The sequence below is a fragment of the Prosopis cineraria genome, unplaced genomic scaffold (assembly GCF_029017545.1).
Source record: "Prosopis cineraria cultivar Desert tree isolate PC_DT_omini unplaced genomic scaffold, ASM2901754v1 PC1, whole genome shotgun sequence".
Lineage (NCBI taxonomy): Eukaryota > Viridiplantae > Streptophyta > Magnoliopsida > Fabales > Fabaceae > Prosopis > Prosopis cineraria.
Window position 1 is genome coordinate 30,980,974 of NW_026555332.1, and position 72,089 is coordinate 31,053,062.

A 72,089-nucleotide genomic window follows, 5' to 3' on the forward strand; every position below is an offset into this window, starting at 1 on the left:
TTCCATACAAACGTTGGCTCATACAGTGGATAGTCTATTCCATGAGAAATGCCACTGAATCGGACACCATTCCAAGGGCCACTCCTGGCATACTCTGTTGGGCCATGTCGAGCTACTACTTCAGGATAATTGTGTAGTGCAACCTCTAATGTGAAGTCTCCAAAAGAGGGGTCATCCCAATTCTTTCATGCTATATAACGTCGATTAAGGCCAGTTCTCAAGTCCCATCCCAACTTCATTCCTGGCAAAAGAGTATCAGAAGGATAGTCAAAGCTTTGCCACAAGTAGTTTTGGGGATTTTGATCTTTTCCATCTTTTAGAACCAAGTTTCCAGTGCCTAAGAGTCGTACAATTGGACTCGAGGCCGTTGTGGTGGAATTTGCTGACCAAACAACAGTCTCATCATGGTTGAGGAGCACAAGATGTGACTCGGTGTTTATGCTCAACATGCCAAAGTTGTTTTTGATGGGTTTGTCACGGTTTGCAACCCAAACAACAGTTCTATCTGGGATTTTGTGGCACCAGATTCCAACATAGCGGTCTGTGGAACTACCCGGGCTGAAGAAACCCAATTCAAAGATCCCATTTTCAGAAACCAAGGTCTTGCCATCAGGAAGAGACTCGAGCTGGGTAATGATATCACCTGCAAAAGAAAATCTGGAGAAGAACAAAAGTAGATTGGGAAAAACAAGCATGCAAGGAAGGATGGCCATTGATTTAGTGAATCGATCTACCCAAGAAAAATAAATACAGCATAATTTAGCTTGATGGTAGAGAACTTAATTTTGAAGGCAAGAATAAGTGCATTTTGAAATGGATGAATAAGATAGTTACAACATATTCGGAATTCAAAAATTCAAACTTCATGTCTTTTATATTATATAAAATTCAACATAATAGTCTAAGTTCTAGAAACATAGAAGGGTTCGTTTCGGAAATGCTATAAGTCAACATTTTCGAAATGCCTATGTTTTTAGGAAGTCAATTCCAACTACTTTTCCCAAGGCTAATGTTAATTAGTCCACAAACTTCCTATACACGTATAGATAGCATTTCCCCCCCCCCCCACCCCCAATGCACCTGATTAAGTTTTCACAACCACTAATTGAATAAAAAATCACAGGCTAATATCAACTTCAAAACATAGCTAGGCTGAACCAGAATGAGACTCAAATATCAAGTGGATACTTAAATGGCATATAAACTCGAGCAAATTAAGAAAGACTTTTGTACTGGATTTCGCTGCTTAAGTTCGTTGAAATTGCTGGTTGAAGAAGGAACCAGAGTTCCAAGCGTCCACCATCAGAATCCAAGAGGAAGTGAACGAGACTGGTTTATCCAAGAGGAAGAGGAATCAACTATCAGCTGAAGAGGAAAAGAGAGCACAGAAAGAAAGCCCCTTGGTAACGGGAAGTATAACAGGAAGAAGAATTGATATTCACGTATTTTTGTCAGAGGATTATTCCTAAGAATAAAAAAGTTAGAATTTTGATTTAAATCTTATTTTTCTATTTTTCTAAGAAAATAATAAAGTTAGAACCGGGATCTGAGCAGATGCGATTAGACTGTCCGCTAAGCTTTTTTTTTTTTTTAATTAGGCTTTAAAAATTAGATATTTTAGTATAAAAAAGCTTACTCCACGCTTTTAATCCTTCCAAAAAAAAAATTGCCTTGCACTACCTATTTAAACTCGTATTTATTTTAATTAAAAATTTATAATATTTTTATTTTTAAATTAAATTTAAATTTTAAAATATGTATTTATACTTTAAAATAAAGATTTTCACTATTTATTTTTTTAAATTTATAAAAATTTAATTTGTGTTTAAGAATATAAATATGTAATATTATAAAAAACTTAATTTTAAAAAATAAAAAATAAAAAATAAAAAAAGGCTTTTGGGTCTTGAAACAATATCAATTTTAGAATAAAAGCATTTCTAAGCCTAAGTTCGTATTGATCAAGCACGTCCATTTTTTCTCGGCTCTAGGTAATGTACATATGGAAGCATTGACGTGATTCTCTCCCACTTGTCAAATATAAAACTTATGCAATTAATTTCTTTTTATGTATTGTTATTTCTATTTACCTTATCAAAATCTAGGAAATGTAATTAAATTAAATTAATTAATATTGTCTGTAAAAAAAATCCAATTCACCCTTATTAATCTTTAAAAACAACACCTTCTTATATATACAACCTTTTATCTTGCTCATAGAAAATTGTAAAAACATAAAATGGAAGAAAGTATGTAAAATGACTTATAAAACTTAAATTTTATACATACATACATATATATGGCGTGAGTACAATTTTTCTTCACCACGCTAAGGACTTTTTAATGCATGAATGATAGCGACACTATTCAGAATTCAAAGCTCAAATTTCAGATTTGCTGTATTTGTCATCTACCAACAAATCTGAGGAGTCAAATTTTGTGAACTTTTTATTGCATTTTTTAATTCTTTGCTCTAGCAAGGCAAGCAAAAGACTCTGACACAATGTTCATGAATGGACTATATATGTGTCAAGCGTTCATTCACAGAGGGCTATTAAACCCCACCCACAAATAAAATTACAAGTCTAATCTGTTGAGTATTTTGTACGTCTAATGTTTTATTCTGCCAGCTAGCTTAGTGCTGTTACTTCAATGAAAAATCAGTGAACACACGATAAAGAAGTTGTTTTTATTAAAACTGGAAGCAATATGCCCAATTAAGAGAATAGTTTAGAATCAACGTCCACAACCAAAAAAAAAAATGTTGGTCAGATATGCACAATAATTCATCTCTAACTAGTAAAAAATTCTTTTTGAATATAGCAATGTCTCAAAAAAAGACATCACTAAATAATTAAAATTAAATTTTTTAAGCCATCATTGAGTTGAGACAGATTTTTTCTATCTCTAAATAAAAAAAATGCCATCTCTAATTTTTATAAAAAATTTATTGCTATAAAATACTTTAAAAATTATATAAAATAATAGAGACCGAATAAAATAGCCTCTAAATCCATCTATAAAAAAATAAAAACTAAATTCCTTGTTTCTAATGCTATGCCAGCGCCACATCACATGACACCTCACCAATCACATGTGCATTTGCACGTGCCAAGTTGTAACTTGTGGGTTTGTAGCATTATTAACCTATTATCAACTTCATATGAACCTATAAAGTGGCACACAAAAATAGCCTAACTTGAGCTATAATATCCAAGTTTATTAAATTTAAAATATGTTTAGATTCAATAAATGTAATATTTTCTCTAAGGTAAACAAATTATATATATATATGTATATGTATGTATCTATGTATATGTATTTAAATATTTATCTGATAAATATATATATATATATATATAATATAAAATTCAAGATATAATATTTTATATATATACATATATATATTTTTCAAAATATATATATTTGTGTGTGTTATATTATATTATATTGTGTTAGTTTTAAATTTAGTTTTATATGATAAAATAAATTTAATAACTAACATAATATGAAAGGATATCATATCAATTTTATAATTTAAATTTATAAGATAAGTTTAAATAAGATATTATATTATAGATTTAATTTAAGAGAGAAATTAAATTCTATTTTATTGGTTCAAGATTTTATTTTCAAAACAATTGTGATTTTTAAAAAAAATTCATAGGAAAGATAAAAATCCTAATCTATATAATATAGAAAAGGACAAGCTCCTTAAAAGAGAGAATCTCTTGACAACAAAACTTTTTTTTCTTAGAGCCACAAACATGCCCTAGGAAAAAAAAAGGAACATCTAATTGAGGCAACAAAATAAGATCTTCCAAGGCTTCTGCACAAATAGACTGACATTAGTTACAAGGAGCGCTAGCACGCTATTCTTGTTGAAAAGTCGTTTGTGTAGATACCGGTAGAAGGAGCCGATCTGCATTGTTAGTTCCTGAGGCCCAAACACTTGGGGAAAGTTTGAAAGTTTGACCTACAAAAGATACTTCTTTTATTCATCTTAACTTAAACAAATTTGATCAATTTGCAATAACAATTGGGGTTTTTATATTTTAATTTTTTACTACACCTCCCAATCTATAGAATGTACAATGCTTGTTTAAGCCTATTTTTTCATGGGTTAAGGCTTGAATAATCAAGAGATTTTTAATGTAATCAGGCTTCTAAGCCCAATCCTATTAGGCCTTGTAAAGATGGGCTCAGACAACCCTCCAAGGCCGTATTGATTTGACAAAAAACTACCTTTTTTTAACAATCCATTTTCTTGACCTATCAACAAAGAAAAAACATAAATGTTATGTAATTCATTTTCCAGATTAAGTTATGAATTAAAATAGGTTTATGGCCATGAATTCCATCTCCTTTTTGTTTCCTTGCAGTGAATCTGTTATTTAAAATGTTTTCATGAGTGTGATACTGGAAAATAATTATTAGTTTAGTTCTTCGACTTGCTAAGAAAGTTTAGGTGTGGAATATTTGATTCCTCTACTTTTGAATTTAAATTTAAATTGCCATGAGGATTTTGATTGTGCTAGTGGTTCTATAATAGATGACTATTATTATTTTTATGTATATAGCATGGAATTAAAAATTAGACCGAACCTTCCGGTCTGACCGACGACCCAACGACCCGACATCTAGTCCGATCCGATTCATCTAGGCAAGATGGTCACTTTTGACCCGAGTTAACCTGGGTAACCCTGCCCAACCCCCCGGGTCAGGAGGGTTGGGCGGTTTATTATTTTTTTTTAAATTTGACCCCCAAAACGACATCGTTTTGGGGGCCATCATATAAAAAAGCTAAGCTTTAACAGAACTCTATTTCAATCATCCATCCGTCTCGCCTCTGCTAGTCTACCTTGAATTGAAAATGACTAGCTCCAGAAGCCCTAAGCACTCTAGAATCCTCGAAGCCTTGCCTTGCCCTCATCTCGTCTGAAGCTCTGAATCTAAACCCGTGAACTGAGAAGGCAAGAACTCTAGCTGTGATTTGTCTAAAGCTCTGAATCTCATCTCTTCTCTGTGGCTGTCTCGTCTCAGCCTCTCTGATCTTCCTCCTTTCCTCTTCAAGCTTGGAGGGTCTCGTTTCATTTGCTGTCGTGTGTCGTGCTTGGGAGCTTTGGCAATCCATCTCAAGTAGCTACTCTCTCTCTCCCTCTACTTGATTTAGGTATGGCTTCTCTCTCTCCCCTCTTCGGCGGTCTATCCTTGCTCGCTGTTGCTGTTGCTTTATATCTTCAAGCTTCATTTGTGATCTGCATACTATATTCTGATTTACTCTATACCTGCTATTGCTTTGTATCTTTAAAATCTGCTGCTCTATACTCTTAGAGTAGTATGTGTTCAAGCTTCACTTCAACTGAAATTAATCTTAGAAGTGTGTGTTCAAGTTTCACTTCTTGAAATTAAATTAGCTAAAATTAAATTGCTTTGTATGTTCGAGCTTCACTTCTTGAATCTGTACTCTATTGGCATGTCTGCTTTAATCTATACACTTCTTGAATCTGCTTTGCTGGCATGTTCGAGCTTTTTTTTTTTGCATTAGATGTTTATTTATGTTGACATTATCATAACTTGTAAAGTAAAGCTATAATATGGATATTAAAAATAATTCTAGTAGTGAAGGAATTGAGAATCTTACTCCTAATTCCAACAATCCTACCCCCTAATTCCATTAACCCCCCCACAAGTCATAATGACTCCATATCTGGAACCCCATCAATTCGTGGGAAAAAAGATCCTGCATGGGCACATGTTGCCTTAAGGAAAGAGGGCAACAAAAATGTGTATACATGTCTTTATTGTGCATTAAGCTATAAAGGAGGTGGAATAAATAGATTGAAGCATTATCTTGCTGGTGTAAGTGGAAATGTAGTTTCTTGCAGCAAAGTTCCTTTTGATATTCATCATCAGATGCAAGAATCATTGAAAAGTGGGAAAAAGAAAAAGCTTTCTAATGTACAAGAAGACATGGAGGAACATGTGTCTAATGCTAATGAACCCAATGCACCTACTCTATCTAAGTCAATCCCTGAGAGTAGTGTCAGTAAAAAGAAACCTCCTACTATTCCAGTTGAAAATTATTTTACTCTTAGGACAACTTCAGGTTCCCAACCAGTCATTAAGAGTGCATTTGCAACTAAAGAAGCACAACACAATGCAAAAATGGCCATTGCTGAATAGGCTATCATCAATTGCATTCCATTTAATGCATTAGATTGCCCTTTCTTTCAAAAGGTTGTGGATGCTATTGCTTCAATTGGGCCAAGGTTTAAGGGTCATAATGCTTATGAATTTAGAATCAACTTGTTAAATGATTGGAAAAAAGAATGTCAGCTACTTATTAAGAGTCATCGATCTAAATGAAAAACTTTTGGATGCACACTCATGGCTAATGGTTGGACAAATGTGAGGCAACGAACTTTGATAAATTTTCTTATCTATTCTACATATGGCATAGTATTTGTAAAATCTGTTGATGCTTCTAATTTAGTGAAAGATCCCAAGACTTTATTCTCATTGTTTTCTGAAGTGACTAAGTAGGTTGGTTCCAAAAATATTGTGCATGTGGTGAATGATAATGCTGCTAATTATGTAGCATGTGGCAAGTTGATTAAAGATAAATATAAAAGTATATATTGGTCACCTTATGCTCATTGCTTGAATCTCACTTTGAAAGACATTGTAAGCATGTCTCATGTGTCACAACTTGCAATAAAGGCATCAAAGATCACTGTATTTGTTTATAATCATATGGTCTTCTTGTCATGGCTTAGGAAAAGAAAGGGTTGGAAAAAAATTATGTGTCCCAGTACGACAAGGTTTGCTACAACATTTATCACATTGCATAGCATATATATGCACAAGCATGATTTGCAAGCTTTAATAAATGATAAGTATTTTATGGATAACAAATTATCAAGGATTGAAGGTGAAATAATTGTTAGTGCCATCATATTAGATAATTGGTTTTGGAATGAATGTCTTGAAGTTGTGAAGATTGTGCCTCCTCTCATAAAGTTTTTGAGAATTGTTGATTTAGATGAGAACCCTTATTTGCCTTATGTTTATAAAGGCATGCAAAGGGCAAAAAAAGCAATTAAGGTAGTCTTCAACAATAAGAAGGATCAATATAAGCCTTACACAGATATTATTCAAGCCTAATGGGATAAGCACTTGAAGACCAATCTTCATGCAGCAGCATATTGTTAAACCCTGCCTTCTTGTATGATGACTTTGTTCATAAGAGAAGGTTAATGGATGCTATGCTTTCAGTGTTTGAGTCAACTGAAAATGAAGATGTTGATTATATTGTGATGATGAAGCAATTGAGCTTGTATTGTGACCGTAAAGAATCATTTGATAAAGTTTCATGTCATAAAGCAGCACAGAAACTAAGCCCTTGTAAGTGTTAATATTTAACATGGTCATGATAATTTTATTTATCATATAACATATAACTAGTTGTCCTTTATTTGTAGATGAATGGTGGTCGTTTTATGAAAATTCTGTTCCAGAGTTGCAAAATCTTGCAATGCGTATTCTTAGCCAAACTTCTTCTTCCTTTGGTTGTGAGAGAAATTGGAGCTTGTTTGAGCACATCCATACCAAAAGAAGAAATAGATTGGAACATCAGAGACTAAATGATTTAGTCTTTACAAACTACAATATACAATTGAAGCATAGGTAAAAATGAAAGTTATGAATGTTTTTAATAAATAAGAATTTTATTACTATTTCATGTTAGATATATACTTATATTTGATTGCTTTGATCTTATCAAAGGAGCCAATTAAAGAAAAAGACAAGTTTTAATCCAATTGATTATGAATCTATTAACAAATTAGACTTTTGGATTACTGAAGAGGAACAAGAGCCAGCTCTAGAGTTTGATGTTGATGATGTCACTAATATGGAAAGTGCTATGCATAATGAAAATGTTGTAGCTTCATCAGCTTTTGAGAAAAATAATGAAGGTTCATACTTACTAACATGTCTATATTGCATAATATATAATTATTTTTTACACAATGATTAATGTTAATTCTTGTCATAAATAGGTGAAGAAGAAAAGATATCAATATTCCAGAGCATTCACATTTGATTGATGATATTGGAAGTGGTTCTGGTTTCTCTCAATCATCTCCCAATGTTTCAATCCCTACTCCTGGAGATTTGAATGAAATTAATGAAGATTTTGGTGTTAATTATTATTAGCTTTAGACTTTTTGATGATTAAAGGATTGTAATGATGAATATTTTAAATGTTGTGTTTTTAATGATGTTTTGATGATTGTGTTAGACTTGTATGTGGTAGTATATAAGATATTAAGTCTTAGAGAATTTGTTTTTGTTTAAATCATATTATTTTATTATGTTCGATTTGAATCTGGGTTAACCCCCAGTTTAACCCCAGTTGAACCCCTGACCCCTGTCCTTGGCCGGTTCAATGGCCGGTTTGATTTTCAGTACCTTGGTATATAGTACTGTTTTGATGATTTAAAATTAGTTCTCTTCTCTCATCTTATTTATATACAATTTATACATACATATCTCTAGTGATTAGTATGTAAAAGCTTGATATATGATTGTGATATAATTTAAAGTTAGTAATTTGGGTCAAACCTGATGGGCCAGCAAATCTACACGAAAAATTTAAGACCAAATCTAAAAAAAATATTAATTTTTTAATGCTTGAGCCTATTTGAACAGCATGAATAGGCCTGATGAAATTCGGGCCAAGCCCTATTAAGTTCGAACTTGGCCCAAATTCTAGAATTGAAAAAAATTAAAAAGTATATAAAATATAATAAATATTAATTAATTTTTAAATTTTTATATCATTTATACCAAAATACTATATATTTGAGTGTATTATTATAATTATTTTAAAAAAAATTAAAAATAGTTATATTTTTATATTTTTATTATTTTTAATCAATAAAATATTTTAAAATAATATTTAAAATATATTTTAATATTAATTTTTATATTTTAAGACCTAATTTTTTTAAAAAAAAGTTTTGAGTCCTAAACATCATTTGCGTATAAAAAATTAATTTTATATATTCATAAAATAAAATAATTTATTCTAAATTAAAAATAATTTTAAAAATAAAATTTGAGTATGTATAAATTTCTGACTCTACTACTAAATAAACATAATAAATAAAATAATATTTTTAAATAATTATTTAGTTATTGTCCATGCTAAACTTGATTAAAAATTAAGAATAAACTAGAGTAAAAATTTATCATACGTAAAAGTTAAACAATATAAAAGGTTAAAGAAAATTGATTCAAAAAAATAATATTTTACTCAAAATTAAATAATTTACTTTATATAATATAATGATAGCTATTTTTATTATATTCATAAAAATAAAAAGTACAATTTACCTAAAAATTATTAAAAATTTTAAACTAATCAGGACAATAATTTTAAGTTAATAGTCTAATCGTGATTGAATTGAGATTAACTTAATTATAATTAAAATAATATAATTTAATTAAACTATATAAAATTTTTATATATGACTATAATAAAAGCAATATTTAAACAATTAATACATTAATTGACAAGTAAAGGAAATATTTATGAATAAATTATATATAATATAATATAATAGTAACAATGCTACTTAAATACAAAGTTAATACATTTTTTTATTTCATTCTTTTAAATTTAAAATAATATTTTATACTTAATAAAATTATTTAAAAATTAAAATTGATTTAAAAATTAAAGAAAAATATTTTTAAAAAAGTTCAAGTATTTGAGCCAACCCGAATAAACTTGAAGCCCGAAAGTGTTAGGACTAGGCTTAACTATATGAGTTTTTTAAAAGGGATAGGATACTTCAAGTCCGATTCAAATAAACCCAACCCAAATTAAACTCGACTTGAATAAGCCCAGACGCCCGAATTGCCAGCTCTTATATAATTGAGAATCTAAATTTCTTTTATTTATTTTGAATTTTAGAAGATTTAATTATTTTGTATGTTATAATGTTGAACTTTATTTAATAAAATAATTTTTAAAAAAGATTTTATGGGCCTGGTTTGAGCTCTTTGAATAAAAAATAAGCTTTAGAAAATGATTAGATTTAGGAAAATCAAGCTTATTGGTTTGAGTTTATAAGGGCCAAATCTTCCCGTTTCTCGGTCTATCCCCTAACCAATTTACAAGGCATAATAAATAGGACTCACAATCTTTATTTAATGAAGGTTTGGCCTCCATTATGAATGGGTGATTTTTGCACCTTTTTTTAGAATTCATGAGCAAAATTGCACACAATGAGTCAAAGATGTTTGCCAGTAGCTCCTCACATGATTCTTTATAGGTAGATTTATACCTTAAACTTTTATTTTTTTTAAATAATTGTTCCATTCATTTCAATATTTGGAATTTACATGTGATTTCTTTTCAGTATAGATACCGAGGACAAGAGCTAAAATGATTAAAAAAAGGGAAAATGACATTTAAGTAACAAAATATTGAATTAAACTTAAATAAGAATAGAAATATTTAGAAATATGAAATAAAAACCAAAGGTCTTTTTTAGTGAATTGGCATAAAAAATTTCTACTCTCATTTCATTTTTGCAATCCTCAAAATAAAAATTTGCAAGTGAGATTCATTAAAAATTTCATTTTCCACAAAAAAAAAATTGTCAACTATATTACTTATTTCACAAATTAATGGATCTTACTTGTAAAATTGTATTTTGAAGGTTTTAAATAAGAGTATGAAGGTACAAATCATGGAAAGTTGTGATCAGTTTGGAAAATTTTTTCTTTATAAATTAGTGAATTTCACTTGTAAATTCTTATTCTTAATGTCGCAAATCATGAGAGGAGAGTAACAAACTTTTGAATCAATTTGCTAAAAGATTAAAGACCTATGATCCTCATTTCTTATTTCCAAATCTTTTGGTCTTCATTTGAGTTTAATTCAGCCTTTAGTTCTTTAGTTTCATTCTCCAATAAAAAAAATTCATTGTTCCCTGAAATTTTGAAATGAATATCATATTGTTCCTAGAACCAAAACTCTAATAATCATTTTGAAAAGAGAATCGAAAATCTGTGTTCATTGCTTTAATTCTTGTGTCCATTATTATTTGACTGTTAACGAGTGTCCAGTTGATTTTTGCATTAAGAGGCTGAAAATAATGGTTTTGAAGACTAAATTAAGTTTTGTTCGGAGTGGTTATATTTTTTTTTTTTTGGTCAATAGTTCGGAGTGGTTATTAAACAACACAATTTCCAAAACTATAGTTAGAAACTTCAAAATCAAATAACATAATTTTTTTAAACCGCCTTTGAATCCAAAACGAAGCATAGAAAACAAGCAATTAATCCATATATAGCTGCCTTAACCTCAGTCTTATCCTGCGATTAACTTCAATCTTTACCTAGAATCTTGTTAGCAAATTAATTGCACCTCAACTCCAATTCTAATTGTTGCCTAGTTATCCCCAATTGTTTGAGTTGAGCTCTATACTCTTTCCATTTCTAAAATATAAGAAAAATAATTAGCTCACATAATTTAATAAAGTTGCTTAAATGTAATGATTATATCTGAAAATTAAAAATGGAACTAAATTATTTTTATAATTTATGAAATAAATTTTTCTAGTAAAAAAAATATTTTCTTTTGAGGTAAAATTTGACAAAAATGTAATAAATGTTTCTAAAAATTTATAATTTGCTTAATGTTAAAAACAAAGACACACATAATAATTTGTTTTATAGTCGAAAACGGTGGAGTAGTTAATATGAATATTCATGCCAATTTACCTGGTTGAATAGGTAAACCATTGAACCATTAATCAATTTAATAAAATTTTTTATTTATGATAAGTTTGATTAAAATTTAACTATGATTTTGATAATTACCTCTTAAAGTTTTAATAGTCCCTCAGTGTGGGGTCACAAGTGAAAAACTAGAAATTTAAAATTCTAAATAATCTTGATTTCAAACTTGGGCTTGCCTTTGACCCCCCCAAAAAAAAACTTGGGCTTGTCAAGTGTATCCAAAAAAACGTCCCAAACAATCACAAACATCGTAAAGAACTACCAACTTGGGAATCTCGTTAACTCCTGGCTGCGCCATTCATTAAACGATGAACGGCATCCTCTCTTTCTCTCGGTCGATCCCGGTGAAACCCGTTTCTCCATTTCGCGCCAAAACTGGCGTCAGAAAATCCCCTGCAATCATATTCGCACGTCTTGAGGATTCTCAGCAGCAGCAACTCAATCTCTCTGTGCTTCGCTTCACGTTGGGTGAGGAAGCTTCTGACTCTGTTTCTGCGCCTTTGAGATCGATTTCGTTCCCATTTTGATCGCATTTGTTTCAGGGATACCTGGATTGGACGAATCGTACTTGCCCAGATGGATTGGATATGGATTGGGTTCGCTTCTGCTCTTAAATCACTTCGTTGATTCTGGTTCAACCACTATCATTCCAGCGCAGCTTGTAAGCAAACCCTTGCATCTAGATTCTTTTAATTTTATTCCTGTGATGGATTTCAGTTAGTCGTTTATTGTTTGATTTGTAGACTACAGAAATTTTGGGGCTTTCTCTGGCTTCCATTTCTATTGCTTTGCCTTACTTTGGAAAATTTCTCAAGGTAACTTTTCTATCTAAGATTTGCTCTTTTTCTGCTGTCGAGGACCATCATTCCTTCAAACCCCGTTCATTTGTTTACATACTTTTGTGACCAATTCAATCTGATTTTATGTTTAGTCACCTTTAACCATTCAGTAATTGATGGTGGCGAAAATGTCATTCATGTTTAACTTGAAATTTGGTATTTTTCTAATTTTCTTCTACCAATGAAAAATTTTCCGTGTCTTCTTCAATCATCTGAAAAGTTAGATAGTTCGAAGTTAAAATCCCACCGGGGTTTAGAATGCTTGAAATTAAGTTGATGTTTTGGGTTTGTGTTTGATAAGAAGTCTTCATTTTTTACCGTTTCTGGAAATTGCAAGATCGTGAAAATATGAACTGCTTGTAATTAAGATTTGCCATATGGCTGATGTTGCTGTAGGGAGAAATAAATATAAAATCTCAGGTCATTAAGTGGATTTTGGACCGTGGGTGACACAAATAAGATTAAAAAAGGAAATGACAAGGAGAAGCTTTTTGGTTAAAATTGAAGTAACATCTTATCTTTTTACAAGTCAGAAATTGTGAGAAGGTTTTGAGCCTATGGGAATGATTTTCTTCATCACTTCATGGGCAAGTTTGCACTTGAAAGAACCCCAAATTTGTGTGCAGAAGTTGGACATTTTTGTGACATTTGTTTCCCAAGTTTAATGGTAAAATTTACCGCCCACACCCTGCTTCGAAAAGGTTAATTTAAGATTACTAGCATACTAGCAGAAAGAATCCTTGGTTTTATAAGGATGTTGATGTGAACTTAAAACTGAATAGACTCACTCAAAAGTGCATTAAGAAAAGGTGCATCAATTGAATTTTTCTCCAAGTTTCTTTTTCGAATGCTATTATTTTTTACTAGTCGGTACTTAATATTCATTATAGTTTATAGTATCAACCTCCAGTTCATACATTGAATAATGAATGACTGACATGCTTGCCTTTCCAATGTGATGTTTTGAAAATTTTTATAATGGTGGACCCAATAAGTGTAGTGGGGCTAAGCAGGCCCAATAGCCAAGAGTCCAGGTCTGAGTGAATGGAGGATGTGTGGGTCCTTTCATCTTGGGGCATGTGCTGTCAGTGGAAGGCGGGTTGAGAGGGGGTATTGTGGGGGATTGTGCCTGATCTCTTGGTTCCATCACATACAGTTTTTACTATAGTTTATTATGTTATAAGAAATCATAAATTTAAAATTTCCTTTGGAATAACAACATAGTGCATGTAGAACTAGTTTAGTATGTAAGTTTTAGTTGGGAATTAAGTTATATTACTCTTTTTTTAACGTAAATTATAGCTGGAGCTCAAACATAAAATAGCGTGAACATCAATGATCCTCAAACTGGTCTTAAAATCTATGCAGGGTGCTCAGCCAGCTTTTCAAAGAGTTCAACCTGATGGTGCAGAGCAAATATTTGTTATGTCTCCCAATCTAGCGGGTATTCAGAAGGAGGACCTGGCTTGGGCATCTTATGTTCTGTTGCGTAATACGAATGCCATAGCTGCAGTATGTATCATTCTTGATCATTGAGTGTTAATAAACAGTTCAAAGGTTGACCCAGAAAGCGTCAGAATGAATAACAATCATAAATAGTACTTATGCACAATGGTAAAGTTCATTTTCAAAAGGAAAATTTATCAAGTGATCCATGTTTGCTGAGGGTGTGATTTTAATGTGTTCAGTTAATTTCGATTCAAGGAGATATATGCATACGGGGCTACTGGAACGTACCAGCAGAAAACTCATCGAAAGAAAGTCTTCTTGGATGGTTTCAGGAAAAAGTAGAAAAAGCCGGTCTCTTTGATTTGAAGGACACCCTTTATTTTCCTCAAGAAGCAGGTATGGCCCTTTTTTGTTAAAAAAAAAAATTGGATAATTACTTGGTGGGAGTTGAACCATAACAATCATTTCTTCTGCTCACTAACCAGAAAATGATAGTTTACAGTGACGTGGTACCTTAAGATGCTATACTGTATGTGTCAGCAGTTGGGTAGAGGGGGTAGATGATACGAATCCTATAGTTAGGTTCCATGGGGTGCTCAAGGCTTTTTTCTTCATGCCTTAAAATTTCTTTTTCCTTTTACTGACCAAACTGAATGTTCTATAAAGAACCAGGATTTTAATTTAGAATGATTCAGGACTTTGTGTTGGAAATTGCACATTTCTTAGAATTATTATTGGGATATATGTGCATTATCTGTGTTTTCATGGGCTTCAGCTGAGCGTGAAAGTTGTCAATTGTATCACTTCTACAGTCCAATCATGCTAATATAAGGTTGACATTTATATTAGCAATTGATATCTTCTTGTGTATTTTTTTTTTTATTTTTTTGGTGAGAATGGGCATCTTATGTTATTAAATACATTCCATACTTGCATGAATTGATGTTCACTTTGTAGATTGTAAGGTTTTGTTCATATAAACTGAAAGTCTGATAAACAGATGTCAGATTCTGAATTTCAGGAGCTTCTGCCAAAAGGGGCTTGCTCTGTCCTGGTGCAACCATTGTTACAAGTTTCAAGCCAGCCTGCCAATGGACCACAAAATCCTGAAGGTTTTATTCTTCTGGCCTCAACTGTGACATATGCATTTAGTGTTAAAGACAGAGCCTGGATTGCAGCTGCGGCCAACAAATTCAGTGGTACAAGTAGACTTACCAATTTGTGAATGCATTTACATCTCTCATGTGATAAGTGAAGCAAATCTACAATCTCACTATGTAACATTTTTCTTCCGTGTAATTTTGTGTGTGTAATCCCGGTTTAGCTTTGAAATGGGTATTTTTTCCCCTTATTTTTTATTTTTCAATGTTTAAAGATGAAAGAAGTAGTATGCAACTGGAAAATTTTGCTGGCATTCAATGAGAAAAATGATGAGCATTCAGAAGTTTTGTGAGAGATTTTTCATATGATACTGTCTATTTGTTGTCAGCTAGAAGAAGTAAAGGAAATAAGAATATATATATATATATATTTTGTCAAATTTGTTTAACACTCATAGTCTTCATTTTTTCTCATTTGTGTCTGGAAGTTAGAACTACTCTGATCCTGTGCATCTCTGACGTTGCTGTTGAATATCACGAAGTCATCGCATATCAGTTGGTTATCCAAGACAACTAGAGAACTAACTTTGACTTGATTTATTATTGATAGCTACAAAGATGAGATGCAGCAAAACATTATTCTTTCCTGTTGGAAGGTTTTGATACCTTTGATGCGATTTGTCTAGTAGTATCATACTGATGATCATTATGATCAATTTTTTTTGATGATTTAGAAATTAGAACCAACCATAATATGGAATTAAAATGATAAAATTTTATGATACCGTGAAGAATATAATCATCTTGTTCCCTCATCAAGGAAATGCAAGTTATTTGGATATTGAAATTCAGACGAAAGTGAGAAATATATATTTAATGACTAATGTGGTGTTATAGAGAGATCCACTACCCACAAACTGCATTTGCAGAGACGTTAATGTTCGTCTGTGATGGAAAGCCACGAACTTGGAAAAAACTGAGTTTCACCCTTTCTATACAACCATGAAGGAATTGTTTCGCCACGGAGGTTTACTGAAAATTAAACTGCATGCTTTCAATATTATAATGCGCTACATTTTATGAATAGAGTTTTCTTAGTTTCAGCTCTTCTCAGGGAAGAGCAATATTTTTCTTTATATATACATATATATATATATATAAAAGACCGTTGAGTGGATAAAGAATTAACCTCAGATTTTTTTGAAATTTTGTTTGCAGATCAGCTCAATTTACTCCCTCGATGTCATCAATTCGATATTTAAAAATAAATGAAATTTAATAATTTATTATGACACAGTTCTAGTAAATGTCCTCAATTAATATACATAAACACGAAGATAATTTATAAATATACATATTTATAATTGAGGCCGTAGCTAATTGAACTATGGGGAAGGGCTTCCTTATGATTCTGGTATGCCTGCATTTACAAGGTTGTATCCTTTGCATTTTGTCCAATGATTTTGTTGATTCTAAAGTTTCAGTAAAAGCATAAAACTAAGACATCTGTTGCTTTTATGAGATGACGGTAAGCCAAAAGCAATTTTGATCTTGCTAGTAAATCATAAGCTATGTTCGAATGAAAATTTTAAATTTTTGAGTTTACTTGAATGCTCTCAAATGTGGCTCCACATGTGACTTTTTTATATAACATCCTAACCTCTACAGAAAGGGGATTGGAAAACAATACCCTTATAGACTTAATGTCAAGCTTGGGTTGGGATTCAGAAGAACAAAGAACTCATTCAGAACAACAACAACAACAACAACAACAACAACAAGCTTTTATCCTACTAAGTGGGGTCGGCTACATGGACTGCAAGATGTCATTGTGCTCTATCATTTATCAAGCTTTTAGGAACATTATTAATTAAGAGATCGCGTTCAACAACTTCCAAGAGTGTTCTCTTAGGCCTTCCTCTACCCCTTTTATTCGGACTCAAAGTTATATATTCCACTCTTCTCACTGGTGCCTCCCTTGGTCTTCTTTGTACATGCCCAAACCATCTCAATCGATTTTCTACCATTTTTTTCTCAATAGGTGCTACCCTCACTTTTTCGCGTACGTGCTTATTTCGAATTTTATCTTTACATGTATGTCCGCACATCCATCGTAACATTTTCATTTCTGCTACTCCAACTTTATACTCTTGTTGTCCCGTTAGAGCCCAACATTCACTACTATATAACATTGCCGGTCTGATAGCAGTGCGATAAAACTTTCCTTTAAGTTTATAAGGCACCTTACAGTCGCAAATAACTCCTTTAGCTTTTCTCGAATTAAACCACCCAGCTTAAATCCTATGTGAAATATCTCCACTAATTTTACCATCATTTTGAATAATGGCTCCCAAATATCTAAACTTTTTCACTTGATGTATAATTTGATCTCCCAATTTCACTTCCAAATTATTGTCGAATAGTCTCTTACCAAATTTACAATATAAATATTCCGTCTTACTCATACTCAGACGGAAACCTTTCAACTCCAATGTCCTCCTCCATAATTCAAGTTTGCAATTAACCTCTTCTCTTATCTTTGCTATAAAAACTATATCATCTGCGAAGAGCATACATTTGGGAATTTCCCCTTGAATATGTTCCATCAAAACATTTAAAATCAAGTTGAACAGATAAGAACTTAGAGATGATCCCTGATGTAGTCCAATCTTTATAGAAAAATCCTTTGTTTGACCACTAGGCGTTCTTATACTAGTTTTTACCCCCTCATACATATCTTGTATGGCTTTAATATAAGCAATCCGTACTCCCTTTTTTTCCAACGCTTTCCAAAGAACTTCTTTTGGTATACGGTTATAAGCTTTTTTCAAATCAATAAAAACCATGTGTAAATCTTTATTTTTACAACGAACTTTTCCATTAATCCCCTTAGTAGATAAATCGCCTCTGTAGTTGATCTACCTAACATAAAACCAAACTGATTCTCAGAAATACTTGTCTCCAATCTTAACCTGTGCTCAATTACTTTCTCCCACAATTTCATTGTGTGGCTCATGAGTTTAATCCCTCTATAGTTAGTACAATTCTGAATATCTCCATTATTTTTATAAATAGAAATTAATGTACTTCTCCTCCACTCATCAGGCATTTTCTTGGACCGTAAGATCATATTAAATAACTTAATTAACCATCTCACCCCTTCTTCACCTAAACATTTCCACGCTTCGATAGATATACAATCAGGTCCGTTGGCTCTACCATTTGCCATTTTCTTAAGAGCTTCCTTTACCTCCTTATCACGTATTATTCGATAGAATGACAAATTTTGTTCTCCTTCACCAATTACTAAATCCTCCAAGTTACTAGATGAACCTTCTCCATCATTGAAAAGGTTGGAAAAGTAAGTCTCCCATCTATTTTTAATTTCATCATCTGTAACTAAAATTCTTCTCTCTTCATCCTTAATACACCTTACTTGTTCTAGATCTCTTGATTTTCTTTCCCTACTCTTGGCAATCTTATAAATGTTTCGTTCTCCTTTCTTTGTCTCAAGGCTCTTATAAAATTCTTCAAAAGCTTTAAAACGAGCTTCACCCACAACTCTCTTAGTTTCCATCTTAGCCATACGGTACTTCTCCCAATTTTTCTCATTGTTACACAAATGTATGGCTTTAAAACAGTTCTTTTTATACTTGATTTTATCCTGTACACTATTATTCCACCACTAAGACTCCTTATCTCTCGAACCAAAACCTTTTGATTCTCCCAAAACTACTTTTGCAACCTCCTGTATCTTTTTAGCCATATCCTCCCACATGATGTTAGCACTTTCTTGAGATTCCCAAATTTCTTTGTCCAAAAGATTTCGCTTGAAAATATCTTGCTTCTCACCTTTTAATTGCCACCACCTAATCCTTAGTGCTATTACTTGTTGACGCTTTTGGATTTTACTCATAATACACACATCAAAGACTAGGACCCTATGTTGTGTTGTTATAGCATCTTCAGGAATCACCTTGCAATTTTTACAAAGTCTTCTTTCTATGTTCCTAATCAAAAGAAAATCAATCTGTGACCTTAAGGCTCCACTTTTGTAAGTGATGAGATGCTCATCTCTCTTCTTGAAACAAGTGTTAGCAATCTTAAAATCATACGCCAATGAAAAATTAAGAAAAGTTTGTCCTTCATTATTTAGCTCTCCAAAACTAAGACCACCATGCACCCTCGTATACTGATCAGCCTCCCTCCTAACATGCCCATTAAAGTCTCCTCCAATAAAAATCTTTTCACTCTGTGGTATGTGTCGAATCAACCCCTCCAGATCCTCCCAAAATAATTCCTTAAGACTGGCTTCTGTAGCGACTTGTAGCGCATAAGCGCTAACAATATTAACAGTCTCATGTCCAATTATCATTTTTAAGGAAATAATTCTATCTCCAATTCTGCTAACTTCTACAACATTATTCTTCCACTCCTTATCCATAATGATGCCTACTCCATTGCGTGCGCTTACTTTTCCTGTATACCAAAGTTTGAAACTTTGAATATTCTTAGCTTCTTCTCCACGCCATTTTGTTTCTTGCAAGCAAAGGATATTGATTTTCCTTTGAATCATAACCCCTACAACCTCTACAGATTTACAATTCAATGTCCCAACATTTCAAGTACCAAATCTAATTTTGCTCTCATCGACTAACCTCTTTAGCCGCGCACGTTCAGAATGATGCGGTAGCCCTTGCTCATTTAACATTACATCCGGGCGTCGATGTAGCAGCTCTAACTCACTTATCACTGTACTCGAGCCATGCAGCGCGTTACTTACAGGCAACGACCTAGCATTAACATTATAACGTCTATTGTCCATGTTCATGATAGATTCAATAAAGTTTTACATTAGTTGTTGATGGTCTAACACAACCCTCCTCCTTTACCCGGGCTTGGGACCGGCTATAAACATAGGCGGAGTTAAAGAACTCATTCAGAAAAAACAGAAAAATCTCAGTTTAGGTTCACCGTGAACTTTGCTGTCTATTTGTCCCCTACTTTTTTATCCCCTTGTCCCATTTTGATTGTGATTGGCATCATTAAATCTCTAAGAGAATGATTTCATGTCTGAATCCTCTTTAAATACTTGAAATAATCTATGAAAAATTGTAGCTCATCTAATAAATGATACGGTTAAGCATTTTGGCCCGCGGAAAGCATACTGGGTGGTCCTGTTTATTCTGTATCTGTGATGCTTATTTCCAGGTTGATGCAGACGTCCATTAAGTTTGAAACCGTAAAGTTTCTGACAAGGAGCCAAACGATCTGAGTACTTTTACAGAAACTTCTCCAAGCCATATACCAAATTCTGCAAGGATGACCTGAATGAAATGCTTGAAGCAGAAGGATGAATCAAACCAAAAGCTACAACTTTACATTATATTACCTTAAGGCGAACAACCTTTCTAATTGCTAATAGGAGGCCTGGCATGAGAGACTGCACATTTGTGATTTCATGTTTGAGAGTATAGATCTGCAGCCAACAGATTTGCTTATGAGAAGATGCATTTCTCAGAAGTGGAATCAATGTAATTCACGCATATACACACATACCTCTCCTGGACCAGAGAAGTGAACTGTTGCACTGGATGGAAGCCCAGGAAGGACCAAGCTGTGGACGCGAATTCCATCTTCTCCAAGAACTTGACCCCTTGCCTAGTGGGACAAAATATTTATGAACATCTTTACCTTTTCTTTTATCAATGAGGGATATATTACTGAGATTTTTTTATGCTTACCAAGACGTCTGTTGAAAGATCTTCTCTGTTGTAGATTTGACCAAGGTTTGAGAGATTGTTGGCGATTTGGATTGCATCTGCTGAGGGAAGATCCTGTTCACGAAGGACATATTCATATGCCACTACCATCTATATCTATCTTATCTTGACGTTGGTCTCCTATACCCAATACACTCTTTCTTGATAGAACTGTAGATAAAGAATGAAATCTTACATTTGCAGTAGCCTTTGATTCCACTATTTCGACATTGCTGTAATGGAAGGAGGCTGAGATAGCAGCTTGTTGAAGTAATATTGATCCTATGGATAGGGTTGGTGCAACCAAGACACCCTAGCATTGAACACAACCAATAGCCACAAAACAAACACATAACTTAGAAGCAATGTTTAGTCCAAATTTTGACCCCAAAACAGAGGAAACACAAAAGTTGAAGTATACATTGTGTCATTTTCATTATATCTCACCCTGTGCTCACCATGCTGGCCTTCTCGCAGAACGTAGATAATGCAGCCACTGTATCCACTTTAAGTCTAGGCACGTACACCACACTTCTCATTCCAAATGCTGTTGCCTATTTTGAAGAATGAACCAACACTTATCACCTTAGTAGCAGTAAGTAATGCTAGAATCAAATTTAAGAGTGCTGTAATTTTTATTAGATGAGTCAATGAGGAACAGTATGGTTATAAAAAATATTCTAATGTTTTTTTGTTAATAAAACATAACAATAAACACCTTAGAGGCTGCATAAAAAATTTGTGCAAGTTTTTGAATGTATTTGGGCTATGATTACCAGATGATTGAGAAGTAGAATGAAGGGTGGTATCCATAAAAACCAAACCTGCTTTACGTTGTCATAAACTGAGGAGGGGTCAGTGAAATCGACGACTACCGCATTATCTTTGGACTGTCAAAAAATTTGCCATTCAGTACCCAAAAAGTTTATCAATGGATAAGTTTCTTAATGAATATTTTATTCACATTACCTGAGATATTGATCCTAAAACCATAGTGAGGTCATTTAGTATTGGAATCTCAAGAGGCTCTTCCATGTCGCTCACCTACAAAGCACAATGAACTGATAACAGATTAAGGTTCAATATTTTGAATGAAGCTAAAAACTCAAGGAAGATAATCCATCTACATTACACAATAAATATGTTATATAAAATCTATTATTATTTTGTTATCATTACTTAAAAGTGTTGGAATAACGTTATCATTGCATGTGGATTTGTATTAATCAACCACCAAATTTAATTACCAGACTATGGTTATTAACATTGGTTAGTTATGTTGTGTATTTTACTCAGATGAATCGGGTCACTTTATTATTATTGTTATTATTTTTTGAATATAAAGTGACAACATTAACCAAGAAAGGTAAAATCCTTACACATTTAAGGATCACCTTTTTTCATCATTCACCACCCGCTTAGCTTATAGTAAGGTGGGGGTTGATCAAAAGAACAAAAGGACCCAATAAGGGTAAAAGCAAAATTAACTAACAAATGGGCATAACCATTCTCTCTAAACATAAAATTCAAATAAACATAATTACTCCTAAGCAAGAGGAATCTAGCACAATGGATGATATCTCTGAACGGATGAAGTTCAATATCTGAACGCAAAAGAAGATTCACAGCCTCAGCCCAATCTGTGAAAACGTTGACTCTTTGAAATATCATCCTAGAACATAACTCCAGCCCTTGTGTAATGCCAATAATTTCAATGATGGCAGGAGGAAGAGACTATTCAAGTTATACATATATATATATATTGGAAGAGCCTCTAATTTACAAACTAAATTATGAAGTCAGCGATTCTATTTAAACTAATCAGGGGCATTGTTGTAATTTGTCACTGTCTGCAGCACTTGTACATGTTCCTGGACATTTTGCCCTATCTATCTTATTTCACTCATATTGACCAAGTGGGTTGTAACATTTGGCTTCTTCTTCCATCATCATCATCATCATCATCATCATCTTTGATTGCTAGCAAAGCATATAATCCCACGTCATTACTAGATATATTTTGTTTCTGTTATGGCATTTGATTACATCAAGTAGTAGTTTTCCCCCCTCTAAATTTTATTTAGTGATATCATACAAAGGACATTTGATATACCGAAGGGAGTGAAAAGCAATGACCTTCCCAATGTCTTCTCCAACATGGTAAGTATCCACTGCTCCAGCCACTTCCATTCCCCTGGCTTTGGTCACTGCCACAATAGCTGCTCTTCCTATTTCCTTTGCAGCTCCATTTATCACAACCTTCTCCACATTTCAGCACAAAAATCACTCATGAGTACATTTCATCGATCTTTTGGATCAAATAGATGCAGGCCCTGTGCTTCAGTGCTTTACACAGATTCTAATAAGAGCCGGACTATTCATGGCTCATGAATAATAAAATTTATAATTTATATATTGAATATTGACTTTGAGATATATATATATATATATATATGATGTGACGAAACTGCAGCAGCGTGAGAATGCATTTGTGGAGTTAGTACCTTTATGTTGCTTTGTGTGGGTTGTGCTGAACAGGAGATGCAATGCTTGCTTCTGCTGATTTTGATGCTTCGAGAAATGAACAAGCAGCTAGTGGCATAAAATTTGCAGCTTGAGGCTGCCATGGCTGCTTCAGTCCAGCCTCGCTCAAGATAAGCATTTAACGTTTTTGTGACCATTTATCTTTCCGCATGTGATGATGAGGTGTTAAGGTGTGGGCCTTTTGTGATAAGCCATGTTATGTTGGCTGAGTCTGGAAATGGCCATTTGTTTGCAGGATGAGTCGACCAGTGGACAATAAGCCCGTTAGATAGGCCCTCTTATACACTCCAATGCCGGAATCACAAAATTCATAAATAAAATATTTTTTTCACAACGGAACAAAATATAATTTGGAAAAGTTACATACCATGAAGCTAAATTTTTTATAAATAAGTCTCGTGAAATTCAAAAATCACAAGATCTCTTAAGAATTGAGTGTAATTTGAAATTTAGATGAAAAAATGATAATGTCTCTATTAAACAAACATACATTATATCAGTCAAATAATTTATTACTACTTCATCAATAATATACGATTATAAATGTAATTTTTTTATAATTGTAACTTCATATATTCAATAATTAAAGTTATGAATTGAAATTTTGAATATGTAAATTTACAGTTATAAAAAAATTGAAATTATAGTTACAAATTACTAATGTAATAGTTGTAAATAATTAATGTTAAATTTTGTTAGTCACACATGATTGTCTAACCATTAGATATAAAAAGTTAAAATTTATATGTGAAGTTACAGTTATAAAAAGTTAAAATTATAGTTGTAAATTATTCATGAAGTAATTGTAAATTAATTATTAATGTAATATATCTTTAATAGGAGTATTATTGTCTTTGCAATTTAATTTTAAATTACATTCAGATTTTAAGAGACCTGGTTGTAATTTTTGAATTTTATGAGATTTATTTATAAATAAATTTGCTCCATAGAACCTATATATAATTCTCTCATATAATATTACATTTGGATGTAAGGAGATTTGTATTTGAGTTAAGTTTACCATTTGGATCCATAAAAACTTAGACTTGGATCTAAATCTAAACGTTATTATACTTTTTTTTTTTAAATTTCTCTTACACTTTGATTATTTAAAATACTAGTTATTCTAGCCCTGGACTCTTTCCATTTTTATTTCTCATCTCTCTTTTTCATTTTCATTTTTTTAAATTTAAAATTTTTTAAACTATTCAAATAAAAAATTTTAAATATATGAATTTTAAAAATATAGTTTTAAATAATTAAGATTTATCAATTCAAATACTACTTTAGGTTGAATCACCAAATGCCGAGGGTACTTACCACCTTGATTAATCGGTCTTGTCCGCTTTTTTACTATTCTTATTTTGCATTTTCTTCCATTTGAACAATCAATTTAAATTTATTATTATTTAAATTTTAATATTATTAAATTATTAAAATGTATTCCTTTTGTTCAAAAATATAAGATATTTTTTTGAGGAGTTAGATATTAAAAAAATATAAGATATTTTTAGTCTTTTGAGATGTAACCATTGTCTTTTTTTAAAAGTGCCCTTATTGATAGTGATTTTATATTTATTATAGGATATTTAATAGGAGTAAATATGGCAAGATAAAATTAGTTTGAAAGTAGGTAACTACTTTATTGGGAGGTGAGACTCTGTTAAAAATATCTTATATTTTTAAATGGAGGGAGTATTAAATAAATAAATAAATATGGATTGTTAAAGTTTAATTTAATTGGCTTAAAAGGCTTACCTAAAATGGAGAAGAAATGGGGAAAAGCTAAAAAGAAATCCAAATGGATCTAATAATTTTTATTATTTAGTAATAATGGTCTATTTTTAAGGTTTAAATCTTTTGATAGTTCTACTTATAAATTTGCAAATTATTTTTGAAACAAAACGATGACGAGGAAATAGGGAATTGGTAGAGAGTAGGAATTTTCAGATTTTCTAAAGTGGCCCATTAATAGTCTTATTTACTAAAGTTTGTCATGGTGAGTAAGGTGTTCAGTTTGGATTCGTCTCGATTGATCTGATATCATTCAAATCATATCGGGATGGGTCTTATCCCGGTTCAAAAATAATTAAAACAGGACTTTATGGGACGAGACAAGAAAGGAATTTGGGATGAGATGGGACACGAGATTATCATCAAGATGTCCCATCCCATCCCAAATATTATATATTATTTATTATTTTAAATATATTAATATAATTTATACTTATATTAATTATATCAATTATAATTTCAATACTTACAATTCATATTTCAAACTAAAGTTTTTTATATTGATAATTTTAATGACATGAAGTAAATATAGCGATATCTTTTTTATAATTTATTAATTATATTAATATAATTTGTTTCATATCTATCTATTTAACAACTTTTATTTACAATATATTTCTTGCTTTATTTTTAAAAGAGTAACTAGTGTAACATCCTGATTTTTTATATAATAAAGAAATTGTGGAATTTAGGTTTTGAGAAAAAAAAATGATAATAATAGGAATTTATATTATTTGAGGTTATTTAGAAATAATATTATGGTTAGGTATTTAATTATGAATTTAAAAATTTAAATTTAAAACCACATAAGCAATATTTAGTTAAGATATAATACATAAATAATATTTTTTTTATGTATGTGTTGAAAAAAAAACAGAGAGAAGGTAGAAGGAACAAAAAAAAAGGGGGTGGAAGGTTGTTGTTTCTAAGTCCCACATTGGTTAGATGAGGAAAGAGAAGAGGTGCCTTCATGTATAAAAAGGAGGGGGTGTGTGCATTAGGAAGCATGAGAGGCTAAGATGCAATTTAGAGAAAATTGCAACTTTTGGCCCAAAGGTTTGAATAATTAAATTCAAACCTATAGTTTTTTTTATATAATTTTGGGACTCACAATCCCATTTTTATATTATTTTTCTCTCTTCCTCTCACGTTGCTCGGCGTTTTCTCGCAAGGGGGGATTATTTTCTTTTTTCTTCAGGTATGTTCTAACTTTCCTGTTTAGATTAGCATTTAAAAATTTATTTAATTACAAAATTAATTTTATAGTTATTTTTTAAATAATATTAGCTTTCTAGTGATATGATTATTTTGTAGGATAGAGTAAATATTTTGATTAGGATTTTTTCTATAGGATAGTAAATCTGATGATATGATGGATTAAAAATATAGGTTAAAACTCTTAGGGATATAATAAATATTATAGAATATTTTCTTGAGGTTGAAACTCATGTTTAAGAATTTTTGAGTTAAAATCTAGATCTATATGGTTGAATTTATGTGGAATCTGAGATGTAGGGATAAACCTATGATTATTAAATATTTATTTAAGTATGAATAGGTATTTTTGAGGTTATAGAAAGGTGATTTGAGGCTTCAGGATAATTTTAAAAATTTAATTTATTTTTGGACGAATTTTTAGAATATAGAAGGATGAAATTGTGATACTAGAAGTGATTTGAGGATAAAAAAAATAGTTTATTAGGGTACGAGAATTTTAGAAAAGAATTTGGGAAGTTAAATGAGGCATAAATCTTAAATTAGTGTTAATATGGATTATAGATCTAAGACTTTCTAACTATTTAAATTAGAGTTATTTATTTTAATGTAAAATTAATATATAGTATTGTGAAATAATTATGTAGATTATATTGACAAAGATAGTGGTGAAAAAGGAGTTGTGAAGGGGAACTTGTTATTCAAGACACAAGGTAACCATTATTAATGTGTTGTGATGAGTGTGTTTGTGAATGGTTATGTGTTGTTTTGTTGTTTGGAAAAATTATGAATTATTGAAAATAAATACTGTATATACTTGTTTGAAATTATTGCCAAGTGGGTTAAAAATTTATTTTTGTTTATCATGATGAGATATTATTGTTCGGATATATTCCTGTTTGGATATTTGAATGATGCATGACTTGTCAGGGTATTTTAATGTATGGTGTTAATGGGAATTTCTGTTCGGTTAATTATTACCACGTGGTAAGCCCTCATTGGACCCAATGAGTGGCGTGTCGCTTGGTCCAACTCACCTTTGGCCGGGTGATTTGGCGTCCGAGCATGGCGAAAGGAGGATATAAGGTGCAGTCATGCAAATTAAATACTTGTTCGGTTTGTTTGAAAGTATTGTTCGGTTAAATGTTTTGTGTGCCCACTTAGCAATCGCATGATTAGTTACATCCGCATGCATCATTACATATTAATTTTTGGTTACTGGGACTTTTAAGTCTCATTCCCCGTGGTTAATATTTTTACAGGAGCGAGTCCGGCCGAGAAAGCACCAGAGGTGTAACTGTGGTGTATGAGACACCATCTTTTACGTTGCCTCTTATTTTAGATTATACAATGTATCTTGTGCCAACTTAGGACATATCTTCTTTGTGAAGTATGTAAACTCTAATCCTTTTTATTAAAAGTATTTATATGACCAAGAGGATTATGTCTGTCGCTCTTGATTTATGATCTGATTTGAATAACATGCTATGAGGATCATGTCTGTCCTTCATGGTTCTAATTGTTTTTTTTTTGAGATATTTTAAGACCTGTGGTATATTATCTTGGATGTATCATGGTAAGAAAATTTTCTACCATAATAATAGTTTTAATAATTTGCGAAAAATCGGTTTGTATTTTTGAGGGTGTTACATATTGGTATCAGAGCATCATGTTTCGAGCCTATATTTTAGTAACACTTATTTAAACTTTTGTTTGAAACTATTATTTGTGTGAATTTAATATGTATTTATTATGTGTGGTGCATTGCATATAGTCGGTTGGCAATATACATTATTATGGTGCTTCTCATTGTATGGCCATTATATAGCTAGGCTAATTTTATTATTTATATCTTGTATCCTTTAGGAGGGGAGAGAAAATGCCTGTTACTCGTGGTAACTCAGGATTCCAACATGAGCACCTGCCACCGCCACTGCCAAATGAGGAGCCTGACTTGGCGGAATTAAGAATGCTTGTAAAAACATTAACAGACAAGGTTCAAGGATACGAACAAGAGTTGACGGAGCTAAAGAGGCAAAAGGTAACTAAAATGGAGATAGGGCTCATGTTGAGAGTCATGTGGGGGAAGGCAGTTCCTCACATCCTGCCACTCTGAGAGATCATGAGTCTAGAAGGAAAGAAATTAGGCAGGAGGAACAGAGAGCCCCACCGACCATTACTGAATGTGTGGGAAACTGTTAGGAAGTTTAACCCTCCTACGTTTGATGGTAACCTTAAACCATCCGTGGTAGAGGAATGGGTGAAGAGACTCGAATCCATCTTTCGAGTAGTCACATGCACCAGCAATCAAAAAGTACAAGTAGCATTAGTGCTCCTAGTGAAAGGAGCAAGAGATTGGTGGGAGACAGCAGGGCCAAGGGATGATTCTACACTCACCTGGGAGGAATTCAAGGAAAAATTATTCAGGCATTACTTTCCATCAGAGTTAAGGTCTGAGAAGGAAGCAGAATTCCATGCCTTTAAGCAAGGGAACCTCGATGAGGACACATTCATTGCTAAGTTTCAGGAGTTATCTAGATACTCCACGTACCTGCAGTATAGGGATGATTCCGAATGGAAGGCTAAGCGCTTATTGGAGAAGGCTAGACCAGAATTGAGGGAACAATTGGCTCATCTAGATATCCGAGATTATGATGAAATGTGCATAAAACTACAAGTAGTAGCTCGCAGTAAGAAGGAGGTTGAGAGAGAGAAGAGGGGTTATTCATATAGTAGACCCCCAACCTACCCTCGACCCACCGGAGGCATTATGAAGAAAAACCATCAGGGTTCGAGTAGCTCATGGAACCAAGGAAGGCAGAAGGGTCCATTTCAAAGGGGCCAAGGACAGAGGAGCTATCATAATAGTTATCACGGGTCACAGAGGAGCCCAACAGTATCTACCCCTGCCTCGAGTACAGCGAGCTCTCAACAGTGCCCTAAATGCGGGCGTCGTCATTTCGGACAGTGTTGGGTCTGTTACATTTGTGGGAAACCCGGTCACATTGCAAAGTTTTGTGGGGACAACCAGGGCTCAAATATGAAGAACCCTTCCCAACATCCTACTGTCTCTGGTCGTGTGTTTGCTCTTACTCAGGACACCATGAACTCCCCAGATGCCATTAGAGGTAACATCAAAATCCTTCATCATGATATTGTTGCACTATTTGATTCGGGTGCTACACACTCTTTTATTTCTGAAACTTGTGTAAAGAACCTTGATTTGCCTGTGTGTATTTTACCTTTTGATATGAATGTGTCTACTCCTGCGGGAGAATCTGTGAGGACCGCTAAGGCATGCCTTAACCTAGTAGTCGAGTTTAAAAATAGGAAAACAACTATGGACTTAATTATCCTACCACTGAGAGGTATGGATGTAATTGTGGGAATGAATTGGATGGCTGCAAATGGTGCTATCCTAGATTGTAGAGAGAGGAGTGTGTCTTTATCTTCTTTGTCGGTGACCCCAGTCGAGACTCAAGATCATGTTTTCTTGTCGGCGGCGCAAGTTGATAGATGTATGAAGAAGGGTTGCCAGGCCTACATGGTTTTCTTCTCTATCCAAGCTGAGATTGATGAAGGCGTGAAGAATATCCCAATTGTCAAAGAATTTGCAGATGTATTTCCAGACGAAGTCTCCGGTTTACCCCCAAAGCGCGAGGTAGAGTTCTCAATTGAATTGGTACCCGGTACAGGGCCAATTTCTAAGGCTCCTTATCGGATGTCCCCTTCAGAGTTAGCGGAACTGAAAAAGCAAATCGAAGAGCTACTTGAGAAGGGTTTCATCAGACCGAGTGTTTCACCTTGGGGATCTCCAGTCCTTTTTGTAAAGAAGAAGGACGGAAGCCTCCGATTGTGCATTGATTATAGACAATTGAACAAAGTAACCATCAAGAACAAATATCCACTTCCGAGAATCGATGATTTGCTGGATCAGCTTGTGGGATCCGCAGTTTTCTCAAAGATTGACTTAAGGTCAGGGTACCACCAATTGAGAGTGAGAGCAGAGGATATACCTAAGACAGCATTTCGGACGAGATATGGGCATTATGAATTCATGGTGATGCCGTTTGGACTTACGAATGCTCCTGCGGTATTCATGGATTACATGAATAGGATCTTTCGACCCTATTTAGATAAGTTTGTAGTAGTGTTTATTGATGACATTCTTATTTATTCAAAGGATGAGGAGGCTCATGGTGAACATTTAAGAATCGTCTTGCAAGTTTTAGGGAACATAAGCTTTATGCCAAATTAAGCAAGTGTGAATTTTGGCTCCAAGAAGTAAATTTTTTGGGCCATGTTGTGTCCAGAGATGGAGTTGCGGTGGATCCTAGCAAGATTGATGCAGTGATGAAGTGGGAACAGCCAAAATCTGTTACAGAGATACGAAGCTTTTTAGGTCTAGCAGGTTATTATCGTCGCTTTATTAAGGGATTTTCGCAAATTGCGATGCCCTTAACTAAGCTGACTAAGAAGGATGCCCCATTTATTTGGACTGACAAATGTGAAGCTGCTTTCCAAGAATTGAAAAAGAGGTTAACCACTACTCCAGTATTGACTATTCCTACCCTGTGGTGCCGTACACTCTGTACACTGATGCTTCTTTAAAGGGTTTAGGATGTGTTTTGATGCAAAATGACCGAGTGGTTGCCTATTCCTCCAGACAGTTGAGACTACACGAGGAAAATTACCCTACTCATGATTTGGAGTTAGCTGCAGTTGTGTTTGCTCTGAAGATATGGAGACACTACTTGTATGGATCTAAGTTTCAAATCTTCAGTGACCATAAGAGCCTGAAGTATTTATTTGATCAAAAAGAGCTTAATATGAGGCAGCGACGATGGATGGAATTTCTAAAGGATTATGACTTTGAATTACATTACCATCCGGGTAAGGCTAACGTGGTAGCTGATGCCTTAAGTAGAAAGACTATTCATGCTGCACATTTGATGGTTCATGAATATCATTTATGGAACAGTTTTCATGATGTTCCAGTAGATGCGATTGAACATCAAATGGCCGCACTCCAGGTAGCAGACTTTGAGAGCAAATTCTGGGAAGATCTCAGAGTCTCACAGCAGAGTGATGACTACTTAAGGAATATAAGGAAGGAGATAGTGGTAGGTAAGGCCCCAAATTTTACCATCTCTGAGGACACAGTGATGAGTATAAAGGTAGAGTTTGTGTACCTAATGATCCAAGATTGAGGAATATCCTTTTAGAAGAAGCTCATAGGAGCAAATATACAATTCATCCCGGTATAACTAAAATGTACCATGATTTGAAGCGAGGTTGGTGGTGGCCAGGAATGAAGAAAGATGTAACTGAATTTGTTTCTAGATGTTTAACGTGTCAGAAGATAAAGATAGAACATCAGAAGCCAGCTGGAACACTGCAACCGTTAGATATTCCAAAGTGGAAATGGGATGATATTTCTATGGATTTCATCACTGGACTGCCAAGAACACCCTCGAGTAAGGATGCTATTTGGGTGATAGTAGACCGACTCACCAAATCAGCTCACTTTTTGGCGATCAAGTTTACCTCTACATTAGAGAAATTTGCTGAGATATACATTAAGGAGATAGTTAGACTTCATGGTATACCCTCTAGAATTGTGTCAGATCGTGACCCAAGGTTCACTTCAAACTTTTGGGGTGCGCTACAAAGGCTATGGGTACCAGACTGAGTTTTAGCACCGCATACCACCCCCAAACAGATGGACAAACAGAGAGGACGATCCAGACTTTGGAGGACATGTTGAGAGCTTGTGCCATTGAACTACCAGGTAGTTGGGATAATCATTTGCCATTAGCTGAATTTGCTTATAATAACAGCTATCATTCTAGTATTGGGATGGCGCCTTATGAGGCCTTGTATGGAAGGAAGTGTAGATCGCCTTTATGTTGGACAGAATTAAGTGAGAGGAGTATCATTGGTCCAGAAATTGTAGAGCAGACCACCCAGAAGATTGCAATGATTAAGCAAAAATTGCTAACCGCTCAGAGCCGACAGAAGAGCTATGCTGATAAGAGGAGACGGCCGTTAGAGTTTGAAGTAGGAGATCATGTATTTTTGAAGGTTTCTCCAGTGACAGGCATTGGTAGATCCATTAAGGCAAAGAAGTTGACACCTAGATTTATGGGCCCGTATGAGATCTTGGAGCGAATTGGATCTACTGCATATAGAGTTGCATTACCTCCACAGATTGCAGGTATCCATAATGTGTTCCACGTATCACAGTTGAAGAAGTACAACCCGGATCCCTCCCATGTTATTGAACCTGAAGAAGTAGAATTGAGGGAGAATTTGACCTTTAGATCCGAACCGGAGCGAATTGAGGACTTTAAGGACAAACAACTACGCAATAAGACCATCCGACTCGTGAAGGTGATTTGGAAGGGTGGAGCCCTAGGTGATGCTACTTGGGAAACCGAGGAGAGTATGAGGCGAGATTATCCACATTTATTTGCTTAGGTACATAGTTTCTATGCTTATCTATTAAATTTTGAGGACAAAATTTCTAAAAGGAGGGGAGAATTGTAACATCCTGATTTTTTATATAATAAAGAAATTGTGGAATTTAGGTTTTGAGAAAAAAAAAATGATAATAATAGGAATTTATATTATTTGAGGTTATTTAGAAATAATATTATGGTTAGGTATTTAATTATGAATTTAAAAATTTAAATTTAAAACCACATAAGCAATATTTAGTTAAGATATAATACATAAATAATATTTTTTTTATGTATGTGTTGAAAAAAAAAGAGAGAGAAGGTAGAAGGAACAAAAAAAAAGGGGGGTGGAAGGTTGTTGTTTCTAAGTCCCACATTGGTTAGATGAGGGAAGAGAAGAGGTGCCTTCATGTATAAAAAGGAGGGGGTGTGTGCATTAGGAAGCATGAGAGGCTAAGATGCAATTTAGAGAAAATTGCAACTTTTGGCCCAAAGGTTTGAATAATTAAATTCAAACCTATAGTTTTTTTTTATATAATTTTGGGACTCACAATCCCATTTTTATATTATTTTTCTCTCTTCCTCTCACGTTGCTCGGCGTTTTCTCGCAAGGGGGGATTATTTTCTTTTTTCTTCAGGTATGTTCTAACTTTCCTGTTTAGATTAGCATTTAAAAATTTATTTAATTACAAAATTAATTTTATAGTTATTTTTTAAATAATATTAGCTTTCTAGTGATATGATTATTTTGTAGGATAGAGTAAATATTTTGATTAGGATTTTTTCTATAGGATAGTAATCTGATGATATGATGGATTAAAAATATAGGTTAAAACTCTTAGGGATATAATAAATATTATAGAATATTTTCTTGAGGTTGAAACTCATGTTTAAGAATTTTTGAGTTAAAATCTAGATCTATATGGTTGAATTTATGTGGAATCTGAGATGTAGGGATAAACCTATGATTATTAAATATTTATTTAAGTATGAATAGGTATTTTTGAGGTTATAGAAAGGTGATTTGAGGCTTCAGGATAATTTTAAAAATTTAATTTATTTTTGGACGAATTTTTAGAATATAGAAGGATGAAATTGTGATACTAGAAGTGATTTGAGGATAAAAAAAAATAGTTTATTAGGGTACGAGAATTTTAGAAAAGAATTTGGGAAGTTAAATGAGGCATAAATCTTAAATTAGTGTTAATATGGATTATAGATCTAAGACTTTCTAACTATTTAAATTAGAGTTATTTATTTTAATGTAAAATTAATATATAGTATTGTGAAATAATTATGTAGATTATATTGACAAAGATAGTGGTGAAAAAGGAGTTGTGAAGGGGAACTTGTTATTCAAGACACAAGGTAACCATTATTAATGTGTTGTGATGAGTGTGTTTGTGAATGGTTATGTGTTGTTTTGTTGTTTGGAAAAATTATGAATTATTGAAAATAAATACTGTATATACTTGTTTGAAATTATTGCCAAGTGGGTTAAAAATTTATTTTTGTTTATCATGATGAGATATTATTGTTCGGATATATTCCTGTTTGGATATTTGAATGATGCATGACTTGTCAGGGTATTTTAATGTATGGTGTTAATGGGAATTTCTGTTCGGTTAATTATTACCACGTGGTAAGCCCTCATTGGACCCAATGAGTGGCGTGTCGCTTGGTCCAACTCACCTTTGGCCGGGTGATTTGGCGTCCGAGCATGGCGAAAGGAGGATATAAGGTGCAGTCATGCAAATTAAATACTTGTTCGGTGTGTTTGAAAGTATTGTTCGGTTAAATGTTTTGTGTGCCCACTTAGCAATCGCATGATTAGTTACATCCGCATGCATCATTACATATTAATTTTTGGTTACTGGGACTTTTAAGTCTCATTCCCCGTGGTTAATATTTTTACAGGAGCGAGTCCGGCCGAGAAAGCACCAGAGGTGTAACTGTGGTGTATGAGACACCATCTTTTACGTTGCCTCTTATTTTAGATTATACAATGTATCTTGTGCCAACTTAGGACATATCTTCTTTGTGAAGCATGTAAACTCTAATCCTTTTTATTAAAAGTATTTATATGACCAAGAGGATTATGTCTGTCGCTCTTGATTTATGATCTGATTTGAATAACATGCTATGAGGATCATGTCTGTCCTTCATGGTTCTAATTGTTTTTTTTTTTGAGATATTTTAAGACCTATGGTATATTATCTTGGATGTATCATGGTAAGAAAATTTTCTACCATAATAATAGTTTTAATAATTTGCGAAAAATCGGTTTGTATTTTTGAGGGTGTTACAACTAGCTTAGTACATCTCTACTGAAGTAGAAGAATAATGATTTGATGTTGTGCTTGACTTGCTTGTTGTTGCTACTTTTATAGCATAAAGATCATTTGTATTTATTATTATAATGTGTAATTATAATTAATATAATTCAATAATTGACTTTAAATTGTTATAATTTATGTACATGTGTTGTTTTGATTTTAAACTTAATAAATTATATAATTTAAAATTTTAATGAACATTATTATTCAGATCTTTTTTTGATATTATCTCATTTATTGAAATGGCGAGACGTCCCTTATTTTGTCCCAGTCCTATGTTAACTCCTAATGGAACGAGATAACTTTCAGGACAGAATGAGAAACGGGATCAAAATTGAATCTCAATTTTTTTTAGAACGAGACATGGAATGGGAGTGTCCTGTCTCATCCCATGAATTTTCCTAATGGTGAGGAACTGATAATTGGAGTAATGCGTTCACAGGTTCAGATATGGGTAATATTACAATAGTTCATACTCAAATGGTGATTGTACCAAAAAAAATCACCCAATTAAGGAATAATAATTAAATTATTAATATTATTTCAATTTTTAAATTTATCTTTAATTACTGCATCATTTTTAAAACAATTTCTTACTCATGCAATATTTTAATTTACTTATAGAAAATTGTGAAAAGGTAAAAATTAGAAGAAAGTAATTAATGATTCATTTTTTTTTTATGTAAAATGACTAATAAAAAGAGTCATCAGTTTCTTATAGAATGTAAGTTAAATATAGAAACAGAGGTACCGTTGTCTCTTAGTATGGGTCCTGCTTTTTAGCTTTCCTTTGTCTCTAAATAACATAAGTTTCAATATAGATTTTTTTTTCAATTAAGAAGGGCAAAAATTTTTCCTTTAAACTATTCTTCAAGTAATATCCAATATTTTAAACTTTTTGTTTTAATAATTTTACATTTAAAATAATTAAAATATAGTAAAATTGTCCCTGAAGTTAAATATTTAACGTTGATGGTTAACTTAACCACGTGCCGCGCTACGTGGATTGTCGATGACGGGAAGAAGAAGGGCATAAAGGAAAATTGACTTATCAACCTCCTTTATCGATTTGGATTCCTTCTCCGCTAGGTTTTGTTCCTTTTGATTATGATTTCTTTTATGATTTTGGGATATATCCCATGACGATTCTTTCCCTTCTATGACTTCAAACCGAGATTATTGAATGATATTATTAAAAATACCAAAAGAAATTTGCTCAAGAGATTAGAAATTTGCTCAATTAATAGAGATTGTTGATTTGCTTATATTTGATTTTGTTGATTCAGTTTTTGAATAATCTATTTGATTTTGTTGAATAATCTGTTCCATTGACTTTCTCATGAGCATCATGTTTCTCGATCATCATAGCTTTTGGCCAGTAATTATTCTCTGATCTTCTTCACCCTCTTCGTGTATGTTGGAGTTTGGTTTGACCCTGGAAGAGATGAGAGCGAGGAGGAAGCTGTTGATTTGGTTGTGCTTGGATTTAAACCAGACACGGCAGCTGATGGTGAATCCAGTGAAGGGCTTGAAAGTTTTTAGTAAAGGGATTGTGTTTCTCGACCTTGGAGCTGTCGAAGAGGACGGAGAAGTAAAAAAATTAAAATCTCCTTTTTGCCCTTCATAAATTACTCCACTCGTCGGGTGAGAAACATACAGGTTTAGCTTATGAGTCAAGTCCTTATTTAAAAAAGTTTAAATTTTTTAAAATATCTCATTTATTAAAATCTAGCTCTTATTCAAAAGACGTAGGGTCAAGCCTGTAAATCCTTTTTTAAAAAAATTAAATAAAAAATAAATCATAGCATTCAAAAATAATTAAAATATTTTAAATTTTAAAATAAATTAAAAAATTATTACAATAATGAGAGTTGGGCAGAGCGAGAAGCTTAGAGGGAGAGTGGTGAGCTTAGGATTGAGTAGCTGGAGTGATAGGAGAGCAATCAGTTTAGGATTTTCCTCCTATTAGATCCAAACGTTGCGTATTGAAAGGGAAGCAATAATAATAATAATAATAATAATAATAATAATAATAATAATAATAATAATCATTGAACTTGAAAGGCACCCAGGCCCATCTTTCTAAAGCTCAATTTGTCTAAAAATGATTAATTTTTTAATTTCAAGTCTTTATAAGAATGAGCTTAAACGAGTAGCTCTTCAAACTCGATCTTTATTATTCTATCTACTATGATCCATGTTGAATGCCACCTGACATGTTTTGGATCAAAATTCTTTCTCTCTCTCCAAACTTAATTGTTAATGTTTGAAGATTTAATGTCGAGGGCAAAACTATTTCATTTTAATTACTTTAAGAGTGTAATTATTATGATAAAGATTTTAGGACATGGGATACTCCTTTGCAAATAATGTAGGGGTTAAAATGGACTTTTATTCTTCCAAGAATATCTTTTAAAGAAAATCCAAGTGCCAATTTGATTGTGTTATCATTGTTTTTAAATGTTTTTAATACATTTCTTAAAATTGTATTTAAGAACAAAACCTAAAAAATTTGTTTGATTATATTAATTTAAAATTAATTTTAAAGTTAAAAAATCGGCTAATAATGCTAATCATTTTGTGGTTAATAGTGTCCCAGCTCATGATTGTATTTTTTAATAATCAAATATAGTGTGTAAAAAATATACTGTAACGAGAAAATAAAATTTTTCCCCTTGCAAGAAAAAAAAAAAAAAGGGCTTTGTTAGCTGTGGAGAAAGGTGTCAAAATCAAAATGGTCAATTTTGCAGATTGGAATTGAGTGTCAAATTCATGGATGTGTTGATTGGTGAGGGATCATTATTGCCAACATTGCGTGCCAACGGTGGCATGGCAATACAAATCCATATTGGCCTTTCAATTCTTAACGTGTCGTCCTCTATCCTTTTCATATTGCCGTCTCGCTTTTGTTCATTTCTAATCTGATAATGAGAACTCTCCTTCAAACAATTTTGCATCTTCTTATTAAATAATTCCTCTGAAAATTGTAATTTCCATAAGTTTTACACCGACCAAGATTTCGGATTTAGTTCATATCATTTAACGAACCATCTTGGGGATCCTGTATAATGCACTTTTTGCAGATTTTTTTTTAGATAAATATAAGGAATAAGCTCCGTGAGCAATAGATATTATCTCTTTAAAATACTGAGAATAAATGATATTCTCTCAATTAAGTTGATATATAAAAATTGGAATTCAAATCATTAATTACTTTAATGAGAATTTTTAACCTCCACATCAATTTTAATTGTTTTTTTTTAGTTCATTATGAATCCCTTCAACAAAGAAAGGAATTATCCTACTGAATTAAAACTTGCTTTTTGTCCCCTTTCTTTTCCTTATACCCCCACTTTTCCGAAAGCTAATTATTTGCCTACATCTTTGGGTTTTGTCTTGGAACAATTGGGCATGTCAAAATTAGATAGAACTTTTTTAAAATTTTAAATACTTCTATATACATATATACTTCTTCCGTTCAAAAATATAAGGTATTTTTTAAGAAGTTAGATGTTAAAAAATGTAATACATTTTTAGTCTTTTAAATTATAATCATTGCTTTTTTAAAAAAATGTTCCTATTGATAATGAATTTATATTTATTGTAAGATATTTAATAGGAGCAAATATGAAAAGATAGGGTTAGTTTGAAAGTAAGTAGCTACTTTATTAAGGGATAAGATTCGGTTAAAAATGTCTTATATTTTTGAACGGATGGAGTAATCATTTTATTATTTTGATATATAAATATAATCATTCTTTTTCTTTTTTTTACTTAATTACAGAATGAATTTTAAATTATTTCCTTTATATTAGTCAATTTTTTTAATATTATATGAGATTTTTCATATACAAAATAATATGGTTATATATATATATATATATATATATATATTACACTATGAGTGTTTAAACTCTAGTATTACTTTCATCCATCTCATCCCACCTATCACATTACAATTAGTCTCAAACAAGTTTATATATATATATGTATATGTTTATATTTAACAATAGTAAGGAAGAATCACATTCAAGGACTTGGAAAGATAATTATTTGTAGATAAGGATCAATAACAAATTCTATTTGAGAAAAAATAAATTCTTTTCACATTTCAAACAACAATTCATTTTATATTAGTTCTTTATTTGTGAATAATTATCTTATCAAGTCCTCAAACATGATTCTCCCTAATAGTAATAGTGATCTTGATAATTATTTTTAAAATTTAATTTTACAAAAATCATAACTTTTTTTATATTACTACACTATATTGATGTTACTGGGCCATATTTAAGGAATCTCATGTTCCCTTGATCCTAGAAAGTGTTCAGTACCTAAAAGAGCTCCCAAAAAATAAATAACATCTATGTACATGCATGAGTGTGTGAGTCTCTCTCCTTGTGAAAAGAATTAAGCTAGGAATAAAATTTTATGAAAAAACAAATAAACAATGTTTGTCCAAAAACACATGCAATGAATATATTTGCATTTATAAAGTAAAACATGTCAATATAAAATATAATTATTCCATTCATAGATCATGTACACTATATATAGTTGTATATAATTTCAACATATAATGGTTGAAACAAAAATCAAACCAATTAACAAGGTAATACTTGATAAATATTTTATTATTAAAATATATATTTAGTCATCTAATTTTACATAATATTTTATTTTCATCTCTTCATTTTATAAAGCATATTTGGAGCTATTTAACTCTAATACTGTTAGTTTCATAACCAAGAAAATTATATATTTAACTTTTAAATATTAACAAAAAATTAACAAATAGTGAAACATAAAATTTGTTTTTTTAAAATAATAATAATTGGAAAAAATTATTTGAAACTAATAGTATTAGGATTAAAGGATATAAAAAATATTTTATAAAATTAAAGGATGTAAAGTAAAATATATGTGTAATACATATGCACTGGTAAGGATTAATTAAATTCCATACCCCACCGAAATTATTATTTATAACAGAGAATAAAAGGAGGAAAATAAAAAGTTTAAGGAAATATATCTTCAATACGTTTTACTTTATTAAAAAAATATTGTTGTTTGACGTATTTTGGCTATAACATCTTTATTTCAAAAGTGTATATATATATATATATTTATATCGACAGTATTATAACTAAACTATTTCTCATAAAAATTCTATTTATTTAAATTAAATAATCTATAATTTTAATTAGTGGGTGACCAACAAACTGGTTAGTGCTGACCTCTCAAAGTTTTCATCGTCTCCATGCTTCACACGCACGTACGGGATATCATGAACCAACCCAGTTTCCCACGTGCCGCGAAGTTCGAGCGTGCCAAACTGTCGGTGCCTCAGTGGAGCTTATCAAGCCAGACTTTGGAATTGGTGAAGAGTTGTTTGTGATTAAGGAAAATTCACGTAACCGCACCTTTGATGTTGTGCTTATTGTCTTTGGCGTAAGTGTAAAATTGACAAACTGCACAGTTATTAAAAAATATTAATTTTAATTTTAAAGTTGTTAAAAAAAAGTTATTTCTCAATGAACAAAACTTAGATACTTGAGCTTATGTCTTTAACATACTTTTCTCTATTAAAAAGAAAGAAAAAGCAAAGGGACACAATTTTTTTTCATTATGCTTGGTTGAGCAAGAAAAAATAAAGAATAGAAAAAATTTATTAATTTTATATGAACAAAAATAACTTTATTATTTATAAAAGTATTTACATATAATAAAATTTAATATTTTAACATATCATGTATATAATAATTTCTATCATGTATTATTGATTGAATAAAAATATAATTAAAAAATTATTTTATCCAATAGTAGCCAAAAATTATTATATCTAATTTATAATTTTATTTATTAAATTATGAAATATTAAAATAATATTAGAATTTTGAAACTACAACCAAATATAAGGAATTTAACTGAAAATTTAGAATTAACATTTATCTAATTAATTTAAAAATTAAATGGATTGCTTGTTTAACAAAAGTCCATGATCGAAATGTAATTACACTACAAATATAAAATTTAGAAATTAGTGGATAAATTTAAAAATAAAATTTTTTCTTTAAAATCTCTTCATATTTGGAGAGAAATGTTGAAGGTAAAAACATATGGGTTCTACATATTATTTTCCTTCCACTTTTTTCTTCCATTCACTTTTTTCTTCATAGCTAAGTAGAGAAAAATGTTATTTCTCCTCTAGTTTTCTCTTTTCCTCACTTTTTTCTCTTGCCAAAGCATAACATAATAGAGTTTTTCACTGGGCTATCAAAAATGGAAAAAAAAAAAATTCAATTTCTTGTCCCAACTAATGCTACAATTTTTTGAATCATCAAACTTTTGCGGTCTCAGTCTAACTTTCCTCCTCCCTCTTCACTCTCTCTCCCCTTCCCTTAAAATCTCACCACAGATTATAACACATTGTTACACTCATCTTCATTATCCATCTTAATCATACTATAATCATTTCGAATCGTCTCGATGCTCACACAAAAACTCTAACATCATTTTCGTTTTGAGTGTCAACAACTAACAGCGTTAATTTAGACATGAAATTAGGTTTATTTATTTTCTTTTCATCTTTGATAGCTAGTAGTGGAAAACTTTGATAAGAGGAGTTAAGTAATGAGTTGGAAAAAAAATCCAAGTGGCAGTAATACATTGGAGGAAAGTATATTAAGGATATAAACTTTAGTACCTAAGTTTTGCCCTTCTTCAATTTTACCTTTCTTTTGTCATTAATGACTTTAATAAATTGTTATTTAGGATTTCAAGCAACAATATATATACAAGGGTAAAATTGGAAATAAAGTATTAATTACTCTGACTTCATCTTATATTTAGGACAATTTTTTTTTCAAACATCATTTTATATTAAGGACTGGAATAGTAATTATTTTTTTTTCAAAAAAATTAAAATTTACATTTTCTTCCAACAAGAATTCAAACCTCAGTTTGTCATATTATGAGGAATTGGCTCATTTTGCTAGATCCAATCTCCAATAATAAATATGGAGATTCTCTTTTGTTATTTATAGTTTATAAATATTATGATTTTGTATAAATTTTATTTTATGCCAATTCACTATCACAGAAAATACCCACATTTGACACTTATTTTTTACAATACTTGATGGTTTTTAACCGTCAAGTAAGGGTGCGACATATATTAAAGAAATCTTACTTGACGGTTAAAAACCGTCAAGTATTAAGCTAATATTTGACGGTTATTTGAAAAAAATTGTCAAGTATATGAACTAAATATGCACTTCCTTGAATAAATATGACGCTTGTTTCCAAAAAGCATCAAGTATATTGATACTTGACGGTTATTTTATTTATGGCATAATTTTTTTTAAAAGGATGGCTGCTTTTAAAGCAACCCCCTGCATAAAGATACAGATACGGATAAAAAATAGCCAACCAACAATGAAAATAATGCAATATAATGAATGTTTCTAATAGTATCTCCTATCTAATTAACATAAAAATTCTTATATATTTAACTTTAAAATCTAAAAAATCTATGCTCAACTTTTTTGCAAACTAATGTTCCAAAACTAAGTGGCTTATCCTATAAAAATTGGCCCAAAAAATGTGTGTGTGTGTGTGTAATTAGCTATTGCATCAGCCTAACTACTGTTGTTGCCTACATATTGAAAACACATTAGGCCACTTCTTCAAGGATCTCTTTTACATGTACAGTCATATAACGAACGCAATAGACATCCTTGAAGTACTATAAGCAAATAGCCACAACAATTTCAAGTTAATAGGTAGCTAATTAAAATTGGTTAAAATTTATAATTGAAGTGTAATTAAATTTTATATATATATATACCTTGTTAGATAATGTGGTAGGGGCATGAGTGATAATGTCCTTCATGAACTTCATCAAGCAATAACCACAGTTATTGCTTTGATCTGGCTAGAATGGACATTATAAAAAAACACATATCAATGAAATTGTAAAATATAATATGAGGCAGTTTCTTGATTAAAAACTTGACGAATTAAATGAATACCTTAAAAATGATCTATTTCTCTGAAGATTCAAATGCTCTCATCTTAGGGGACACAGTCTTGTCAGTCATAGTGCGATACAACACCACAGCTCTAAGAAGGAATTATGGAATGAATGTGAGAAATATATATGAATGGAAACTAAAAATAAAAAGAAATAACAAGTAAAAAAATCTAACTTACTCATTAAAAAGTACCACCATATCTTTCCTGTTGCTTTGCTCTCCATTAAGGAAATCGAGATACCACAGTTTTGAAGCAACGAGATTAACCACAATAAGCATCCAGTGTCCCTTAACAAGAAATAGCACATGTTACCAAACAAATAAATATAAAAAAATATTTACTTGTAACAAGTATTAACAACTCACCTTTGGCAATAGGGAGCAAGAAATAAAGTATCCTTCGCTGCTCCCCTTTCTCGAAATTGATTCAAAAGTATCCTTGCTTGATTTTCAAGAGCTTTCTTTGTAATATTATTGTGGGGAGAGGCACCATGAGGATTAACTAGCTTGATCTTCGACTCAAGGCCACCAGGAACCACGAATGAGGTATAAAGATGACTTGGGTGAAAAATATATAAGTTAATATGCTTGCATACTCACACACATAAATAATTCAAGAAATTAACCGATAAATATTGAAGAATTATCTCATGTAGAAAGTCATCAAACTAGTGCTCACCATATCGTGCTTGAGGATTTCATTCAAAATTTCATCCCGAATGACTTCAAATGATGCTATATCAAATAACCCATCATCAAAATTAATGATATTCCCAATCAGCACTTGATGAATCATCCTCGTAGCTAAAATATAAGTCTCAAGAGAGGTACGAAATTTGTTTTCTACAACAAGCATAGGCACTGCATGTTGTGAAACTGTAGTTGACTCTTTGGTATGGCCTAACACCTTGCCCTTCAATTTTCTTTTCCCCCTTGGCTATATAATGAAAAAGTTAGACACACACACACACATTAAAGATTCTAAATAATTATTTAAATCATATATACCTTTTTCTTTATTGGCAATGGGTCCTTTGGCGGCTTTGGGTCCTTTGTCAGCTTTGGTGTACCAACCATAACAAGATGGCTAGGTTATGCAACGAAGCTCCCTAGCACATCTCCTACCGTCTGCATCTTATCGGTAGAATAAGGTAATGGATACTTGGGGTCGATTACAACAAACAAGGAAACCCTAATGCAATCGGGCGGGAGGGAAAGGTTATGGATTATGTCCCCAGCAATGTTGTACATGTGTCCCATTGCAACTACTTTGTGTGAAGGATCATCTGCTAAACAGTTTCAGTCATTCTCGCCCTAAATAAATGAAAAATGTCAGTTTTTTAGACAAAAAATTAGTTAAGCAAATTTAGAAGAGAAAATGTATTACCTTGGGTATTTTGTTCGAAGGGACTGTGTAGCTATCTTTCCTGCTAGAGCTAACATTAGCCAAAAGCCTCCTAGGGATCTGCCTCTTCAATAGCATGTTAATTAACTTCGCCTAGGCTTCTAGTTGTTGCTTCATAATAGCTTGCTCTTCTCTCAACTCTTGGACCTTGGATGAACAAGCCGATGTTCGCTTATTAATCTTGCCAAAGTATTGCTTCTTCGTGACACCAAAGCCGACATCCCTAACACGACCAGGGTGGTTAGGGGTCCCCAATGCTCTAGCTAAGATATCCTCATACTCAGGAAGCTTGGCCTGTGAGACTTCTTGAGAGAGGGAATCCTATAAAAAGTAGAGCTAATTAGTATGCATTTTCATAATCATTTATTAATTGATAGATAAGAATAACACTCACAATTTTTCAGCAACCTCATTCATATGAGGGTTGTCAATCACTCCATCTTTGTTTGTTCGTGCCAATGCCTAGAGTCTTTGGCAGGATATGGTAACATTCGATCCCTTGACCTCTACTTCTTTCTACTCAATGCCTGTATGCCCTAACCTCCCTGTTTGTAAGGGTATTCATTCTTGGCCACTCTCTCCTTATTCTGGGCTCCTAGTTCCTTTAATCAATAACAAAAATATCCTATTAGTACACATATATACATTCAATAAAAGGCACCAAAATTTAAATTTTAGAAACATAAATACCTTAAATTCCTTGTCGTGTCGAGAGGCAATAAAAGCATCCCAATCTTACTTTACTAAAGGCTGTAAATAGGGAAGGAACTCAGGCTACAAATTTAGTATTAGGGTCTTTTAAATATTTCTGTGTAATAAAATGTCTGAAAGATCGTAATGCCCTCCCAGCTTTTGGAAAGACAAAATCCTTCTTGCTCTCGTCTATTTCAAATCCTGATAATAAAATAAAATAAATATGTTAGGTGCATTAATTTAAAACATTATAATAGAATATAACTTAGTAAAATGTAACTTACAGATATAGTCTTCCAAACAATGTCCTTCGTGGCTTGATCAACTTTACGCTATGATTTTTGTGTGAGAGGTATAGTTGTCTTTGCCATAACCCTAATATAACTTATAAACTTTGCAGATTTGATGGCTTGGCTTTTCTTGTTCCACTACACTACTATTTTTTTCCTTGCAGCTCTTTTTTTGTGTTGTCAGGCCTTGCTGGATATTTTTATATTCTTACTCCAATTTTTTGTGATGACGGAGCATCAGTAGAAATTGTAGCAGAATCTGATGGAGGGATTTCAGTGGACTTGGAATCTAAAGCCATTTATCTGTAGCACAATAAAATTCCAAAATTAATTAACCATGATTAATTCAAAAATTAATTAACCATAATTAATCCAAATGTAATTGACTATATTAATTCAAACATGAAATAAAAATGGCATAATTAATTCAAATATAATCAACTATATTATTCAAACATGAAACAAAAATGGCATAATTAATTCAAATATTAATCAACTATATTAATTCAAACATGAAACAAAGATGGCATAATTAATTCAAATATTAATCAATTATACTAATTCAAACATGAAAAAAATGGCACAATTAATTCAAAAGTTATATGTTTAAGTTGCTCTTTTTCGTTTCCTTGACTCTAGTTTTCTACTTCCCCCTCCTTGAAATATTTTCTTCTTATGCTGAAATAATTTATCCCTCTTTAAAATCCAAATGCCTTTATTGTGATCATTTCTCATGTATAGAGCTTCATCAGAAGTGTCGTTACTTTGATTTGATGTCCCTTCAAATGGGTCATCTTCAACTGCTACATTTTTATTTATTTTTTCATGTAACATAAGAATAGATCACCCCTTATTAGTAGGGTCAGGGACATAAAACACTTGTTTGGCTTGTTGCGCTAAAATGAAAGGCTCATCCTTATATCCTTCCTTGTTCAAATTGACTTGTACAACTCTAAATTGATAATTAAATTTCAAGCCATTTTTTGATCAATCCACTTGCACCCAAAGATTGGAACTCAAAGGGATATGTAATCTAAATTCCATACATGCTTAATTACACCAAAGTATGACATGTTTACATAGATAGATTTTATCCTTAATGCTGGAAATATGCATGGAATGAGCTGCAAGAGTTACACCACTATTTTACATTGTGCTCCTATCGTCTTGCTCTTTTATATAAAATGTGTATCCATTAATAAGGTAAGCAGTGTAAGAAATGGCTTGTCTACTTGGACTGTTAGCTAACTTTCTCAATTTTTTAGAAACTGAATTGGAATTAACATTTAACATTTGAATAATGTGGTCCTTAAACCATCTTGTAAAATCTTTATTGTGTTCCCTAGCATACCAAATTTTGATTTATTGAGATTATCCCTCATAAGTTCCCTAGCAACACATACAGGTGGGCTTGCTCCCATTGTACACTTGACATAGTAATGACTTTATTTTTCATGATCCCCTCTCTACCTATTCTACCCAAATGTCGAGACTTTGGAAGCCCAACATAGCTAATATGACTCAAGTACTCGGTACAAAAGTCAACAGCCTCTTAACAAATATATCATTCAACAATACAATCCTTCGGTCGACTCCAATTTTTCATGTAGCCTTTCAAAATCTTTATATAACGCTCCATAGGATACATCCATCTTAAATAAGCAGGTCCACACATTTAAACCTCCCTAACTAAGTGAATAGTTAGGTGGATCATAATATCAAAGAATGCCAGTGGAAAATATATCTCAAGCTCACACAATGTTAATACAATTTGAGCTTGCAACCTTGGCAACTTATGTGGGTTAATCACTTTATATCAAATGGACTTGAAAAACAAATATAACTTAGTGATCGTCCCTCATACTTTAGGGGGTAAAATTGCACGTATAGCAACTGGAATGAAATCTTCCATTAAAACATGGCAATTGTGAGACTTTAAGCCCTTCAACTTTAGATCTTTCATTGATACAATTTTTTATGTTTGAAAAGTAGCCCTCAGGAAGTTTAACTGCATTAAGGAACTCACAAAATGTAGTTTTCTCTTTCTTAGATAGTGTATGAGCTGCCAAAGGGAGAAAGGTTTGGTTCCCCTAGGTGCCAATTCTTCTCTTATTCTTAAAGAAACCATGTCCAACCTTGTTTTTATGCCATCTTTTGTTTTTCTTGACATTTGGAGTAAAGTTCTAATAAGACTCTCACAAACACTTTTCTCAATATGCATGACATCAAGAAAATGCCGAATATCCAAGGTGGTCTAATAAGAGAATTTAAAGAAAATAGATCTCTTCTTCTATCTACTTGTCCTAAGGCGCCTTGCAAATGGTTTGCCAAATTTAGTATTCAAATCCTTGATCTTCTCAAACAACTCATTACCAGTTAACAACAAAGGTGTCTTACCTTCTTCTAAATTTCCATTAAACACTTTTCTTAACCATCGATAATGATGTTCTAGGTGTAAAAACCTATAGTGCTCGAGCTAAACATTTTTCATCCCATGTTGAAGCCTCATAAAATGTGTTCCCTCTTCACAAATTGGGCATTCAAGTTGCCCTTTAATGCTATACCCTGACATATTATCATAAGTAGGAAAGTCATTGATTGTACCGAAGAGCATAGCTCTTAAATTAAATCTTTCTTCTATATACCCATCATATACCTCTATACCTGACTCCAACATGATCTTCAAGTCATTAATTAAAAGAGCCAAATATATGTCTATGTCATTCTCAGGTTGCTTGGGTCCTGCAATTAGCATAGACAACATCATATACTTGTGGTTTATGCAAAGCCAAGAAGGAAGGTTATAAATCACCAAAATGACTAGCCAAGTGCTGTGGCTACTACTTTGAAGCCCATGAGGATTCATCTCGTTGGTAGACAATACAAGGCATAGATTCCTACTCTCTTCCCCAAATTTAGGGTACTCATAATCAATCTTTTTTCATTGTGGAGAATCAGTAGGGTGATGAAACATGCCGTCTTTTATCCTTTCATCCGCATGCCATGTTAAGCTTTTTGCAACTTCTACACTATACATGCGTCTAAATCTAGGCATGATTGGAAAATACTATAGTGCCTTCGCAAGACTTGATCGGTTCTGCTTGTAGCATGAGGCATTACACTTTGGACACTTGATTAATGACGCATATTCATTCCGAAATAAAAGGCAATCATTAGGGCACGCGTGTATCTTTTCATAACTCATACTAATTGATCGCAATACTTGTTTTATGTCATATGTTCAACATGGAAGCTCATTTTCCTTAGGAAGTAATTCTACTTTCAAATACCCAAGCAGCTCAATGAAGCTCACATAACTCCATCCATGTTTTGCCTTCATGTTATACAATTTAAACACTGCTGACAACTTTGATGTACTACAACCAGCATACAACGATGTCTTTGCATCACTTTTTAACTTCTTAAACATTTTGGACAATCCTTGAGGTCCTCTTCAATTGCTTTGGCTATCTGTTCAAGATAATCTTCCTCAAGTGTATATATGTCAAAATCATCAAGAGATGATGCACAACTTTAAATATACTTCTAGCTATAACCAATATCATCTCTCGCCTCACCATACATTGTCCAACACTTGTAACTTTGATCCATCCCATTAATCACTAAGTGTTCTTCACAAGTATCTGGACTAACTCGCTTCACAAGACCACACTTTAAACATGGGCAAACAATCCTAGTAGGGTCCTCCACATGCTTAATTACAAGTTTAACAAAATCCGCCACCCTATCCCAATATTCCTTGGATAGATGATTGGCAGACATCCATTCCTTATCCAAAATTCCTAGAAAGATTAAGAGGAAAATATAATTAGTAACTTTGACTCCTAGATAGCGGGAGAATTAGATACAAAGATCAAATTAATAAGTCACTAACCACATGTTTGCACATTCCCTCTTTAATCTTGTTTAAAACTAATAATTACATTTTAATGCTAGCCATTGAAATAATTTTGTCAGCATAATGACTTAAAAAAGAGAGTTTCTCTAGCTTTATCCCCCCTTTTTATTAATCTAAATGACAATAACAGCAGCATCCACAACAACAATCACATAAAGTTATATTCAAGAATAATTTAAAAAAATGATAGTATAAATAACGGCTTAAAATGAGTATTACTAGGTATTTATGCCTTTAGAAAAATCAAGTTATCCATAATGAGACTATATATGATCCAATAACAATAATAACAATATTAGTAAGAAGCCAATTTTAATTAAAATCATATAAACCACATCAAATACTACATAAATATTAATTTAAAATCTCAAAAATTTTTTATATAAGCCAATTTTCAATCAATTGAAAAACTAGTAATGTGAAAATTGACAACTCAAAGAATATTAATCTAAATTAATCATTCAATTACAAAACAAACACTTAAAACTTAAAAATAAGGTAATTAGGTAGTTTACTATTTTCATATGCTTAATGAATCTCCTCATACCAGTAAAACAATTGGATGATCCATTAATTCAATAATTAAGCACCCAAAACTCAAAAGTTCAAACACTCACTAAGAAGAAAAACAATGTAGATCAAAATAATTAACACAGAAACTATTTATTGTGTATGAAAATTGAAATCAACAACCCATACATTCAAAATGAAGATTAATGATTGGGAAAGCAAGAACCTACCTCAACAAGAAGAGGAAACATTGACTGTGTAGAAAAATAGAGAGGCGAGTGTGTTGAAGAATGATGGAGACCAAGAATCCAAACGAACGAGCACCCACAAGACTTATAGAGGTCGAGAATCCAAAATCCCTCAAGAATTGAGACCAAAAATGTGTTTTTTGATAGCTAGAGTGATGAAATATGGGTTTCAATAGCTCTAGTTTTGTTTTTGAAGATGAACAATTTGCAGAAATGGAGAGTGAAAAAAAAATCTAAAGGAAATTTAAATGACAATACTTGACAATTATTTCATAGTAACCGTCAAGTATTACATATTGACATTTTTTTTAAATAACCGTCAAGTATATAGTAGACATACTTGACGGTTATTTCAAAACAAGCATCAAGTATGTGAAAAAATTTAATTTTTTTAATTATTAATTTGATGTTTGTTTATTGAAGACCAACGTGTAAATTTTACCTTTATTTTACGGTTATTTATAAAAAACATCAACTATATATAGTTGACGGTTATCTTGTAATAATTATCAAGTATCTGCTTGAATATTTAATGCTTGTTTCGTAACAACCGTTAAGTATTCTTTGCCTTTTTTATTTGGTGTTTTTTTTTCAAATAAGCCTCAATTGTAGGGCGTCAATTATATACTTTTTTGTAGTAGTGATTAATATGTTCATTTAAAATTTAAATGGAACATTTAATTTAATTTTAATTTTTTTGTAATAAAAAGATTTTTACAGGAATTATTATAAAAATTTTAAAAAATTAAAAATTAACATCTTAAAATTATATTGTATTATAGTATTCTGAAAAAACTAGGTTGTATGCTCTAAAAGAGAAAACTGGAAAAATAAAAAGAGTGCTTTGTTTTTTTAAGGTTAATGAGCAAATAGAACCCTAAACTCTTGCTCAAAAATTATCCTAGACTATGAACTCTTAAAATATATAAAATAAACCCTAACTGTTAACATTTTTAACCCCGTTACTATTCATGCAGGTACTGTTCATCGTGGGCCCCAATTAATGCTAATGTGTCATTGTGAATTAGTGCCACAAACCCTAAACTATTATGTTAATAGCATTCTAAACCCTAAATTGTTATGTTAGTAGTGTTCTGGATCTTGAACTGTGAAATTTTGAATAAATTACCCTCACTGTTTACATATAAAACGTTGACTATTATGTAGGTTAAATTAGTCTTAGCATAATTTGCTGCAATAAATGCATCCTTAGCCATGGCGAATGACCTATAATCGTTTGAAATGACATTTTTTGTCCCTTTTTTTGCAATTTTTCTAAACGACTGCTATCTTATGCTTTCATATATTCTATAACTTTAATTTAATATTATTTAGAATAATGTTTATTTATTTAATGGTGAAAAATTGGAATTCCATTTGAAAAGAAGTTAATATTAGGTAATTTGATTTAACCAATTAATTTGAGTTTTAATTTCATTGATAATTTATCGGCTTTCGCATCCATCATCTGTAAAATCCTATAATATTTAAACTTTTTTTCAAATGGAATCCCAAGTTTTCACCATTCAATAAATAATATTTTTTAAAATAAAACTAAATTAGAGTTATAGAGTATACGGAAGCATGAGATACCAATCATTTAAAAAACATTACAAAAGAAGGCAAAAAACATCATTTTAAATTATTATAGGTCGTTTTTCATGGCTAAGGATGCATTCACTGTAGTGAATCATGCTAAAAATAATTTGGTATACATGATAATCAACATTCTACACATAAATGGTGGAGATAATTTGGTCAAAATTTTAAAGTTCAAGTCCATAACGCTACTAGTATAATAGTTTAGGGTCTACTAACATAATAGTTTAAGGTCCTGTGGTGCTAATTCATAATGACACATTAGCATTAACTGGGGCCCATGATGAACAATACTTGTGTGAATAGTAATTGCATTAAAAAAGTTAATTGTTAAGGCTTATTTTGCCACTAATTTAAAAGTTTATGATTTATTTTGCACATTTTAAGAGTTCAGGGTCCAGGATGATTTTTGAATAAGAGTTTAGGTTTCTATCTGCTCATTAACCCTTTTTTTATTGCTTACTTGTGTTCTTTTTTTAGAAACAATCATATTAGAGGTATGATCAAGCACTAAATATATTTTTATATGACAACTAATGTCATTTTTTAAATATTAATTTTATTTTTAGTTGATCTAAAAGTTTTGTATTTTGAAATATTAATCTTTAACAGTAATAACAAAAATATTCTTCAAAATGAAAAAAATTGAAGATTTTTTAAGAATTAATATTTTAAAAATTGAGCAAAACATCATACTCAAGTATCATTTATAGTTTTTACTGTAATATGTATATTTAATATTAATGAAAATAATTATATAGCCTTATTATGTTTAAGATAATATGGAGAAGATATCTACTATAAGTTATTCTTACAGGAAATATTTTTTTTTTGTAATATTGACACCTATTTAAAAATATTGTTTTATGTGCACGTATATTTTACTAGTTTACAAATAATGTCATTACCTATGATTGTATATAGAACAAGTCCCTAGGAATATATGCCAAACTCAGTTTCTTTCCATTAACCAGCCTTTACTTCCTCTCCATTAAGTAAAAAAGTATTTTTTTTTTTTTTGCATATAAAACAAAACTTGTTCTTTTGAACAGAGTGGGAAATTGTGCCCATTTGACTTCGCCGCATAATGAAATGGAAAGAGGCAAAACGCACCATTTTACTGTAAAATAAAATCTAGTCCATTCGTTTCTTCTCAAACAAAGAGAGAAATTGTGGCCATTCTTAGTTTCTAGTATCCCATATTCCTTCAATAAAGCAAGAAATTCATCATTTTGCCTCCAAAAAATCTCTATAGTTGATGTATGGGAAGAAATCAATAGAGAAGAAGAGTGTGATCGTTACCTTTTATCACTAGTTTTCATGAATGGTATTTGTTTAGTTCTTCTTTATTGGTTTTATATCTCTTTCCTAGTCTATACACACTTGTATTTGCTGCTTTCATATCTCTTTCATTGTAACATGCTAATTTTTTAATCCTATAGCTAATTACTAATCAGGGGTGAATTGGTAATTAGTAAGTAATTAGGGTTTCGGATGACAATTTGATATTTTGACTCATTGGGATGTTAAATGAGCAGATACAGGTGAAGCAATCACATTTTGGAATGGAGCATGTGCGTATGGTGAGGATTTTCCTCACTGTGCCACGTGTTGAGCACAAGTTGCCTATATCATGACATATGGCACAAAAAATGACCTGATAAGTGCATGAAAGCTAGTGATTTTGGGAGAGAAAGAAACAAAGAAATGCGAGAAGGAGTGGAGAAGAAGGGAAGGTTTAGTTAGGGTAAGAATTTGTTAAAGTTTGGAAGGCATTTTCAACCAGTAGCTTATTAGGTAAGCTTCACACAACCCTTTGTTAGATAGAAAGGCACAGTGAAAGATTAAAATTTTAAAGTCCTTATCCTGATATGAACTGAACCAACTTGTTTAAGTCAAGGTGAATAGAAGAGTTACTTTTTAATTCTTCAAACTTGGCACATGTTCTCTTCAAAAGTTTGGATCTCAGGAGCTGACAATGTAGATCTGCTCCATCTACTGGTATCTACACGAACAGTTCTCTAACTCGAACAGTGTGCTAGCACTCCCTTATAAAGCACGTCCTTATCTATATATAGCATATAGATCAGAGTTTTCGTCTTCCACTTAAAGAGCCCACAAAATTTAATTAAATTTATCTCATAAATTTAATACATGATATCACATCTAATTCAAATTTATCTTATAAATTCAAATTATAAAACTAACATGATATTATCTCATATCATGTTAGTTTTAAATTTAATTTTATATGATAAAATTAAATTTCAAACTAACATAATATAATATAATATAATATAATATAATATATCACATATACATATTATATTATATATATACGAATATATATACATATATATTTTGAATATATATATATATATTATATTTAATTTTATATATCAGATACATATACATATATGAATATATATATTTTGAAAATATATATATAATTATATTTTGAATTTTATATTTCATATAAATATATATAAATATTTATTTAATAAATATTCAATATATATATATATATATAATTCATTTACCCTATACTACATTCATTGAATCTAGACATATTTCAAATTCAATGAACTTGGACATTATAGCTCGAGTTGGGCTGTTCTTGTGTGCAACCTTGTAGGCTCATGAAGTTGGTAATAGGCTAATTATATTATTAGCTCAATGTTATTAATGAGAGTTAAAAGAAGCTAAGAAGCCTTATGTGTACCTTTACATGAGTTAGGAATAAATCTTAAGTATTAAAAAATGATGAAATATTAGTGATTAATGGCTTAAAAATGAATATTGATGTTTTGCATAGTAAATGCTTGTAGAGTAACTACCATTGGCACCATTCAAGCTTCTTGGAAGCCTTGGGAGTGAGTAATTGAAGGGTGAAACATTTGACCTCTTAAAGATTTAAGGTAACTTGGAGAATTCTATCTTATGCTTTTGTGTGTTTATTAGTTTATGAATTTATGCTTGATAATTGAAATGTGTAAATTAAAATGAAATGCAAGTATGGCTTGATTTGTTGAAAGTCCATTAGATTGATTTTGTGAGTTATGCCTTGAGATGTGAAATTCTTTAAGAATAATATCGGTGGATTTTCGTATTACGTTTTGGGAGTTCAATGACTTTGTGATTTGAGAAGTAACATGAATCTTTGTTCATGAGAAGTTCAATGATGTTTGAAATAGTGGAGTTCAATGATTTTGAAAGTGTGAGGTATAATGATTGTGAAATCGGAGTTCAATGACTTAGTTGGTTTGAAGTTCCATGAAAATATGTTTAAAAAGTTTAATGATTTGTGTAATGATAAAGTTCAGTGAAAATGGTTAATGTGAAGTTCTATGAATTGTATATGTGTGAATTATGACATGAATGTGCATTATATGATCTTGAGAGGTAGGAGTTTGTGTAAGAAGAGGAGTAGATGATAAATTTCACATGGTAAGGCCCCATCCTATGATGGTTTTCCTGGATTGATTATATCCATATTGTTTCACTTGTTCAATGAGGGATTGTCCCTCTGGTTCAATGAGGGACTCGAACCTAGCTAGCTATCCATCGGTTCAATGAGGAGGCTAGTTTAGGGTGTATGACACTCAATAATGTGAGAAATAGAGAAAATCGTGTTCCATAAGTAAGTCGGGTGTGCCTTGGTTGGGTAATCCCCTCACAAGTGTTTAAGCTAGGAAAGTCAAGGAATATAGTCTATCCTATTGAGTTATAGCCTATGGTTTTATATTAAAGGAATAAGGAGGATATAAATGAGGTGTGATCATACATATAGTGAGTAAGGGCACCTATTGTCTATATTGTGTCCTTAATGATAACATCATGAGTTGAGTCTTAATTTCTTCCCATATATTTGTTAATGATTTGTGTGACTAACTTTATTTATATGAAAAGTGCTAAAAAGCATTGTTTCTCAAGTAAATGTTATTACGTGAGTGGAATTGAGAATACCTATTTCCAAATGTTTTACATGGGTTAAAGTATTGACATTATTTGCCACTTGCATTTAAACTAATTGACATGCATGAATGAGTTAGTCGGACCTTGGTTACTGAGTATTTGTACCCACCCCATTATCTTCAATATTACAGGGAATAGCTCAAGAGGTGTAGATAGAGAAAAACACCCAGAGGCTTAGGACACGATCCTTTGTAGTAGGTCTCCTTATTTTGGGTAAACTTATATGTATGACAATTTTAGTTGCCAATTAGGAAATTCTCATTTGTTCTTTACTTGCATTATGTGAATTGTAAATCATAAGTGTATTTTAGGCCCTAGGAAGTGAGTTGATGAATATGAGTTATTGTGATAAGGCCAAAATACAAATGCAAGTAAGAGTAAAGCATATTATAAGATGATTTGAGAGAACTTGATGAAAATTATGGTAAACTCTCCCTTTTATATTTTTGAGTTTAAGGGGTTGAGTAGTGAAGATTCGATCTGGGAATATTTCATGTGACATGGTGCATTGTATGAGTTAGTCTTAATGATTTATTTGTGGTGAGATTGGTGTTAATGGCTATTGGCCATTGGTATTTGGTTTGGATACTTGAAATTGTAAAAATTGTTATAAAAGTGTAAGTTTTGAAAAAGGGTGTCTATATTTTATTTTAAAAATAATTTGAGTTTCAGACCAATGCCACTCATTAGGGCTTAGAAAGACCTTTTCGTAAACACCTAGTTCACATCATTCGAACATCAGATGGAGCTTTGGGGCATGTTGAAAGTTGGCCCCAATGCTGTCAAATTGACAGCAGAATTAATTGTCAATATTCATGCACTTGCACTATGGCACGTGTCACAGAGGCGAACATGCCATGGCACGTGTTCAACAAGCCATGGTGCACGTCTCAACTTTTCAAAAATTTCCTTATTTCAAATTCTTAAGCAAATGCACTCACTTATGTAATGATTTCATGCTTTTGTATATTTGTGAATGTTGATTTATCTGATTGCAAGATTTAAAAATGAATTTAGTTTTGTAAACTTGGGATTCCTATTTTACTAACCATTGAAAACTTTGTATTTTGATAATTACTATAATACCATCCCTTAATTACTTAAGACTTGGTTTTGATTATGGGATTAGAAGAAGGAGGATATTACTATGTCAAACCTTTAGGTGTTCAAAAAATATCGTCGTAATGTTGTAATAAGGCATCCAAATTAGATGACACCTCTACAAATTTTGACAAAAAAGCCATTAAGGCAACATAGACATAATTCAAAAAGAACTTTAATGTTGTTGTATAGTAATTAATAGGATGATCATTTAATTTAGCATGCTATTTAGAGCCAATGATGTGTCCAACCCAATAATCATTAGTACATATGCTTCTAATAAGAAGGCATGCCCGTTAATGGTAGTAGGAATATCTCACATATAGCCATCACTTATCATCTTAAAACCATCACCTATTTAGACACACAAGGGTGATACTCGAGACTGTACAGGTAATTCAAAATGGTGGACAATATACAGATAAATTGAAGTATCCAAATTGCTACCATCAAGAAAAATTTGAATCTATGTTGCCATCCATAACCCAAGTAAAATAAATGGTGTAATGGTCCCTGGTGCCATAAAATAAATGGCGTAATAGTCCCTGGTGCCGTGAAAATTCTATAAGGGGAGATAATGTAGGGACACTTTAGTCCTGAAGGTGAAGTAATAAATAGGTCAATATCCTTTGGAGGTTTATTGACTGTTAGAACCTCATCATGCCCTTTGGGTTGTATAACAAGCATTACTAATTGATGATTTGGGCATTTATGGTTCTAAGAGAACTTCTCATCACAATTATAGCAAAGCCCTTTCTCCCTTTAAAGTTGCATTTCTAGAATGGAAATGAGATAAATAGGCTGAGGCAACTTGAACATCAAGGTGGGTAGTAATAGAAGATGAGACTACTTATTAGACACAAAGGAGCCCATTGCAAATGAAGAAATAGAGCTACTTGAATGGGGAGTTAGTATAGTACAAGAGCCCCTTACTATTGGTATACCCATTCAAGAACAAGATGAAGTGAACACAAAAGAGTACTTCTCAAAGCAAAGATAACCCAAGCATATAAGGCTCTTTAACATTTATAGAGCTAGGAAATGGGTAGCATAGCTTGTATGGGTCTAAACCCTTTTGTAACCTCTCCCAATATTCACCTAACATTAGAAGGGATTAATTTAATCACCACATTGACAAACTCAATTGTACTTAAAAAAGTTGTTTGAAAAGCTTAGGTTTCAAGACTTGTTTTACAAATCCTCAAAATCATTCAAAATTTGATACACAATAATCATTACACAGTGGAAGATTAATGTTCACATTCATCACATTTAATGCATGCCATGAAACTAAAGAAATAAAGTAAAAAAACTAGGCCATGTGCTATGGCATGCACCACATGTGCTGTGGTATATGACACAGAGGCATAAGCAGCCCTTCTCTATACCATGCACTGTGGTGTCACCAGGAGCCATGCGCCACCATAAAATTTTCACCGAGTGAATAATCTTATTTCTCAGTTGTTTGTCCTTCATATCCATAATCCATTTTGGCTTAGCCTTATAGGTTATTCTCCTGGAACTCAATCTCCTTTAATTCTGTAATATGAAAGGGGTCTGGGTAGTACTTTTTGAGTTACGATATGTGAAACACATCATGCACACTTGACAACTATGGTGGCAAAGCAGCTCTACAGGCAATTGGTCTAATTCTCTCTAGAATCTTGAAAGGACTAATAAATTAGGGAGTCAACTTCTTGGCTCTAATTGACCTCCAGATTCCTATCACTAGCATGACCCTTAAAAACATATAGTCTTTAACTAGAAACTCTAATAGCCTTTTATACCTATCTGTGTAACTTTTCTGCCTGCTCTGAGCCATTAATAACTTTTGCCTCATCAACTTAATCTTTTGAGTCGTTTGATCTATAATATCTGGTCCCAATATACTCCTCTCATTTAACTTTGTCTAACATAGAGGCAATCTACACTTTCTCCTATACAATGCCTCATACAGTGCTATTTGAATACTAGAGTGGTAACTATTATTGTAAACAAACTCAGCTAAAGGAATATGACTATCCTAGCTACCATTTAGCTCTTATACACAAGCTTTCAACATATCTTCTAGAGTTTGTATAGTCCTCTCCATTTGTCCATCCATTTGAGGATGATAAGCTATACTAAATCTCAACTTAGTACCCATAGCTCACTACAAAGCTCCTTAAAACTTAGATGTAAACCTCAGATCTCAATTAAAAACTATATTCTTCGACACTCTATGTAGCCTCACCATTTCTTGAATATAGATCTTTGCTAATTTTTGTAGAGAATTACTAATTTGAATAGCCAAAAAATAGGCTGACTTTGTAAGTCTATCGACAATTACCCAGATGGTATCGTGTCTTAACTGAGTTTTTAGCAACTCAGATATGAAATCCATTGAAATACTATCCCACTTTCATTTAGGGATATCTAATAGTTACAACATTCTAACTGGTCTCTAATGCTCTATTTTAACCTTTTGATAGGTCAAACATCGAGTCACAAAGTCAGTCACTTCTCTCTTTAGACTCAGCCACCACTAATACCACCTTATATCTTGATACATCTTTATAGCTCCTAAATAGATCATATACTTACTGCAATGAGCTTCATTCAGGATTACCTTCCTTAGCTCCAAATCATTAGGCACATAAATCCTATCTCGATAGATTACAAATATGTCATCATTAAAACTGAAATCTCTGGCCTGATTCAACTCAACCTCTTCTTGAACCCTAAAAAGATAATCATCTTTCAGTTATGCTATCCTCATTTCTCTCCAAAAGTCATTGGTGATCATCATAAAATAAGCACTAACTAATGTTTTCAATGACTTATCCTGCTGTAACTTTAAGAAAGATTCCTTCAATCTATGCTCTTGTTTCATTGAACTTGCCACACGTAATGTCTTCCTCCTCAATGCGTCAACAACCATATTTACCTTACTCGAATAGTATTTCAATTCAAAATTATAATCTTTAAGAAGCTCCATCCATCTTCTCTGCTTCATGTTCAGCTTCTTCTGACCCACCAAGTATTTCAAGCTCTTGTGGTCACTAAACATATTGAATACTACACTATAGAGATAATGGCACTAAATCTTCAGATCAAACAGCATAGCTGTAAGTTCTAGATCATGAGTAGGATAATTTTCTTCATGAAGTCTCAACTATCAAGAAGTATACGCTACTACTCACCCATCTAGACCTCTCAACGATACATCAATGTATACCTTATAAGGCAAACGCGGGTTAGGAATAATTAACACTAGTGCTGTGGTCAACTTCTCTTTCTACTTTTGGAATGCCATTTTATGCCAATCATCCTAAATATAATGCTGAGCCTTCCACATTAGCTTAGGTAAAGGAGAAGCTATCTAGGAAAATCCCTAAATAAATCATCAATAATACCCAACTAATCCTAAAAAACTATATATCTCCGTGACTGAACTAAGGTACTCCTACTTCAACACTGTATCAAACTTATGCGGATCCATAAAAATCTTATCTGCAGACACCATATATCCTAAAAATCTGACCTTTCTCAGCCAAAACTCACACTTATTGAGCTTGGCATACAACTTCTCATCTCTTAGAATCTAGAGCACCGTCCACAAATGCTTCACATATTGCTCTTTATCCTTAGAATAGATTAGAATATCATCCATAAAGACTATTACAAACCGATCTAAGTATGGCCTGAATATGTGGTTCATATAGTCCATGAATACTGCAGGTGTATTAGTGAAATCAAACAGCATAACTAAAAATTCATAACAGCCGTATTGAGTTCTGAAAGTTGTCTTGGGCACATTTATTGCACTAACTCTCAACTGATGATATCTTGACCTCAAGTCTATTTTGGAAAAGATTGAGGCACCAGCTAATTGATTTAAAAGATCATCTATCCTTGGCAAGTGATACTTGGCCTTCACTATCACCTTGTTCAGCTAGTGGTAGTTAATACAAAGACACAGATTGCCATCCTTTATCCTTACAAATAACACTATTGATCCCCTGGATAACACGCTCGGTCTAATAAATCCTTTGCCCAAAAAGTCCTCAATTTGCTTCTTCAATTCTACCTATTTTGATGGCAACATTTGATATAGGGCCTTTGATATTGATTCAATTCCAAGAACCTAATCAATTGAGAATTTCACTTCTCTTTTAGGAGGTAATTCGGTTATCTCATTGGAAAATGCCTCTAGGAACTCGCTTACTACCCCAATCTTCTCGATTCCCCTATTGTAGGTTGTACTAGAAATAAATATTACCATGTATGCATCACAACCCTACCGGATCAACTTCTCTACACTAACCACCGACAAGAACTTAAACTAATTAGAAGAATCTACCGGTGCAAATAATACTGATAACAAAACTATCTTTTTGGCATAATCAAGCATAGCATTATTTGCTGCTAGCCAGTCCATGTTAATAATTACATTTTTTCATATCATTCAAATACAGATCATATTAACCTTAGAAATTCTACCCTCAAACTGAATTTTTGCCCCCTGACAAGCTCTACAAATGATACTAGATGATCCAAAAGGCATATTTACTCTAATAAACACGAGTAATTCTTCCAAAGATAAACTCAATCTATCCATATAATTCTCAAACACAAAAGAATGTGTGGCACCAAAATCAAACAATGCCACCACGTGATGACCATAAACAGAAATCATACCTGGAATCAAATTAAGAGATGCTTTGGTCTCTTCCTATGTAACCTCAAATACTTGGTTAGGAATGGTGGATTGCTGCTCGATTTCCTTAACTCTGCCTTCTGGGTACTACCTCGCCAAGTTTCCCAACTTACCATGCTTGAAGCAAGCCCAACATCTATCTATATGAGATTGGCCATAAATGTTATATTGGGGTAACCTCCCTGTACTTAATGTCGGTACTATAATATTAGATACTTGCCTCAAAGATTGGGAGGCCCAATCCTCCCACCTCCACTCCTTTAAACTAATCCCCTGTGCATAGAATGAGACTCAAATTCTCTGACAAAATCCTTCCTTCTCGAGTAGCTAGAATTGCCCGAACTATACCCAGGCTTCTTTGAAATTCCTCTTGTTGGACCCAATAGGGATGAAAATCTCTCCAAACTATCTCACCTTCTCTCACTTTTAGCCTATCTGCCTCTTTTGTGGCTACTCTCAACTTGTGACACATATCCTCATATGTCATCACATCAAACAGGGTGATTTGCTATCGATATTAAGGTCTCATCTTTTCTAACAGCCTCTTTGCATTTCGCATAGTGTCATTACTGTGATGGAGGTAGGTAGAGTAAATAAACAAATTATTGAATCTTTTGATAAAATCTTCCTCATCTAGATCTCCCTAACTGAACATATGAAACTCCTCTTCTTTCTCGGTTCTAATGAGACTGGGAAGTACTGGTCGAAGAACATCTTCTTAAACTCTCCCAACTCAAACAAGTACTACTAGTCAGTCTCATAAATTCCCACCACCTCTTTGCAGCTCCAACTAACTGCACTATGGTTAGGATAACATTGTGCTCAGTTGTACAAACCACAACTTTGAAGATGGTCTCTAACTGCTTAATTCACAACTCTACTTCACCCTCTTTCATATTGCTATCAAAAGTAGGTGGGTTGAATTAGACGAAAGTCTTCCAAGCATGATCTTTTGATAGATCAATACTGGAAACTTCTTGTCTATTACCTGAACCTTGACATGATCCAAGCCTACTTCACGCTTCCTATTGCACTGATCAACCTTAAGCCTCAACTCTCTCTTCCTATTCTCTACCTCTCAAAATTGAATCATGATCTCAGACTGCTTACCTTATGTTCACCCTCATATTCCTGAGCTCTTCAAGCAGCTCATCATGGCTATCTCTTGGCTATGGCTGAATTGGTTGAACTTCTGAATCTTGCTCCTCTTCATTAGCTCGTATAGAATAGGCAATTCTAACATGAGTACCTCTCCTCATAATATACTATTTCTCCCTTCCTAAGAAAAAGAATAAGGAAAAGTGAGCATCAGGGAAAGAGTTGTGTAATGAACAATGATAAGTTGCTAAAGTTAGAATAAATGAAACAAGCAATTACAACAATCAAGTCTTAAAACTTAAGAAATTGATACCAAACTGTAACCTCTCTCAGTAGTGATCTGACATTAGGAGGGGTTAACTTAATCACCATATTAACAAACCAAAATGTATTTAAAAAATTCGTTTGAAATGCTTGAGACCTAAGACTTGTTTTGCAAATAGTCAAAATCATTCCAAATCTAATACACTATAATCATTACATAGTAGAAGACTAATGATGACATTCATCACATTCAATGCATGCCATTAAAATAAAGAAACAAAATTAGAAATTAAGCTATGTGCCACAACGTGCACTACACGCACTGTGACATATGGTGTAAAGCCACAAGAAGTTATTCTCTATACTAGACGTCGTGACTTATTGAGCCATGTGCCGTGGCACACAATGACAAAATTTACTATCATGTGACATTTCACAAAAGTGAACTTTTGGTGTGTTTCATTTCCACATATGATGTCCAATCGGAGTGATTTAAGTGCCTACAAAAAACTTATTTCATAAGCTAAATAATGAAATATGTTTAGACATGATCTAATAACCCAATCAAAATTTAGACACCCGAGTGTAAAAAGTTACTTTTTTAAAAAAATTTAGTGCACCTAAGCGCTCAAATTGATTCTTTTGTCTTATTAGACCATTCGAGGCTTAAAGTCAAGTCCAAAAGAACTTTACACATTTGATTGAACACAATTTATTTCATGTATACACATATATCAAAATTTGGCCATTCAATAACCCATTTCTACATCAGACAACTTTTGATAAAAACACTAGTTTGGCCATATTTACTACAATTTCACTACCAATTCACATATTTCCACATTCACAACATGTTTACAACTAAGTATTAGCCCATGTTACTTATCTCATCACATATTTACACATACAGGCTAAGATTTACAAAATCACTATAAATCACAACTTTAAGCATGCATGCAAATCCTATGAAAACTTTTCATATATATATATATATATATATCTATACATAAGAGTGGTTTTCATTACACAAAACTCAAAAATTCCATGATAATAACACAACTATGCCAATCCGATTCTTTCCCCTTGCTTACAATTATGGCTTGTAAAAATATAATCACGAGGTGAGATAATAATCTCAGTAACAGTACCAATTATCACATGTAACTCTAAGTATGCATAATATACATTTAAACATAGGTAATATAGTAAGATTCACTTTATTAATATCACATTTCACCACTTTCATAAGCATTTTCACAATAACTCACCACTAATGGCATGATCACTACCATCCAAACACTTAAGTCACCTAGGCTAAAATCATAGGCTCACCCTAGACAAATGCACATGCACTCACTGGCCTTGAGCATACCTTCAGTTGTAGAAGCACCTGACCAAAGGCATTCTATCTCACTTACGGACTATGGTTTCCTCCATTACACATAATAGAGTGTCGTTGGCTCCAACACCACATCAGAGATGCTAAGGGGCTCGAATCTCCAATACCACACCTCAATAGGCACTAAAGAGATAGTCTCTAACATCGCACCTCAAAAGATACTAAAGAGATACAATTCTCCAACATCGCACCCTATCAGATACTAAGAAGAATAATGTTATATGATCTTTCTCTACTTCTCCCTACATGTGAACTCCTACCCTTATGATCATGCTTTTGAATAAACCATATTTTCATATGTATATAATACCATATATATATATAATCATAAAGCATGCAAATTCATAAACTCAGTTCTTTAAAAAACCAATGTCATGCAGTAAACGTTCAGTTGACAAATATGCTTATTGTAAAACCTTTTCACGTAATAATACTCATACTCCCAAACAATTATAATAGATAATCGAATAGAGAAAGTTATTAGATTACCTCAAACCTTTTGTCATAAAAAAGGTTACCCATGGATTTTCACAGCCATTAACATGTCTCTACTAGTTTCTCTTCTCACTCTACACACGAGATAGGCCAATCTACACACAATTGGCACTATTAGTTAATTAATTCAATTAACAAAAAACACACAATTGTTGCTTAAAAATATATTTAGCTATCCATTCTTTTTCACTTAGTCAGTTTAGGTTCATCATCCTTCAAGTACCACTTTCTATCATTTCTAACAATCCTATTTCACCTTTACTCAATTTTCACTTCTTTGTCCTTTGATTTAGGGCCAAATTTAAGGCTATAGCTTTAAAACTTTATCGTTTAACCCCAAACTAATCACAAAGTATTAATTTAACTCTCAAGAACCTTTTTATTACTATAAGGCAAGAAATTAATCTCTTAAATTTTCCTAATTTAATTTCTCTATAGCTTATACTAAGAGAAATTATAGTAACGTTAAAGCTAAGGGCTATACAAAGCTTACTTGATAAGCTATCAGTTGGAAATGCCTTCCAAGCTCTCAAACTTTCTTGCTCTAGCATAGCTTGATATCTTCTCTCTCTCTTTCTCTCTGCTCATATTTCTTTTCCCTTCCTTTTTGTTTTCACAAGTGAGACATGTACTTATCAAACAAAATTTGTGCCATGCACTATGGCATAAGTTGAGAGAAATCCTCATTGTGCACACCGCTTTATTTTGAAACATGATTCTTCTACCCATATATATTGATTCAACACTCCAACGAGTCAAAATTCCAAACTTTCATCCAAATTTCTAATCAATAACTAATTACTAATTTACCCCTGATTATTAACTAATTATAGGATTAGAAAATCATGATGTTACACTTTTAAACCTAGTTTTTCAAATCTTACACATTTCTTGAGGCTTGACCCTTATTCAAAAGGCTTAAAGCTGAGCTCGTAAATCCTATTGTAAAATAATGAAAATAAACTTAAACATTATAAATTAATTAGAATATTTTAAAATTTAAAATAAAACAAATCAAGATCTTCATCATCTTCTAGAAAATAAATAAATATTTTGAAGTTTAAATTTAACATGAAGATAAAAATCTTCATCAATCTAAATCCAAGGCATCATTACTATCATCTATAAATAAAATATTTGAACCCTCAGAGGTAGGTTCTTATTGAAGGTGGAGGTAGAGGTTCAATGTCAACATACTCCTCAACTTCTTCTTCATCACTTATAATAAATATTAAGTAAATTGTATCATTATCATATATATATATATATATATATATCACAAGACAAAATATAAAAATTATCATATAATAGTAGCACAAAACCATACAATCAACAAAAATTACCAAATAGTGGTAGCACAAAGCCATACAATCAACTGTAGGTACAAATCAAAGCTTGTACATTATTTAAAAAGAGGCTAATGATACTTTGTTAGAACATGTGAGCATATGCTAAAAGCTGAATCACTAGCTACTATAATGATCAAAATACTTAGAATATCATGTGCCATCTTTGAAAGATTAGGAAATCATTGTTGATTAATCTTTTAATGTAACACATCTAACTCTGGAAACCTATGACTATTGAAGGAGGCTTCTTCCAAATAATAATCTAATTCATATTTCCCAATAGAAGAAACATCCCTACTCTTAAAATTAAGAAAATCCTACATTTAAAAAACAAAACTAAAAGTATTAAACAAGGAATCATAAATCAACAGCAATGAAATAATGTGCATTAGACAAATAAGAACTTACACTATAAACTTGAGTCCAATACATGGTTGGTTCCCTCTTCTTCTCTACCATCCTTCCACTAGCATTTGAGCTTGGTTGACTTTGTGTTGGAGTTGAACTTGATGTAAGATTAATGGAAGGTTTGCCTATGCCTTTGTATTGATCAAAGATATAAGACAACTGCTTGATATTGTCAACTTTCATGTAGTAATTCATGGTATCAATCAGTGAATAAGAATACTTAATTGCATTAAGCTTTGCTCGTAGATAAAAAACACTTCCAATTGAAAGGATCACACTATAATCACTCCAATACTTGTAAAATTTCTCCTTTATCTATACTAGTAATCATAAGATCACAATTGCCAATGGCTTCTTCAACAAAATATCAATTTTTGATATTTGCCCAAAATACATAGTTGAGGTATGATAGGATATGCTTCACATTAAAGTTGTAATAATTGTAAATGGTTTTAATACCACCAACTTGCTGAATACATTTCTTTAAAATCTTCATCCTAGACTTTGACATCTGAACATACTTTATGCTATCTTGAATTTTATCTATTGCAATATTTGTCACCTTCAAACCTTCTTAAATTATCAAGTTCAAGATATCTACAACCTCACATGAAAGAATTTTGTATCATAAATTGAGTTCATTTTTAAAACTAACCTCTCTTTCAAGATCTCAACAATATAGTCATTTGCACATGCACTGTCTAAAGTAACTATAAAAATTTTCTTTTCAATCCCTTATTCACACTAGCTTTTAAAAGCTTTGCTAGCTAATTCATGCCTAAAATGTGGATATTCCATCTTAAAAAAAGAAAGTATTCTAGCATTAACTTTTCAATTTTCATCCAGTGTTGTCAAACATATATAACCTTCAAATATTACAACAGTCTAACAATTAGATGTCAAATATATTCTACTAGGACTCCTTGGTAAAATAACTTTCAACTTGTCTTTTTGTACCTCATAAAATCTCCTAACATCTGACACAATAGTTTTTCTATTTATAATCTTCACGTCAGGATTACATTCCATAAACATTTGCCTAAAAATAGGAAATTAAATATTCAATAATTAACATCCCTAACAACTCCTGTATTTGTAGATTATTGATTTGTATAGATCTAACATTGCCTTTATTATCTAACATCATCAAGCCTACATCATGAAATTTGAAAGAGCTACACATTGTTTAATATGATAATTTAGATGTGAATTATCATAATTTCCATCACATACTAACAAAATGCCACAACCATTACACTATGCCTTTGTCACCCTTCATTAACCATTTTAGAGAAAGACTTTCAAACATCTAAGGAACAACTTTTAGCTTTCTTAGGTGTTTTTAGACTACACATAGTAAAGTGGGTGGGAGCTACTTCATTTTTTACTATCCCCAACATCTGACTTCTTATTAATTTCATTAGTGGCATTAATTAATGACATACTACAAACAAAGCATGAATCATATAATCAAAATCAAAATTAAAATAACAAAGCAGCAAAACTACTTAAAGTAATAGCCATTACTTATAAATTAATGGAGGGGCTGAGATTGGCCTATATTTAATTGTTCAAGATTCAAAATATACCAAATACGAGTTTAGGGTTCAAATGACTATCGGGCTTGTAGTTTAACATCTAAATTGTATATTAACCCTAGTTTTTTTAAAATAAAGTAATTTCCTTTAAGGATTGTGTTTGGACTTCATTTCTCATTTCATAACTCTTTGTTTCATGTATTTGCATAATGAAACATATTTTATTTTCTTCTTTTTCAACTCTCAGTATTTTGGCGGATGCATTTTGGATCTAGAACTCATATTTATATCCATGTTTTACTATATTGAAAAACTTCCTTTGTTCATTAATTGTTTTCATAAATCAGATTAAGGCATTGCTAGTTTTATTTTAGCCAGACATAACCTATGAAGCTTTAGTTGCATTAATAACTCATCTTGTTGAGACATAAGCTTTCAATGAACTTTATAGAAAGGGAAAATAATAATGAAATCCTACCAAATATATAAATGATAATTAAGTTCCTTGAAATATCATAATTTCTCTGGAGTCCTTGGGTACCTTTTTGAAATTAATAATTTAAGGTTAAATGACTAAATTGCTCCTTGTTTAAAATAACAATAATGTGTCTAGCTTCATTTTTCTAATTACAATTTTTGTTTAAATAATCACAATTTTTGTTCTATAAATTGTAAAAATTGAACAAGAAATCACAACTTTTCATATAAAATTTCTTTTATGATTGATAAACAAGTTCTGAAAATAATTAGTTTTGTTGCACCTGGAAATGTGACGTGGACAGCACAAGAGCGAAGATTTCGACCTTCAAAAAGAAGACCGAAGAAACGGGAGTTGCCACCAAGATTTTAAGGTAAATCTTGGGAAACCATTTAATAGAAGATAAGGATGGTCTGTGAAAACAAAAAAAATAGGTTCAGGAGTCGATTGAGTGTGAGAAAGGTGTTAAGCACCCCATAACACCCGTTTGTAAGAAAAGTTACCTGAAATTTGTTGTTCTATATAAATATGGTTTTAAAATTATTTTAATTATCCCTTTTACATTCATGTGTTTGATATAAAATGATAAGAATTAAGTGACAAATATTTATTTATTTACGAGGGAGGACTTGACTCAGAATCTGACTCTGAGGCCTACGTACCCTGTGATGGGGATCAAAGTCCATGTAGTTCGGGCTAAGAATATTGTCAATGGTTTTCTTTATTTGTAATTTCTATTAAAAAAGAAGTTTAAATGAAAATAACTTATCATTTGCAATTAAAATAATTTTCTAAGATGTGCCATGTTGTAATTTGCAAAGATAATTTGGTTTCACTTTCTTGGCACCCCACAACACCCGTTCGTAAGAATAATTACCTGAAGTTTATTGTGCTATATAAATATAATTTTAAAATTATTTTAATTATCCCTTTTATATTCATGTGTTTGATATAAAAATGATAAGAATTAAGTAAGAAAAATTTATTTATTTACAAGGGAGAATTTGACTCAGAATCTAACTCTGAGGCTTACGTATCCTGTGAAGGGATCAAAATCCACATAGTTTAGGCTAAGAATATTGTCAATCGTTTTCTTTATTTGTAATTCCTATAAAGAAAAGAAGTTTAAATGAAAATAATTTATTAGTTGCAATTAAAATAATTTTTTAAGATATGCCGTGTTTTAATTTGCAAAGATAATTTGGTTTTACTTTTTTGGCACCGCACAACAACCGTTCGTAAGAACGGTTACCTGAAGTTTGTTGTGCTATATAAATATAATTTTAAAATTATTTTAATTATCCCTTTTATATTCATGTGTTTGATATAAAAATGATAAGAATTAAGTGAGAAATATTTATTTATTTATGAGGGAAGACTTGACTTAGAATCTAACTCTGAGGCCTACATATCCTGTGATAGGGATCAAAGTCCACATAGTTCGGGCTAAGAATATTGTCAATCATTTTCTTTATTTGTAATTCCTATAAAAAAAGAAGTTTAAATGAAAATAACTTATCAGTTGCAATTAAAATAATTTTCTAAGATATGCCGTGTTTTAATTTACAAAGATAATTTGGTTTATGGAAAATATTTTCATTATTTTACTTTCACTTTGCTTCATGATCTTTAAAATATTTTCTATAAATCAAATTATCTTTGCAAATTAAAACATGGCACGTCTTAGAAAATTATTTTAATTGCAACCAATAAGTTATTTTCATTTAAACTTTTTTTTATATAAATTACAAATAAAGAAAACGATTGACAATATTCTTAGCCCGAACTACGTGAACTTTGATCCCTATCAAAGAGTATGCAGGCCTCAGAGTTAGATTCTGAGTCAAGTCCTCCCTTGTAAATAAATAAATATTTTTCACTTCATTCTTATTATTTTTATATCAAACACATGAATATAAAAGGGATAATTAAAATAATTTTAAAATCATATTTATATAGCATAACAAACTTCAGGTAACCGTTTTTACGAACAAGTATTGTGGGGTGTCAAGAAAGTGAAATCAAATTATCTTTACAAATTAAAACACGGCACATCTTAGAAAATTATTTTAATTGCAACTGATAAGTTATTTTCATTTAAACTTTTTTTTATAGAAATTACTAATAAAGAAAACCATTGACAATATTCTTAGCCCGAACTAAGTGGACTTTGATCCCCATCACAGGGTACGTAGGCCTTAGAGTCAAATTCTGAATCAAGTTTTCCCTCATAAATAAATAAATATTTCTCACTTAATTCTTATTATTTTTATATCAAACACATGAATATAAAAGAGATAATTAAAATAATTTTAAAACTATATTTATATAGCACAACAAACTTCAGATAACCATTCTTATGAACGGGTGTTGTGAGATGCCAAGAAAGTGAAAACAAATTATCTTTGCAAATTAAAACACGGCACATCTTAGAAAATTATTTTAATTGCAACTGATAAGTTATTTTCATTTAAACTTCTTTTTTTATATAGAAATTACAAATAAAGAAAACCATTGACAATATTCTTAACCCGAATTATATGGACTTTGATCCTCATCACAGAGTACGTAGGCCTTAGAGTCAGATTCTGAGTCAAGTCCTCCCTCATAAATAAATAAATATTTCTCACTTAATTCTTATCATTTTTATATCAAACACATGAATATAAAAGGGATAATTAAAATAATTTTAAAATTATATTTATATAACACAACAAACTTCAGTTAACAGTTCATATGAACGGGTGTTATGGGGTGCCTAACACCTTCCCCACACTCAATTGACTTTCAAACCTATTTTCTATTTTTGCAGACCATCCTTATCCTCCATTAAATGGTTTCCCAAAATTTATCTCAAAATCTTGATGGTGACTCCCATTTCTTCAGTCTTCTTTCTGAAGGCCGGAATTATCGCTCTTGCACCGTCCGCGTCGCATTTCTAGGTGCAACAAGTTCTAATCAAAACTTTTATTTAAACAATCATAATTTTGATTCTACAAGTCACAAAAATTGAACACGAAATTATAACTTCCCACATAAAATTTCTTTTATTATTAAAAGTCTAAGTTTTAAAAATAATCAATCACAATTTTTATTTAAACAATCATAATTTTTATTATGTGAATATCCACGTGAAATTTCTTTTATTATTAAATTTAAAATTTTAAAAATAACTAATTATAACTTTTATTTAAACAATCACAACTTTTATTTTGTGAATAACAATAATTGAACAAAAAATCACAACTTTTCTCATGAACCTATT

The 72,089-nt window shown here is 31.9% G+C and overlaps 2 protein-coding genes, 1 long non-coding RNA gene and 1 pseudogene across 5 annotated transcripts; 2 read left to right on the top strand and 2 right to left on the bottom strand.

The window, feature by feature from the left end:
* LOC129293875 (G-type lectin S-receptor-like serine/threonine-protein kinase At4g27290) overlaps positions 1–946 on the bottom strand; it is a 3,282-nt pseudogene extending 2,336 nt beyond the window's left edge.
* An 11,147-nt stretch (positions 947–12,093) lies between these two features.
* On the top strand, positions 12,094–15,563 carry LOC129322828 (protein COFACTOR ASSEMBLY OF COMPLEX C SUBUNIT B CCB2, chloroplastic). Of its 3 annotated transcripts, none has more exons than XM_054969260.1 (6): positions 12,094–12,288; positions 12,363–12,481; positions 12,564–12,635; positions 14,028–14,171; positions 14,348–14,504; positions 15,130–15,563. In XM_054969260.1, exons 1-6 carry the CDS (start codon positions 12,129–12,131, stop codon positions 15,216–15,218), a joined length of 741 nt encoding a protein of 246 aa, XP_054825235.1. In that variant the 5' UTR covers positions 12,094–12,128; the 3' UTR covers positions 15,219–15,563. The 3 variants fall into 3 exon arrangements, with proteins under 3 accessions (XP_054825235.1, XP_054825226.1, XP_054825216.1); XM_054969241.1 differs by having other exon boundaries at positions 12,096–12,288; positions 15,116–15,563; XM_054969251.1 differs by lacking the exon at positions 12,564–12,635 and having other exon boundaries at positions 12,095–12,288; positions 15,116–15,563.
* Positions 15,564–20,253: 4,690 nt separating this feature from the next.
* Positions 20,254–23,666, bottom strand: LOC129313037 (dihydrodipicolinate reductase-like protein CRR1, chloroplastic). The gene is made up of 10 exons (XM_054955898.1): positions 23,475–23,666; positions 23,107–23,229; positions 21,940–22,014; positions 21,795–21,860; positions 21,429–21,524; positions 21,167–21,283; positions 20,953–21,045; positions 20,768–20,869; positions 20,601–20,687; positions 20,254–20,522 (listed from the first exon to the last, which is right to left on the bottom strand). Exons 1-10 carry the CDS (start codon positions 23,649–23,651, stop codon positions 20,490–20,492), a joined length of 969 nt encoding a protein of 322 aa, XP_054811873.1. The 5' UTR covers positions 23,652–23,666; the 3' UTR covers positions 20,254–20,489.
* Positions 23,667–26,198: 2,532 nt separating this feature from the next.
* LOC129306062 (uncharacterized) lies at positions 26,199–27,825 on the top strand. The gene is made up of 3 exons (XR_008592117.1): positions 26,199–26,506; positions 27,171–27,236; positions 27,786–27,825. It is a non-coding gene; the product is annotated as an uncharacterized LOC129306062 (long non-coding RNA).
* Positions 27,826–72,089: the final 44,264 nt, after the last annotated feature.

What these genes read in the sequence shown, in the direction of transcription:
- LOC129313037 (XM_054955898.1), bottom strand. Translation starts at nt 23,651, where the DNA reads ATGGTCACAAAAACGTTAAATGCTTATCTTGAGCGAGGCTGGACTGAA. An exon ending in CCACACAAAGCAACATAAAG is followed by an intron (nt 23,230 to 23,474) that starts GTACTAACTCCA and finishes AATGTGGAGAAG; the next exon opens with GTTGTGATAAATGGAGCTGC. An exon ending in GAAAGGTTGTTCGCCTTAAG is followed by an intron (nt 20,523 to 20,600) that starts GTAATATAATGT and finishes TCATCCTTGCAG; the next exon opens with AATTTGGTATATGGCTTGGA.
- LOC129322828 (XM_054969241.1), top strand. Translation starts at nt 12,129, where the DNA reads ATGAACGGCATCCTCTCTTTCTCTCGGTCGATCCCGGTGAAACCCGTT. An exon ending in TGTGCTTCGCTTCACGTTGG is followed by an intron (nt 12,289 to 12,362) that starts GTGAGGAAGCTT and finishes CATTTGTTTCAG; the next exon opens with GGATACCTGGATTGGACGAA. An exon ending in CTATCATTCCAGCGCAGCTT is followed by an intron (nt 12,482 to 12,563) that starts GTAAGCAAACCC and finishes TTTGATTTGTAG; the next exon opens with ACTACAGAAATTTTGGGGCT.